The following is a 55,370-nucleotide window of genomic DNA, read 5'->3' as shown; positions in this document are numbered from 1 at the left end:
GTCGATCCTAAGCCCTAGGAGAAATCCTATGTCAATGACGGCGTACGATACTCTCGTTGTCGCAGAAAAGTCTCGCGCACACAAAAAGCGCGCGCACACGCGAGTGTGCCGTCGCGCGCGGTGAGTGAACTTTGACACACGCCCGTCGGGCGAAAGGGAATCCGGTTCCTATTCCGGAACCCGGCAGCGGAACCGCATACAATTCGGGCCCTCGTAAGAGTGTTCGTCGGGGTAACCCAAAATGACCTGGAGACGCCGTCGGGAGATCCGGGAAGAGTTTTCTTTTCTGTATAAGCGTTCGAGTTCCCTGGAAACCTCTAGCAGGGAGATAGGGTTTGGAACGCGAAGAGCACCGCAGTTGCGGCGGTGTCCGGATCTTCCCCTCGGACCTTGAAAATCCAGGAGAGGGCCACGTGGAGGTGTCGCGCCGGTTCGTACCCATATCCGCAGCAGGTCTCCAAGGTAAAGAGCCTCTAGTCGATAGACTAATGTAGGTAAGGGAAGTCGGCAAATTGGATCCGTAACTTCGGAATAAGGATTGGCTCTGAGGAGCGGGGCGTGTCGGGCTTGGTCGGGAAGCGGGTCTGGCTGACGTGCCGGGCCTGGGCGAGGTGAACTATCGGCGTTCTCGCGCCGGTTCAGGGATCCGAGCTCGGTCCCGTGCCTTGGCCTCCCGCGGATCTTCCTTGCTGCGAGGCTTCCGTGGCGGCGCGAGCCGTCGTGGTCGTCCTCTTCGGCCGCCATTCAACGCTCAGCTCAGAACTGGCACGGACTAGGGGAATCCGACTGTCTAATTAAAACAAAGCATTGCGATGGCCCTCGCGGGTGTTGACGCAATGTGATTTCTGCCCAGTGCTCTGAATGTCAACGTGAAGAAATTCAAGCAAGCGCGGGTAAACGTCGCCTCCCCAGCGATCTGTCAACCATGAACCGTTTACCCTTAAAACGGTCTGCGGATCTGTCCAATCCTTAGTGTTCGGGTAACAGATGACCGCGGCCGTAGCGTCAATCTTGGTGTGGCAACTCCCGACCGGCGACCCATCTCCGGTGTGACAAGATCTTGGTGAAGTAGCAGAAAGGTCGGGCCTAGCGTGCACGCGAAGCCGACCCACGGACTGTAACGGATCTATAGGATCGTAAACTAATATGGGTGTGCGGAGACTGTGGAGCCCCACCGGGAGGCTACCGGTGCCCAGTCATTTGGTGTCGGACTCGCAGGGGCAGTTGGAATCGCCCGGACACAGGGATCTCGTGACTCCGTCATGTGGACCATTCCCTTAGATCGGGGGACCTCGTGTCACCCCAGCCTGGTGGCGCAACGAAAGCGGCCACGGCCTGCTTTTAGCCCACCGGGTGCCTTGCCACCTGGGGCAATATATCAGTGTGCAATAAAGTTGAAGTCATGAGTGCCGCGGTGAAACCGTGCCCCTACGTATGACGGGAAGGATTGTCCTGGAGTACGTAATCTTCGCATGGGCTCTGTAAGGCGGAAATGCCAGGTTCCGACCCCGATCCTAGCGTGAAGGGGAGTAATCGCGATGGAACCGTGCCGACATCCTGGGGGCGGGGGCCTCACCGGCCCCCCAGACCCCGGTGGCGTCGCAACTATGACTCTCTTAAGGTAGCCAAATGCCTCGTCATCTAATTAGTGACGCGCATGAATGGATTAACGAGATTCCCACTGTCCCTATCTACTGGGAGGGACCGCTATCTCTTCTAGGACGTCACTGGACGCCCTCTGGTTTGATCTCGCGTTAGTGCCGGGACTATCCCGGTGCCCGCACATTAAACCGACGACCCAGCTTTGGCAGGGATAGACTGAGAGTAACAGGTCTCTCGATTTATCCTGAGCCAGCGTTTGTAGATGCTCGAGTCCTTCGGGGAAACTCGACAGCGTTTATACCACAAGCAGGCCGAGGGCAGCCAAAAAGGAATGAGGCAGGCATGTGTCTCTGGCTGTTCGAGGAATTCCCCTTGTGAAGAAGCTGCGTCGGCGTCCTAGCTTTACGAAGTCTAGGCGTCGGGCTGGGCCACCGTCGTCTGGAATCTGCAATTCCTAGCACTTGGGAACAGGTGCGTTGTGCAAACGCGAGTGATGCAGTGGGTTGATAGTGGGTCTTTGCGTTAGTGGTCGGGACGTGATGCGATTATATAGCCTCTCACGTTCAAGTCATAGCTCTGCCTCCTCGTGGCACTCCCGGGCAACGCTTTTGCGGCAAAACGGGCTATGGCGAACTTTCTTCCCTATCCAATATCCTATCCTAGTGTTGCTTGGTTGGCGCGGATTGTGTGTGGAATGCCTCGCTTGCGGGGCCTCTGCGCGCTTTCTGTGCCTTCTGGGCTGCACTTCTCTTTTTCCCCTTTTATCCACTTTCTTCTGGGCGGCCCATCTCTCTTTCGATCTCTCCTCCTTTCGTTTGCGGAAGGCTGAGGGACAGGGGCTGCTGCACGAGCTTCCCGGGCCCGGCGCTTCACAATGTGAGGTGACGGAACTGGGAGCTTTTAATCTTTTCTTTTACTTTTCAGGTTTTCTCGGGGAATATCCCCACCAACTATTATGGACGGCACAACCAGCAGATATAATCTGCGCAGCTCTCGGATGGCTGCGCACCGGCACGGGGGGGGTCCCTTCGTTGCGCCGTCATCGTTGGTTGGTGGGTCGGCCCCCCCCGGGTCGTCATCCAGCGACGCCCACCACCCCCGCCTCACATGCACCGCGGGTGCGAGGACTTCGGGGACTGCTTCCGCGAAGAATTTAATCTCGGGTATCGGTCTTCGTACCGTCAGGGTGACTCTCACCAGATGTGATAGGGTTAATATTTTAGGTAGGTCAATGACACAGGTTAGTCATTACGTAGGTAGGAAGTCTTCACCGGTAATCTTCAATCGGGTGGACAGTCAGATAGCAGATTCCGCGAGCCTCGCGAGCGTCATAGCAAAGCAGGTAGGGCCCCACGTAGATTTAGGGAAAGGTCGGACTTCAGATACCTCAATTCTTCAAAATTGGGACTTGAGTGGGAACGATAGTGCTCCTGCGTCCTCTGCAATTTCTTTTTCCACGGGAGTTAGGGTGCTACAGTTGAACATGCGTCGTTCAACTGTAGTGACGGGTGAGGTGCGTCAGCTCGTTGCCGAAAAGCGACTTGACGTCCTGTTATTGCAGGAACCATACGTCAGGAAGCAGGGCAAGGGTCACACCTTCTATGGATTAGGTTCTGGGATGAAAGTCGCTGCTGTACGAACACATCGCCCGTGGGCGGCAGTAGCAGTCTGCAATCCCAATTTTGATTTTCTCTTTGTTTCGCAGCTTAGCACTTCTCATTGTGTTTGCGCAGAGCTGCGGACCCCCAGCTTTTCGTTCTACGTCGTGTCGTGCTATTTTCAGTACCGTGACGAGATTGAGAAGCACCTCAGACACCTCGAGATGGTGTTTCATTCTCTGAGGGGGGAGAGGGTTTTAGTTGCGGTAGATGCCAATGCCCGCTCATCGCTCTGGGGTCCCCAGCAGACAGATGAAAGAGGTGCCAGATTTGAGGACCTTATCAGGGCGTTTGGCTTAAATGTTGTGAATCGCGTTGGACAGCCGCCCACTTATTGGACGCCAAGGGGTTCGTCATACATCGACGTGACTCTGGCTTCGCCATCCATGTCCCGATTCATCAGGGAATGGAAAGTTAGATGCGGTTGGACGACTAGTGATCACAATGCCGTAGACATCGGTTTGGGGATGCCGAAAAAGTCGGGCGGGGATCGGTGTGTCGCGAACTCTCGGTTCGATGTACGTCGGGCTGACTGGGAGCGATTCGCCGGGAGCCTGACAGACCTTTCTAGGTCGAAACTCGGGGTCCTTGAGCTGGTGTCGGCGGAAGATGTGGAAACGATGGCAGAAACGCTTGAGGGCGTCCTTTTGGAGGCCTGCACAGCGGCAATGCCACGTAGACGTGTACATAAGAAGTCCAACCCGTGGTGGACAAAAAGGTTGACAATCATCAAAAAGTCAGTGTATCGGCTTCGTCGTGACTTTCAAAATGAAAGCGATGTTTTGTTACGTTGCGCCAAAAAGGAAAAATACCGCTCTTCTTTGCGGAAGTATTCTAGAGAAGTTAGGGAAGCTAAACTTTCAAGTTGGCGTAAATTTGTCACGAAAACCGGAAACAGAGAACCTTGGGGTTTTGTTTACCGGCATCAGGCCGATAAGTGTAGGACGGACGATGTAATTAGTTCACTTAGACAAGGCGAATGCTCCACCATGACTTTGGAGGAGACAGCCGGATGTCTTTTAGATGTCCACATTCCGGACGACCGGGTTATAGATGACACGCCGATGCAGCGTGAGATTCGCGAACGTGCAGTTCAGGCACCGGATTCGGCTGATGCCTCTTCGTTTACTGCGATGGAGGTGGCCTCGACGATTAGGACTTTCAAAAATAATAAGGCCCCAGGACCGGACCTGGTGGAGGTTAGAGTGCTTAAAGAAGCCTATAAGATTATTCCCGGTCAGATAGTTAGATTAATGAACGGATGCCTTCAGTGGGGCGTCTTCCCTGCGGTCTGGAAGAGGGGCTTGTTAAGAGTACTTCTGAAAGATGGCGGGAAGGATGAAAAGGATCCGAAGTCTTATAGACCGATTTGTCTCCTCTCCGTTATAGGTAAACTTTTCGAGAAACTTCTTAAATTGCGCCTCATGGACACGTCATTGGCCCCGGATGGGGTCTCTGACCGGCAGTTTGGGTTTACGCCTGGGCGGTCGGCGGAGGGCGCTGTCGTGGAGCTGCGTCGAATGGTCGCTGCCTCTGAGAGGAGGTACGCCGTCGCGCTGCTCTTCGATATTTCGGGAGCCTTTGATAATGTCTGGTGGCCCCTTGTATTAGATAGTTTAAGAAATAGGAACTGTCCTCGAAATGTCTTTGGGGTGCTGAAAAGTTACTTCAGTGACAGAAGAGTGACTATCGCGGGTAGGAATTTTGAGGTGTCTAAGCGACCCACTAGAGGCTGCCCGCAGGGATCTGTTCTTGGTCCGACCTGCTGGAACCTCATGTTTGATAATCTTTTAAGATTGTTAGAGTCATCGATAGGGAAGCAGTTTATTGCCTATGCGGACGATCTTCTAGTCCTGGTCGAGGGCAACTCTAGAGTAGAATTGGAGAAAAATGGCCAGCGAGTCACGAACGAGATTGTGGCCTGGTGTAGATCCGCAAAATTAGAGTTATCGGCACGGAAGACTGAGGCCGTTTTCCTCAAGTCGGCTGAAATAACTAGAGCACCGATAGGTAGACGGGGAGGAACGCGTCCGGATCGGAAAAGAAAAACCACGAGGAAGATCGCGCGATTCGATAGTAGGCCGCCGATTATTAGGTTAGGTAATAATAAAATTAATTTTAAGAATTCGGTTAGGTATCTTGGTGTTCATTTTGATAGGGGATTGAGAGTCGGCTCTCATTGCGATTATATTAGCGAATCGGCCGGGTCGCTTATGTCAAATTTAGGTAGAGTCGCGAAAGCCAATTGGGGGCTCCGATTTAGGACCCTCTCCATCATCTACAGGGGTGCGTTCCTGCCAAAGGTGTTGTACGCAGCAGCCGGTTGGGCGGACCTCTGTACGGAGAGGGATATTAGAAAGCTCCGGGCGGTGCAACGCCGAGCACTTATTAGTGTTACTGGAGCTTATCGTACAGCTTCCTGGGAGTCGCTTTGCGTCGTGGCCGGTGCTTTCCCCATCGACCTGCGACTGCGGGTGCACCGGGCAGTGTACGATAGTAAGGTAAATAGGGACACCAAGATAGGTGACTTGGAAATTCCCGCAAGCCTTCAAAATGCGGACAGAGAAATAGAGGCAGAGGCATTAAATATGTGGCAGACCAGATGGTCTTCTTCTGGTAAAGGTCGCAATACCAATGCCTTCTTTAAGAATGTTCGGGAGAGAATGCAAGCCAAATGGTTAAACATCGACCACTGGAGCACTCAAGTTCTCACTGGGCATGGCAACTTCGGAGAACGTCTCGCTTCTCTGAATCTTGCCGAAACCGAGATGTGTGTGTGTGGTAAAGGGGTGGATTCGGTGGAGCACTTTCTGCTTTACTGTTCCCTCTTTGATGCGCAACGAGTTCCTTTGCGTGACGTTGTTCCGGTGGATAAGTGGAAATGGCCAGAGGCAGCTGCATACTTCGCATTGTCTCAGGAGGCTTTTTCTGTTTTTGCCGGTTTTTGTAGGGAAACTCTCTGGCTGAAAAGCTTTGAGAAATAATTTTCTAAATATGTTAGGTTAGCTTCAAAAGAGCCACCAACTGGAGGATTGTCGGAGTCTTTTGGCATGGAGATGACAGCCTCACAACCATCGTGGGATACTGCCGTCTCCCGGTGGTCTCAGGATAAAAGGTTGAACGAGTCAGCTGGGCTGGCCGTTTCATTAGAGGGATATTAGGTAGGGTTTTAACCTATAACCTATAACCAATGGTCTCTTGGCCATTTCCTAACCTTTACCTTTCCTTTATCCCAAACAGGGTCAGAGCGAGTACCAGGCTTGGTGCTGATGGACAGGCCTCCCCGTGGTTCCCCGTGGACACGATTTGGTGCAGTAAGCGCGGTGTTTTCACTGCGTGAGTGGGTGGGAATAGGGTGCCGATTGTGGCAAGCTGCACAAGTTGTGACCAAACTGTTCATTTCCGTGATAGCCCACGGACGCTGCTGGATTTTTCCATCGCCCGGCTCGGGGCCGGTTTCGATAGATGGTGGATGTGAAGTTGCGTATGCCCTAGTGGCGAGGTCGCACGAGACGCCGTCTTCGGATGGCGCCTCTCACATTAAATGTCCCTATCTACTGGGAGGGACCGCTATCTCTTCTAGGACGTCACTGGACGCCCTCTGGTTTGATCTCGCGTTAGTGCCGGGACTATCCCGGTGCCCGCACATTAAACCGACGACCCAGCTTTGGCAGGGATAGACTGAGAGTAACAGGTCTCTCGATTTATCCTGAGCCAGCGTTTGTAGATGCTCGAGTCCTTCGGGGAAACTCGACAGCGTTTATACCACAAGCAGGCCGAGGGCAGCCAAAAAGGAATGAGGCAGGCATGTGTCTCTGGCTGTTCGAGGAATTCCCCTTGTGAAGAAGCTGCGTCGGCGTCCTAGCTTTACGAAGTCTAGGCGTCGGGCTGGGCCACCGTCGTCTGGAATCTGCAATTCCTAGCACTTGGGAACAGGTGCGTTGTGCAAACGCGAGTGATGCAGTGGGTTGATAGTGGGTCTTTGCGTTAGTGGTCGGGACGTGATGCGATTATATAGCCTCTCACGTTCAAGTCATAGCTCTGCCTCCTCGTGGCACTCCCGGGCAACGCTTTTGCGGCAAAACGGGCTATGGCGAACTTTCTTCCCTATCCAATATCCTATCCTAGTGTTGCTTGGTTGGCGCGGATTGTGTGTGGAATGCCTCGCTTGCGGGGCCTCTGCGCGCTTTCTGTGCCTTCTGGGCTGCACTTCTCTTTTTCCCCTTTTATCCACTTTCTTCTGGGCGGCCCATCTCTCTTTCGATCTCTCCTCCTTTCGTTTGCGGAAGGCTGAGGGACAGGGGCTGCTGCACGAGCTTCCCGGGCCCGGCGCTTCACAATGTGAGGTGACGGAACTGGGAGCTTTTAATCTTTTCTTTTACTTTTCAGGTTTTCTCGGGGAATATCCCCACCAACTATTATGGACGGCACAACCAGCAGATATAATCTGCGCAGCTCTCGGATGGCTGCGCACCGGCACGGGGGGGGTCCCTTCGTTGCGCCGTCATCGTTGGTTGGTGGGTCGGCCCCCCCCGGGTCGTCATCCAGCGACGCCCACCACCCCCGCCTCACATGCACCGCGGGTGCGAGGACTTCGGGGACTGCTTCCGCGAAGAATTTAATCTCGGGTATCGGTCTTCGTACCGTCAGGGTGACTCTCACCAGATGTGATAGGGTTAATATTTTAGGTAGGTCAATGACACAGGTTAGTCATTACGTAGGTAGGAAGTCTTCACCGGTAATCTTCAATCGGGTGGACAGTCAGATAGCAGATTCCGCGAGCCTCGCGAGCGTCATAGCAAAGCAGGTAGGGCCCCACGTAGATTTAGGGAAAGGTCGGACTTCAGATACCTCAATTCTTCAAAATTGGGACTTGAGTGGGAACGATAGTGCTCCTGCGTCCTCTGCAATTTCTTTTTCCACGGGAGTTAGGGTGCTACAGTTGAACATGCGTCGTTCAACTGTAGTGACGGGTGAGGTGCGTCAGCTCGTTGCCGAAAAGCGACTTGACGTCCTGTTATTGCAGGAACCATACGTCAGGAAGCAGGGCAAGGGTCACACCTTCTATGGATTAGGTTCTGGGATGAAAGTCGCTGCTGTACGAACACATCGCCCGTGGGCGGCAGTAGCAGTCTGCAATCCCAATTTTGATTTTCTCTTTGTTTCGCAGCTTAGCACTTCTCATTGTGTTTGCGCAGAGCTGCGGACCCCCAGCTTTTCGTTCTACGTCGTGTCGTGCTATTTTCAGTACCGTGACGAGATTGAGAAGCACCTCAGACACCTCGAGATGGTGTTTCATTCTCTGAGGGGGGAGAGGGTTTTAGTTGCGGTAGATGCCAATGCCCGCTCATCGCTCTGGGGTCCCCAGCAGACAGATGAAAGAGGTGCCAGATTTGAGGACCTTATCAGGGCGTTTGGCTTAAATGTTGTGAATCGCGTTGGACAGCCGCCCACTTATTGGACGCCAAGGGGTTCGTCATACATCGACGTGACTCTGGCTTCGCCATCCATGTCCCGATTCATCAGGGAATGGAAAGTTAGATGCGGTTGGACGACTAGTGATCACAATGCCGTAGACATCGGTTTGGGGATGCCGAAAAAGTCGGGCGGGGATCGGTGTGTCGCGAACTCTCGGTTCGATGTACGTCGGGCTGACTGGGAGCGATTCGCCGGGAGCCTGACAGACCTTTCTAGGTCGAAACTCGGGGTCCTTGAGCTGGTGTCGGCGGAAGATGTGGAAACGATGGCAGAAACGCTTGAGGGCGTCCTTTTGGAGGCCTGCACAGCGGCAATGCCACGTAGACGTGTACATAAGAAGTCCAACCCGTGGTGGACAAAAAGGTTGACAATCATCAAAAAGTCAGTGTATCGGCTTCGTCGTGACTTTCAAAATGAAAGCGATGTTTTGTTACGTTGCGCCAAAAAGGAAAAATACCGCTCTTCTTTGCGGAAGTATTCTAGAGAAGTTAGGGAAGCTAAACTTTCAAGTTGGCGTAAATTTGTCACGAAAACCGGAAACAGAGAACCTTGGGGTTTTGTTTACCGGCATCAGGCCGATAAGTGTAGGACGGACGATGTAATTAGTTCACTTAGACAAGGCGAATGCTCCACCATGACTTTGGAGGAGACAGCCGGATGTCTTTTAGATGTCCACATTCCGGACGACCGGGTTATAGATGACACGCCGATGCAGCGTGAGATTCGCGAACGTGCAGTTCAGGCACCGGATTCGGCTGATGCCTCTTCGTTTACTGCGATGGAGGTGGCCTCGACGATTAGGACTTTCAAAAATAATAAGGCCCCAGGACCGGACCTGGTGGAGGTTAGAGTGCTTAAAGAAGCCTATAAGATTATTCCCGGTCAGATAGTTAGATTAATGAACGGATGCCTTCAGTGGGGCGTCTTCCCTGCGGTCTGGAAGAGGGGCTTGTTAAGAGTACTTCTGAAAGATGGCGGGAAGGATGAAAAGGATCCGAAGTCTTATAGACCGATTTGTCTCCTCTCCGTTATAGGTAAACTTTTCGAGAAACTTCTTAAATTGCGCCTCATGGACACGTCATTGGCCCCGGATGGGGTCTCTGACCGGCAGTTTGGGTTTACGCCTGGGCGGTCGGCGGAGGGCGCTGTCGTGGAGCTGCGTCGAATGGTCGCTGCCTCTGAGAGGAGGTACGCCGTCGCGCTGCTCTTCGATATTTCGGGAGCCTTTGATAATGTCTGGTGGCCCCTTGTATTAGATAGTTTAAGAAATAGGAACTGTCCTCGAAATGTCTTTGGGGTGCTGAAAAGTTACTTCAGTGACAGAAGAGTGACTATCGCGGGTAGGAATTTTGAGGTGTCTAAGCGACCCACTAGAGGCTGCCCGCAGGGACCTGCTGAACCTCATGTTTGATAATCTTTTAAGATTGTTAGAGTCATCGATAGGGAAGCAGTTTATTGCCTATGCGGACGATCTTCTAGTCCTGGTCGAGGGCAACTCTAGAGTAGAATTGGAGAAAAATGGCCAGCGAGTCACGAACGAGATTGTGGCCTGGTGTAGATCCGCAAAATTAGAGTTATCGGCACGGAAGACTGAGGCCGTTTTCCTCAAGTCGGCTGAAATAACTAGAGCACCGATAGGTAGACGGGGAGGAACGCGTCCGGATCGGAAAAGAAAAACCACGAGGAAGATCGCGCGATTCGATAGTAGGCCGCCGATTATTAGGTTAGGTAATAATAAAATTAATTTTAAGAATTCGGTTAGGTATCTTGGTGTTCATTTTGATAGGGGATTGAGAGTCGGCTCTCATTGCGATTATATTAGCGAATCGGCCGGGTCGCTTATGTCAAATTTAGGTAGAGTCGCGAAAGCCAATTGGGGGCTCCGATTTAGGACCCTCTCCATCATCTACAGGGGTGCGTTCCTGCCAAAGGTGTTGTACGCAGCAGCCGGTTGGGCGGACCTCTGTACGGAGAGGGATATTAGAAAGCTCCGGGCGGTGCAACGCCGAGCACTTATTAGTGTTACTGGAGCTTATCGTACAGCTTCCTGGGAGTCGCTTTGCGTCGTGGCCGGTGCTTTCCCCATCGACCTGCGACTGCGGGTGCACCGGGCAGTGTACGATAGTAAGGTAAATAGGGACACCAAGATAGGTGACTTGGAAATTCCCGCAAGCCTTCAAAATGCGGACAGAGAAATAGAGGCAGAGGCATTAAATATGTGGCAGACCAGATGGTCTTCTTCTGGTAAAGGTCGCAATACCAATGCCTTCTTTAAGAATGTTCGGGAGAGAATGCAAGCCAAATGGTTAAACATCGACCACTGGAGCACTCAAGTTCTCACTGGGCATGGCAACTTCGGAGAACGTCTCGCTTCTCTGAATCTTGCCGAAACCGAGATGTGTGTGTGTGGTAAAGGGGTGGATTCGGTGGAGCACTTTCTGCTTTACTGTTCCCTCTTTGATGCGCAACGAGTTCCTTTGCGTGACGTTGTTCCGGTGGATAAGTGGAAATGGCCAGAGGCAGCTGCATACTTCGCATTGTCTCAGGAGGCTTTTTCTGTTTTTGCCGGTTTTTGTAGGGAAACTCTCTGGCTGAAAAGCTTTGAGAAATAATTTTCTAAATATGTTAGGTTAGCTTCAAAAGAGCCACCAACTGGAGGATTGTCGGAGTCTTTTGGCATGGAGATGACAGCCTCACAACCATCGTGGGATACTGCCGTCTCCCGGTGGTCTCAGGATAAAAGGTTGAACGAGTCAGCTGGGCTGGCCGTTTCATTAGAGGGATATTAGGTAGGGTTCTAACCTATAACCTATAACCAATGGTCTCTTGGCCATTTCCTAACCTTTACCTTTCCTTTATCCCAAACAGGGTCAGAGCGAGTACCAGGCTTGGTGCTGATGGACAGGCCTCCCCGTGGTTCCCCGTGGACACGATTTGTGAGTGATGATGTGTTTAGCTGGGAAGAGGTAACCGAGGCAGTGCGTATGGTTAAGAGAAAGAAGGCCCCTGGTTTGGACGGCATTAGCGGGGAAATGGTAAAGGCGGTGTGGAACGCCTTACCAGCAAGAATGAAGGGAATATATGATGAGTGCTTGAGAACGGGTTGCTTCCCGAAGGCTTGGAAGAATGCGAGAGTCGTGGTGCTTTTAAAGTCCCACGACAAGGTAAGAACGGACCCCGGATTGTATCGGCCGATCTGCCTTCTGCCGGTGCTGGGCAAAGTGCTCGAGCGCATGATGGTCTGGAGGCTCCAGCGCCAGATTGCGAACTCGATGTGCGGCGACCAGTACGGATTCACGGAGGGTAGGTCGACCGAGGATGCATGGAGTAAAGTTATTGAATGGGTAAAAGTGACGGAAATAAAGTATGTGCTTGGAGTATTCATAGACTTCAAGGGAGCGTTTGATAACATGAAGTGGAGTAGAGTGATCGAAAAGCTGCGCCTGAAGGGATGCAAGGAGATGTGCCTGTGGAAGAGCTACTTTAACGAGAGAATGGTCTGCATGACTGGAGCCAGCGAATGTGTTGGGAAGCGAGTGGAGCGAGGCTGCCCACAGGGGTCCATCTGTGGTCCATTTATATGGAATTTGATGATAGACGACCTGTTGTGGCAGCTTAGCAGGGATGGATGTAAGGCAGTTGCATATGCGGATGATCTTATGCTAGTGATCGAAGGTCAGAGCCGAGCTGAGTTAGAGCGAAAGGAAACAGAGTGGATGAGGATGGTGAGCGAATGGGGCACGAATGTAGGAGTGGATGTGTCCGAAGATAAAACGGTGTGCATGATGATGAAAGGCATAATGTCCAGAACGAGGCCACCGAATGTGAGACTAAAGAATAAATGCGTCAAGTATGTCTCGGAGGTGAGATACCTGGGAGTGTGGATGGGAGAGCGGATGAACTTTTGCGTGCACTTAGAAAAAATGAAAGGGAAATGTATGAGTGCTGTCGGGAAAATGAGAAGAGTATTAAGGAGCGAATGGGGATTGAGAAAGGGAGCCATGCGGGTCCTGTACCGAGGACTGTTTGAAGCAAGTGTGATATATGGAGCGAGCGTATGGTACAAAACAATAAAGTACCAGTATGCAAGAGAGATGATGAACAGATGCCAGCGAGTGGTAATGAACGCATGCTTGAATGTGTGCAGAACGGTCTCCACGGAGGCCATGCAGGTCATGCTGGGTGGACTACCGTGGGATCTGGAATGTGTGATCAGAGGCGTTAGGTACAGAATCAAGCATGGTATAAGCATGGATGAACATGATCCTGTGAATGATGATGAAGTGAGAGGCAAAAATATAAAAGATTGTATGGAAATAGCGAGAATGAGAATGTATGAAATCTGGCAAAACAGGTGGAATACAAGCGTGAAAGGAAGGATCACGTATGAATTTATAAAAGATGTACGATATGCGAAAAAGACCGCATACTTCGAGCCATGCCTGAGTCTGGGCTTCCTACTCACGGGGCATGGCAGCATAAATGCTTTCCTAAGTGCACGAGGATTGGCAGAAAATGAGATGTGTGACTGCGGAGCTGCAAAAAAGAACTGGGAGCATGTGATGATAGAGTGCATGCTATATGAAGACTTGACAGAAAGAGATCTGCGAGAATGGGGAATAGAAATGAATGATGATGGACGCGTGGACGTTAGCCACGTTCTGGACAGGAGAGAATGGTACGAACGAATCAGCGAATATGCGAAAAGAGTGTTTGAGAGAAGACGGATAAGAATGAACGAGAGATAAACCTGGGGATGGGGAGTAGGCTCACCAGTGCCTGGAGACATGGAGCTCCGTACTGGTAGTGGCGTAAGTCACGAAAGATCCCACCGGTGATCTAAGCCGGTACCGCGGGACCGAAAGCCCACGGAACTAAGTTTCGTCACGGTAGGGTCGGCCCACGGAAGGTGGTGCAATCGCGGGGGCAGTGGTTGAAAGCCGCATGCTGGCTAGGGGCCTTTATCTTAGCCCCGACGCGTGAGCGGCGGTTAACAGCTCGGGCGCCGGCCTCCATAGCCGGAAGAGCGTTGGATAGTCGCTCCTCTCTACCAGTGAAGGCCAAAGAAGCCTATGATTCAAAGGAACACTGGTAGTGCGGACCTCAAGGCGAGCACGCGCTAACTTGAGCGTATCCCAGTTCTCATTTCCCAAAGGGGCCGTGTTGGTCAGGCTCTCGGAGCAAGTACTACACGTAAAACAAATAAAACATGTTCTGTCCCTATCTACTATCTAGCGAAACCACTGCCAAGGGAACGGGCTTGGAAAAATTACCTGGGAAAGAAGATCCTGTTGAGCTTGACTCTAGTCTGGCACTGTAAGGAGACATGAGAGGTGTAGCATAAGTGGGAAATGGCAACATCGCCGGTAAAATACCACTACTTTCATCGTTTCCTTACTTACTCGGTTAGGCGGAGCGCGTGCCCCGAGGGCTTTGTGCCCCGGTGGTCACGGTGTTCTAAAGCCAAGCGTGTCAGAGTGGCGTGAGGCTTCCGCCGATCGCCGATAATACTCCCGCGTGATCCGATTCGAGGACACTGCCAGGCGGGGAGTTTGACTGGGGCGGTACATCTGTCAAAGAATAACGCAAGTGTCCTAAGGCCAGCTCAGCGAGGACAGAAACCTCGCGTAAAACAAAAGGGCAAAAGCTGGCTTGATCTCGATGTTCAGTACGCATAGAGACTGCGAAAGCACGGCCTATCGATCCTTTTGGCTTGAAGAGTTTTCAGCAAAAAGTGTCAGAAAAGTTACCACAAAGATAACTGGCTTGTGGCGGCCAAGCGTTCATAGCGACGTCGGTTTTTGATCCTTCGATGTCGGCTCTTCCTATCATTGCGAAGCAGAATTCGCCAAGCGTCGGATTGTTCACCTGCCAACAGGGAACGTGAGCTGGGTTTAGACCGTCGTGAGACAGGTTAGTTTTACCCTACTGATGACTAGTCATTGCGATAGTAATCCTGCTCAGTACGAGAGGAACCGCAGGTTCGGACATTTGGTTCACGCACTCGGTCGAGCGGCCGGTGGTGCGAAGCTACCATCCGTGGGATTATGCCTGAACGCCTCTAAGGCCGTATCCTCTCTAGTCAAAGGTGGCAATGATATCTCTAGGAGTCTCGTGAGTCGAAAGGCTCAAAACAATGTGACACTACTAGGCGGCCGGTCCTCGGATCGGTCGTCGCACGAGCCCGGTTTGCCGTACGGCGCTTACGCCCGTCGTCGGGATCTCACCGCTACGACGGCACGGCGTCTAACGGTCGAACATGAGTTTCGCGAGTTCGATGTCGAGACTCGGAATCGTCTGTAGACGACTTAGGTACCTGGCGGGGTGTTGTACTCGGTAGAGCAGTTACCACGCTGCGATCTGTTGAGACTCAGCCCTCGGCTTGGGGATTCGTCTTGTCGGTTAGACGAGACCCCACGCGTGCTCTCGAGCGCGATTACGCCTCGCCAGAGGCGGATCGCGCGACGGAGCTTCGTCAAAGCGAAAAAGCAACACGAGGCTCGGGGACTTGGCCACTCCGCCGGCCGACAGCTCAGAGAGCCCGAGAAAGCAACACGAGGCTCGAGGACTTTGCCACTCCGCCGGCCTACAGATTAGAAAGCTCGAAAGCACAGCACAAAGCGCGAAAATTTATCCTGCCACGGTATAAGAGCTCAGATAGCTCAAAAAAACATTACGGAGAACGATAAGTTATTTGCCCGAAACGTTCGGAAGCAGCCCCGAGCAGTAGCAACACGAGGTTCGCGTACTTTGCCGATCGGACCGCGCGGAAGTAACTCCGAGCCGAAAGCAACACGAGGCTCGCGGATTTTGACGCTTGGACCGCGCGGAAGTAACTACGTGGTAAAAGCAACACGAGGCTCGTAAACTTAGCCGCTCGTCGGCCGAAATTACGAAGAGCTCAAAAATGCAACACGAGATTTAAGAACATAGCCGATCGCCAGCAGAGAGCTCGAAAAAACAGCACAGAACGCGAAAATTCAACTTTCACGAGATAAGAGCTCAGATAGCTTAAAAAAACAATACGGAGAACAAAAAGTTGATTGCCCGAAACGTTCGGAAGCAGCCCCGAGCAGTAGCAACACAGGGCTCGCGAACTTTGTTGTCCGAACCGCTCGGAAGTAGCTACGAGCCGAAAGCAACACGAGGCTCGCGTACTTTGCCGATCGGACCGCGCGGAAGTAACTTCGAGCCGAAAGCAACACGAGGCTCGCAAACTTTGACGCTTGGACCGCGCGGAAGTAACTCCGAGCCGAAAGCAACACGAGGCTCGCGAACTTTGACGGTCGGACCGCTCGGAAGTAACTACGTTTTAAAAGCAACACGAAGCTCGCGGACTTCGCTGCGGCTAAGTCCGCGCGGCGTCGAAATTTCACCGCCGGCTCCCATATACTGCCGTGCGTTAGACCGTGCGTCGCCGACCGCCCGGCCGCCCGGTTCGGTACTGTAAGAGGTGTCGTCGCTGCGGCGACTCGTGCACAACACGATGCATGCGAGCTCTCGGTCTGGTCGTACCGTTGCGTTACGGCGTATGTATAACCGAGCTCGGCGAAGCACTGCGGTGCGTACAAAAGTGTCGTTCGCACTGGAACGCTCTTTGGGAGAATTTAGCCTCGCGCTTACTACGATAACTTTGGTTCTCTTTTTGAGATCGTTCGGGCGTCTTGCCGTCATTCGGCCAAATGTGCGACGGGCTCTCGGCGATCGTTTCGAGGCCGGATAGCGAAGGAGTTAGTGAATCCGTGACGAATAACTTTTGTAGCTTGAGGACTCTGCCGTTCGTGCGGTCCGTATGTACCTCCGAGCCGTAAAACAACACGGAGCTCGAGATCTTTGACGCGGAGGTAACTACCGTGCGCCGCAGCGGCTAAGTCCGCGCGGCGTCGAAATTTCACCGCCGGCGCCCATATACCGCCGTGCGTTAGACCGTGCGTCGCCGACCGCCCGGCCGCCCGGTGACGCCAAGGCCCAGCGTCACTATTAAATAACCGCGGACCGCCACGGACAGGCAGTCACGTAAGAGCAAAATTAGGAAGAGTCCGTGTAGCAAAACGATACCGCTTAGTAGCTCAAGTTCGGTCGCGTGCCGTGAAAGAGGAGACCTCGCGGACCCGAGAACGCGTAATAACGCCGGAACGCGCACCGAACCAAATAAGGGAAAATTAGGGGAAGCGAAAGAACTGTAACATCTAACCAAATAAAAGACAAAGTGTTTATTTAACTATCTTAAAATTTATCGCCCTTTCCTCACGGATCCCGAAGGACGGACCCCGTGCACCGGCTGCGGTGCAACAGTACAAATGAAAATCAGGGTCGTACAAACGGGTACAAACGATTTTCTAACGAGTGATAATAAGAAAATAAGAATATCTCGAAATTTAAATTTTGACATTTTTTAATTAATTTTTATTTTTTTAATTATTAAGATACAAACGAAATAAAAAGTGGTACAAACGAGTACAAACCGAGTACAATCGAACCACGTTATCAATTTTTAATTTTTTAAAAGTCGGGTTCCAGGTTCACACAGGTAGTTTTTGCTTGCAAAAGTGTTATTTTCGAGCAAAGATAATCGTCATAATCACTTGCTTTTAAAGTAACGACTTGCAGATATACTACCGCGGCGAGTGTTCTTTCCGAAACGTCCGAAAAGCCGTGCGCTCGATTTTGCAATTTTCCGAACGAATATTTAGCCAAGGTGGCAAAGAAATCTTTCTTAATTCGGGCAGTTTGGCACGAAAAGTTTGCCAAAATTGCTGATCCTCTAGCGGAGGGGCTGATCCCATTCTAAATTTTTTAACCACAGTGATTGAATGAATATTTTTGCGCGTACGATTACCAGGGCTAACCAGCCAAGCGGATCAAAAAGACGCGCGGTTTCTGATAGTACTCTACGCTTTGTTAAAGTTGATTCTGCGATCGGGCTAATTTCAAAAGTAAAAACGTCTGGTTTTGGATACCAACGTAATCCAAAAATCGAATGCCCTTTAGGCAGTTGCCATTCGAGCGGCTGAATTTGATCGTCTGAGCGCGGTATTAAATCAGGAATTAAATCTGAGCTTACAGCCCATTTTTTTAGCGGGAAGCCGCCCGCCATGCAAATCGCAATTAATTGTTTAATTAATTCGCGGATTTCTGTAACCGTGTTTGCGCCCGCGAGAATATCGTCCATATACACTTTTGCACGCAAAGCCGCGGCGCCAAGAGGGAAACGGTCCTGTTCGTCCGTTGCCAGCTGCTGCAATACTCGTAACGCTAAAAACGGAGCGCAAACTAGTCCGTATGTTAAAGTATTTAGTCGAAAATCTTTTATTTCGCTTGCAGTATTTTTCCGCTAGACAATTCGTTGCATGTATCGATCGCAGGTTTCTATCAAAATTTGTTGATACATTTTTTCAATATCGGTGGCTATCGCAAGCCGATGACGACGCCAATTAGTTATTATAGTTGGTAGTTGAGGCAACAAGTTTTCGCCACTTAAAAGTACTTTGTTTAAGGAAGCGTTATTATCTAATTGTGCCGAACCATTGAATACTACGCGTAATTTGATCTTATCCCTTGCGGGTTTTATGACGCAATGATGAGGCAGGTAACAAACTGCCTGATTCGACGGCGCGGTCGAGGATGTCATTGACATATGCTCGAGATTCTCGTATTCTTGCATAAATTCATTATATAACGGACAAATTTCTGACTGTTTATCTAAACGTTTTTCCAAAGAATGAAACATTTTAATAGCAATTTTAATAGCGGTTTTGAATGGTAAACGTATTACATAACGACCGGACTCATTACGACGATGAGTTTTTACGAAAAATTCTTCACATTTTTGATCGTCGGGAGATCTCGAAGCAGCAGTACGAGCGATTTCTTCCTGCTGCCAAAATCGAGATACTAATGGTGATAGATCCGCGCCTGTATTACAATGATGTACTGCGACACCACTTCCAAGCGAGTTACCGCCCGCCGTACCAAAAAGTATCCATCCTATGGATGTTTTAACAGCTACAGGAGAATTTACTGATCCTTTTCGAATGCCGTCTTCAAGTATAATGGCATAGACGGCAGCGCCCAGAATTATTTCTGTACGTAAATTCGAGGTAAAGTCTGGATCTGCTAATTTGAGTCCGGACAAATAAGACCATTTATTAGCATAATTTTCAAAATTAATTTCAGCGACAGTAACTCGCGGCAAAATCAAAGCCGAAACTTGCAAACTAAAAAGCGTTTTCGTGTCCGATTCAATATTTAAAAGAACACGTCCGCGCGCGTAACTTGATACGTGTCCGCCGATTCCGAAAATTGATGTCGAATCAGATTCTCGCAACAATTGTAATCGTTGCATTAATGATTTAGAGACTAATAAAACTTTTGAGCCCGGGTCAATCAAAGCGCGCGCGACCTGAAGTTTTCCAAAACGATCTTTGACAAATATCTTAGCCGTTGCTAATAAGACTCGCTTGCGTTCTTTTAATATACCACGCAAGTGAAGGGCGACGGCTCCATTTCCCGACGCTTTTGCTCGTCCTTTTGCTGGGCTGTTTTCCGAGTACGCCGGTGGGGCCGGGTTGATTTCTGTGATTCTATCGGCGTAGACGGCTAACTGCTGGAGTTCTGCGACTCTTGAGATGGAGGCGGCTGGAAAGCAGACCTCGTGGATGGTGGAATGATGTCGCTCTTTGCAGATAGGACACTTTCTTGTTGAGGGGCATACATTGACCCTGTGGTGTCCAAAATAATTAAAACACAATTGAAGCGATACTGCGGCTTCTTTTCTTGCGACGGCGCCCTTCCTTTTAAATTCAGGGCATGCTAAAATATAATGTTGCCCAGAGCACAGTGAACTTTGATTGGGCTTACCTCCACTCAGCGGAGGCGTTGCGTTAGTCACGAGCGCCCGGGCACCTCGTGTCCCGAGTGTAGACCTTGAGGCAGACTCGCGTCCGATTGATGTATTTGTAGACGACTCACGTCCAGGAGTCTGAATTGCTTCTAGCGTTCGGAAGCGGAGTTCCATGAAAGCCTTTAGTTTCTCATATGTCGGCAATTCCGTTGATACACCGACCGTTGCTTCCCATTCCTTCCGCGTGGATGAGTCGAACAATTCAATGACATGATGCACAAATAAATCATTGTCATCAAAATTGGCCGTTAGATTCTTTCCATAGCAGCCGCAGTTTGCAACATGCCATTGTAAATTTTACGCATTTTAGAGGCGTTTTCCGTCCTCATCCTTGGTAGGCTTTCGAAAGCAGTAAAAACAGAGCGAGCGAGCAGGCGTTTGCTCTCGTAATGCTCTCTCAGTAAGGTCCACACCTTAGCGTAATTTCCCATCGTTGTCGGGATGTTTTTAGTCATTTGTTTTGTCTCCCCCTTGAGGCTGCTTCTAAAGTAGTGTAATTTTTGAATTTCAGGTATGACATCATCCAACCATTGAGAGAAATAGATCTTTCAAATTTGGACAATCTTCAAAACGGCCTGAAAACAAAGGCAATTTCAGCCTTGGCAGCTGATTGTGGGAAGAAGCCGGTAAACTGGATCCTTACGCTTTAATTTTCTAAAATTGTGCGTTCTTCTCGTACAATAATTCTTCCATGGTAGTGTTACGTCCTCGGACTCCACATTTCCTTTTTTCCGACACGCGTTCAATAAATTAGATAAAAGGAGTAAACCATGACTATTTGGTGACGAGAAAGAACTTTCAAGCTTCCAGAAGAAATAATTTATACTCCGAAATCCTTATCGCCGGATGCTTAAATTAAACTTAGAACAATCACGCTATAGATGCCGACAAAAATTTAAACAGAAAACTCTTCAAGGGATATTAAACTAATAGGGACCCAAAACGATTTAGAATCAATATCGAATATCTGGCGATAAGTGAAGCACTTGAGATCGCAGTTATACCGTGGCTCCGAAGTATAAGCAAACAAAGGGCGCGAAAGTTCTGCGGTCGTAAGAATATGACACGCGACCGGATCCCATAAACAAACGCGACCCGGTGATAACGAAAAGGAGCCCTTAAGAATTTTCTCCCAACTGTTAATGACAATATTCTGAAAAGTTGGAAGGAGAAGCCATGCGGGCAGAGAGTGGTACGACCGAATTTTTTCTCTTGGGCCAATAGATATCGGAAACTCCTCACCACTAATTAAAAACCTAAGGGCGAAAATTAGAGCTTAAAAAAATCAAAGAAGGGATGAGATCTGAGTGACCAATAATTAAGAAAAAGGAAAAGTAGAGGAACACGGCTAGCAAATAAGAACACTGACTTTTTCAAAAATGAAGATCCAGCGCTAATCTTTCCCTTTTCCGAGGTTATAAAATAGCGCGTTTCGACGAAACTCACTCTCATTCAGTCTCTAAACTACCTCTGTACAAATATTCGCTCTTGTGTTAAAAAAAGTGACTTGTGACAACCTTGTGTACTCTTTAAGAATAAAGAGACTCGTCCAACTATCAAGGACTCGTCCAACCAAAACCGAAGACAGCAAGAAGTAAGTCTCATCATTTATTTAACCCTTATTTCCTTCTTCTCTTCAAAACGGTTCCACTAAAATTCTCAAATTTATATACATATATCTCCAAAATGAATGACGTGGGTATTGCCAGGGTGCCGTTCGCATTTCGCATATTCGGCATCTCTCTAGAGTCCTTTGAATTCTCCGCTAACTCGACTCGGTTAATGGGCTTCCTTCTGTCAGAGGTTGCGATATGCCGCCAGTAAATGGTGACTATCAAAACCTTAACTTGAGTGAGCCTCCATCCGGTCAGAGACACTAAAGGAATCTCTAAGGCAATGTATAGAGAGATCCGGAAAGAGGAATGCGGCGTGATGCCCTGACATTTTTCCTCTACAATTATTTCGTTAAATCAAATTCAAATTGATACCTTTTAGTGGAATCAAGAAACCTTCGATCAATTAAGAAAAGCCGTGCCCGGAAAAACCGACAGATTCGGGAATTACGGGAATTAGTACGAAGTTTCTTCGTTCAATTCTTGTTCGCGGCGGCGCCAAGGAAGGTTACACCTGAACCTACGAAACGAAGATCGGAGCGGCCATGGTCGCCTTTTCCTTCCGTACCTCCCAACTCGCCGTTTAACGGCAAAGATTCGGAAACAGAGGAAAACACTCAGCCTCGAATACCGTCACCATCGCAATCGAAATCTACGTTACCCGAGCCTGAGTCGGAGCAGTTCCGCCCTACTTCTCCATGCTACACTCCCGATATTTCCCTAAATTCCTCCGAACCTTCTCTTGGAGCTGCTCCTAGAGCATGCTCCTCACCTATCCCGTCACCAATTTCTTATCCTGGGGAACCCGAGGAGGTCGGCTCCTTTGCTGAGGACGAAACCGTCTCTTGGCAAGAGCCTGATAGCCCGGAACATTCTCCTTCCCCCGCCCCAAGTGTAGAGGTCCTCGAGGAGCAAGAGGAACCGAGAGCGGTCGTAGACCCTCTCCTCGAGCTCCTCCGGAGGACCTGCACTCCGTGGACGGATCCTGTCCCGGAAAGGGCCTATACCATAGGCCCTGATTATTTTGATCCTGAAGAGATCAGGAGAGAGGCCAGGGAGGCGACTCCTGATCAAAATATTTTCATTTACTATCCCGGGGTGGAACACCCCTTCTTAGCTCCGATCAGGCTTATCGAGCAAGTATTTTCGAGGTCGACAGCCCGGATCTTGGAAATAATCGAGATCGATTTAGAGTAGCATTACGGCAGTTTATACTTCCTACAAACATGTACATACACATTCGCATATACTTGTAAACATTTAATTTCCTTTCTTTTTGCTTTAAATAATTATCTTGTTTTTTTATTTTTAATATGTTTAGAATATACCTCTTGTTAAGGCCAATTCCTCTTTTTTTTTTGTTATTGTTTCTCTAAATTCATTCAATCTGTTTATATATCTTAAAATTGTACCTAATCAACATTAAATTTAACCACTTTTGTTATTGGGAGCCCAGAATTAATTATTTTAATATAACCCAAATGTCCTTTACTACGAAAAATCACCTCCGGTTCTGTCCCAGGGAATAATAATTAAGTTTCTTTCTTTAAAAAGAACCAAGATAACGCGCTAATTTCACCTTGCAACCGACTCGAACCCATTCCTAGCGCGTTTACGCGTGGCACTTCTAAACACGTGTCACACAAGGATCGGCGGTTACGTCACTCTCCAAATCTTCCTAAGCACCCGAGAAGCGGTTAATGAACTCTTTAAAAATACACACATCCCTGACGTAACAGTAGCACACTGCTCGAAATATTCTTCTTCAACTTTAGAATAATCGTCATTAGTAATGTATCCGGAACTCTTTATTTAATCCCAAAATTCTGAACGAAGCTGTTCATGGTTCTTTTCTAAGCGAGCTCAGTTAGTTTCTATCTGATTAATCCTGAGCTTGATTGTACTAGGCGTCATCTTGGCTGCTCCAAGTTTTCTTAAGTTTTCAACAGCTCGCGAGATACGGCCGTACAGCTCCTTTTGAGAGCCTATAATGAGGTCGTACTGTTGGCTCATTGTTACTTAGTTGTAAACTTATTTCACTGCAAAAAACGGTCTTGAAACTTCACGCACTGGCTCTGCGGCACAGAGTGAAAATAATTGTTCGAATTCTGCGATCCGGCTCGAAGGACCAATGTTCAGGATTAATTTAAGCAGTGATGATAAAATAAAAGGTGTCAAGTAAAGTAGCACTTTATCAACAAAAAAAAAACACTATAACAATTTATTAAACGTTGAATACACAGTTTTAAGTACTGTCGCGCGGACGGTGACTCAGATTCAGTATAGCGATAGCACGCTGTTGCTCTAGCTTTTTCATTAGTGTTAGCACGCTTTAAAGTCGATTCTTGACAAATTCGCGAACACTCGCGAGTACACAACGCGATTGTACGCGTAAAAATTACAGTAATCAAGCGTCGGCGCGCAAAAGATTTTGTATCAAAGGCTGAAGCTTATGAGAGTTCTGTTCTCGCTAAGGTTCAGAAAGCGACTGACTCCTGAGACGTCCGCCGTGCCATTCTTCCTTATTGTAAAGGACAAAGGCATAAGGTTACGGGACGTCCCGGGTTCTAGGACGTTCGGATATTAAATTATTCACTTATGCGATATGACAATTGCAAGAACTGATTGTCAATTGTTTATCGCAATAGGTGCCAGCTTGGCCACGTCTAAGATTTCGAATCTCGAATCGTTGCAGACCGGAAAATTATTATCAATTTTTTCTTTGAATCTTAAACAATGAACAATTTATAAAAGCAAGTGGAATACAGCAGACAAAATATACTCTTAATGATGTATTCAAAACAATAAAATTAGAAAATGATAATTATTCTTTGGCGGGTTTTATATTTTACATAAAATATGGCAAAAAATATAGCGATGGCATATACTACAGGTATGCAATGATATAAATATATAAGACAATCTTTATGTAGGGCAATAAAATAAACTAAAATTTGTTTCTCTGTAAACAAAGTAAAAATAAAAGTTTTTATTTGTTATTTAACAATCATAATTAACACTATTTACAACCTTACCTGTAAACAAAAAAACGACAATTAAAGTTTACAATTATCACTCTTAGCTTTTATATTTTGTATTCTCTTTGACTCTTCTAGTTTATTCTATTACAAAGTAAATCTTATTAATAACCTAATCTTCCTGTCATTAGCATTGATCTCATTATCCTAGTCATTCCCCTCTCTATCTAATGGTGATTAAAAATAAAAGACGCGCAGAGCATAAGAAGCGCGGCACCTTCAAACTAAAAAAGGTATACTTTCTTTATAAATATAATGATATGCCCGGTAAACGATTCACAATACATCCAACTAAAGAAATATGTCCGCACGTTATTCTTTACGTAAAAACGTAAAAATATAATCTGCGCAGCACGCAGCAATGAACATAATGCATTCTACGTTGTACGCAGCAATGAACTCGACAATGCATTCTGCGTTGTACGCAGCAATAAACACGACAATGCATTCAGCGTTGTACGCAGCAATAAACACGACAATGCATTCTGAGCAATAAACAATAAAAAAAACAACCATTAGGCGGAGGAAATAGTGCGCATGGGTGCATTTATATCTTACCGTTAGAATGAAAAATAACTATTCTGACGGATAGACATGATTGCAACCCGTGTGTACTTCAACAACAAATAAACTACTTCAGATATGTGATAAGAAGTTCAAGACTTCTCAAAATTTCTTAATTTATTTAATAACATATATTAGGTACTATATACGTATATAAAAGATTGTATAATTAGATACATACTTAAACTTATATATACATTTAATTATATACAATTTTATACTCGTAAATAGTACATATACATATATGTATATAATATCTACTATGTAAGTTTCAGTTGCAGTGCTTTGATTGACAAATATTTTCAACGAAACTGTGCAAAAACGAAATAATTTAAAACAAATTTTCAAACTTTAGAATTTTTTACTTTCTAAATTTAAAATTTTTTTTGCCTAAACATTTTAGAAAGATATAATATTTTTGTCAGTTTATGTTATAGCGTTTTAAAAATTACTAGACAGACAAGAAACGACAGGAACAAAAACAAAAAAAAAATTTAAAAAAAGAAAAGAGAACGAGTATACAACGTTCTCTTACAAAAGTTATATATAGTAGTGTTTATTTTCCGTATTTGGAGTACGCTTAAATTTTCGTTTCCAATCATTTCATTTACATATATTTACATTTTTCTATTTCTACATCTATTACTACTTTTTTATTTTACTTTACTACATTTTACTTTTTTCACTAATTACTTTCACACCCATACATTCCTTTTTCCATTTTTCTTATATTCCTTCTTATTCCCTTTACAATTTACGCCCAAAACCTTTCCTTCCATTCTACTTTCTTTATACATTCTTTATGCCACTTATTTTACTCATAACAATCTCTAGACCCATGCATCTATTTTCCTTTGACATTTTACAGTTTTCTTTTCTTTTTTTTACATTTCCTCATTTTTCTTCAAGCCTTCTTCTTTTTCCTTTATCTACAAACTTTACAAAACAAAAAAAAAAACCTTACAAAAAATAACGCTTTTTTTCCGCCTTTTCGCACGCTTTTCTTAAAACTACGCCAGAAATGCACGAGAGAGAGAGAGAAGAGAGAGAGAGAGAGAGAGAGAGAGAGAGAGAGAGAGAGAGATCGCGTTCACCCACACCTACAAATCATGCCACACTTTTCTCATTCATCCATCTTGGACCCTCGCTTCCGATGCTTTTTCTTTTTACCTTTTTCTTTATTTAATTTTATCTCCAATTTTTTTTATCCATTCATACTTTCATTCATACACATCCCTTCCCTAGTTCTTTCCAATATTTTCAACCATTCTTCTCCCTTTTCTTCCTCACCCACAATTTCTTCTACTACTTCCTCCCAATTTCTTCCCTCTCTCCAATCAATACATTCTGTCCACACATGTTCCCATGTTTCTTTTTTTTCTCCACACATCCTGCATTTTCTTCCTTCTTCATTTTTCCAATATCTATATCCCTTTATTTCATTTCCTAATCTGAATCTTGCCATTCTCATCCATCTCTCTTCCTTCCATCCCTTTTTCAAATATTCTGGCACCCCCTCTTTCTTAATTCTTTTGTAAAACTTATTAAATCTTGATTCTATTATTTTTTCTTTTCTCTCTTTTCTTTGCATCTCTTTATCTTTTTTAATTAAAACTTTCCCCCTCAGCTCCCCCTTTAATCTCTTTTCCTCCACTTCTTTTATTGACCAGCCCATTTTTTTATAATATTCTTTCCTTTTCTTTTTCCATCTTTCTATTGTCTTTCCTTCCCTTGCTTTTTCTTTAATTTCCTTCCAACACCACCTTGCTAACTCATCTCCTCTTCCTTCGTTCAGTCTTATCTCATATTTCCATGCCCTCATTCCAGCTTTACCTCTTAACTTTTCTCTTTGTAATTCTTCTCTTATCATATATCTCGGTACTTGCCTTTTCACACCTAACAGCCACCTTAAGTACTTGTTCTGCAGGCTCTCTACTTCCTCCCTTTTCCCCCATCCCCATATTTCTAACCCATAATTCGCCACAGACCATACTAGTCTATCAAACAACCATATCCTTTGACTCCAATCTTTTCTAAATTTACTCCTCCCCAATGCCCAGACTTGTCCCATTACCTTTGCCGCCTTCTTAACTCTTTCTCTCACATGTTCCCTCTGGTCTCCATTCCTCATAACCGTATAAGGTATAACCAAGATATCTAAACTTCTTTACTTCTTTAACTTCCTTTCCCTTCCAATTCCACTTTACTTTTTTCCATTTTCCACCTCCTTTTCTACATCATAATATCTTTGTTTTCTCCACATTCACCTCTAAACCCTTTTTTTCCACATATTCTTCCAAAGTTTTTAACATTCCCTTCATTTTTGCCTCATTTTCTGCCACGAGAGCCACGTCATCCGCATATGCTAGTGAGTAAATCTTTTTTCCTTTAATTTTAATTCCGCCCCACACCCCTTTTTCTAATTTCTCATCTATATCTGCCAGTAAAACTGTAAACAGACTCGGGCTCAGCGGACACCCCTGTCTCACTCCCTTCCCAGTCCAGAAACTTTCCCCTTCCTCATTCCTAACCCCTACCTTACATACCGTTTTTTCTAATATTTCTTCACATCTTCTTACCAAACCTTCTCTTACTCCTTTTTTTCTCATAGCTTCCACTAGCTTTCTTTTGTCTACGGAGTCAAACGCTGCCTTCATATCTATAAATGCTATCACAATTTTTCCTTTTCTCTCTTCAATCTTTCTGTTAATCAAAAAATTCAATACAAAAATCTGATCTATTGTTCCCATATATTTCCTAAAACCCGCCTGACTCTGCGGTAATATACCTTTCTCTTCTATATCTTTCCTTAATCTTTCAGATAACATTGATGCATAGACTTTATACGCCGTTTGCGTCAGTGTTATTCCTCTGTAATTCCTCACCTTTTCTCCTTTTCCTGTTTTTAGCACGGGTACTACAATACCTTTCCTCCATTCCTTCGGCATTCCACCATCTTTCCATATTTTTCTACAAATTTTCCATAATCCTTCTTTTACTTCCTCTCCCCCTCATTTCCATACTTTATTTTCTAAATCATCACTTCCTGTTGCTTTTTTCTTTTTTAATCCCCTTATAACCTTAACGAATTCTTTTTTTTCCAGCTCTTTTTCTTTATCATTTTTTTCCCGTTTTTCTTCCAGATCTCCTCCTGTCCTCCATTTTACCCCCCCTAGCATTTCTTTGAAATATTTATCCCATTCCTTTAATTCAATTTTTTCATTTATTTCCTGCTTCCTTTTCCTTCCCTTATTTATTATTTTCCATACATCTCCTTCCGTCTTTACTGCTTCTATTTTCTATTTCAATCTATTTTTCTCCATCCCTTTTTTCTCTTCACATAACTTCTTATATATACTCCTTGCCTTCCTATACTCTTCCCCATTACTCTCTTTTCTTCTTCATTTTTCTAGTTCTTTCTTTACCTTCTTTTTGCCTTCTCTGCATTCTTTATCCCACCATACTTCCTTTGCTTGTTCCTTCTTATCTTCCTTTCTTCCATTTATTACTTTTTTAACCACTTTTTTAACCCCTTTTATTTTATTACATAACCCTTCCCAGCTTTCTCCATTTTTATCCTTTTCTTCTTTTAACTCTCCATATTTTTCTTTAAACAGTTCTCTCTCCTCTTTATCCCAGTTTAATCTTATCCTTTTTCTTTTTTTATCTTTTACTCCTCCTTTTTTCCTCCTCACACTTATTCCTAATTCACTATTAACACAAAGTGATCCAATTCTATATCCTCCCCTACTTTCATTTTCTTCATCTTACTCTTTGATTCCACGTCACTTATTACATAATCAATCACCGTGTTTTCCCTTCCTCCCGCATAGGTCCATTCCCCTTCTTTATCCCCTTTGATACATCCATTTAATATTCCCCACCCCCTATTCTCCAGAAATTTGCAAAACTTCCTTCCTTCATTTGTTATCTTTATATCCTTTAATCTTCTTTTTTTTTTCTCTTTATCCTTTTCTGCTTCCTCGTCTCATAAACCCCCCTTCTCCTCTGTTCTTAAATTAAAATCTCCTATTATGCATCCCACTTCTTCCTCCTTTTCTTCCATCCACGTTACTATCTCCTCCAGTATCTTATTCAGGTTCCCATTTGCATATACTCCTGCAATTTTCCACCATCTTTTTCCACTTTTTATTTTTATTCCCAATACTCCTTCATTCTTGTCCTCTCCTAAAATTATTTTCCCCTTTAATTCCTTTCTCCCATCACTATACCCCCTATTGCCCTTCCTTTTTTATTAATCTTTTCAGCTCCTTTTACTTCCCATTCATATCCTTTTGGCACACGCATTTTCAACTTACTCCAACCTCTTGTCTGTATCCATGTCTTACAAGAAATATCACGTCCCACTCTTCCAATCTTTTCCAAAGATCCTCGTCCTTATTTCCTAATCCCGCCACATTCCAGAATTCCACCTTCATTATCCTGTTATCTTCCACTGTATTTTTATCTTTTTTTCTTCTTTTTCTTTCTTCATCCTCTTCGTAATTTGACCCCTTTTTTTCTTTTTCCACTTTCTTTTTCTTTTTCCTTATCTCTCTTTCTCCGCCCTTTTTTAAAAACTCATATTTGCCTTGTCTTCCCTTATCCTTCTCCTTTTCCCCCCTTTCCCCTCCATTTCTTTTATCACTTCATATAGTCTTAGTTTCTCTTTTAAATCATCCCACACCAAAAAATCTTTTTCTACCCACAGTTTTTTATACCCTATTTTCACTTTTTTTCCTTTCTTTTTATATTTCTCTGCTTCCCTCTTAATGCACCATTCCACCTTTCTTTCATACTCCGTTAAATCATCCCCTATCCATTCCGTTTTCTCCTTCAATTTCCCTTTTCCCCTCATTATCTCTATTTTATCCTTAAAACTTTTCAATTTTACCCAAACCATACTGTAGCCTCCCTTGTTAACCTTCCCTATCTTATTCACGTCCACTATCTTAGTTTTTTCCTTAATTTTCTCAAATATTTCTTCCACCTTTTCTCTCAACGCCACTTTACCCTCCTCTTTTAACTTTAGTCCCCTAATAATTACTTTATTTTTTCTCCATTTATTTTTTTCTCTCTCCTGACCCATTTCCATCATTCTTACTCTTTCCTCCAAACTCATCTTCTTTCAACCAATTTCTTCTATCGTATCTTCTGTTCCTTTTCCCCCTTTTTCATTCACTTTTTTTCTAATTTCTTTAATCTTTTATCTAATTTTTTTTTAGCGCTATTTTCCCCCTGTTCCACATTCTTTTTAATTTCTCCATCTCCTTTTTAATCTGCGCTTTACATTCCTTCACTTCCTCCATCTGTTTATTTTACTTTTCAAAGCCATTCCTTACCTCCTTAATCACTTCCTCAAATCTATCTTTACTAGTACCTTCTTCTTCATAATCTCTTTTCTTCCCTTTTCCTTCATCACCTTTTACTGGTGACCTTCCAATCTTGCAACTCTTCTAAAAACCTTCTATCTCTATTTTTTCCTCCTTGTCTTCCTGCCTTTCTTTCCTTTTTTCACTCATCCTAAATACCACTTTAACTGGCAAGCTGTTCGATCTTTCTCTTTCCAGCATTTCCACTCTAGGACGCCTTGCTAATCTTTTTTTCCCTTTTTCCTCGCCACCTTCAATTTATTTTTTCCCTTCCAACACCAGATCCATTTTTTTTTCTCTATTTCCTTTTTTTCACTCATTTTTACTTTATCCTTTTTTTCCTAACCTTTTCACTTTAAATGCTTTACTTTTTCCTTTTTTATCCTTTCTTTGTTCCTTTGTTCTTCTTTGTCTTACCATCTCAATTCCTTTATCTCACTATCGTACACCTAACTTCCAAATATTCACATCTTTTACTTTTCTATCTAATTTTCTTTTCCTTCCCCGCCCTTACTTCCCTTCAACAGCCCTTCTACTTTACCTACCTCTCTATTTTCTACACTACACCATCCTTTCGAAACACCTTTTTATTCTATCTTTTCTACCCTCAGAACATACACTCACAGAATCTTACATCTTACTCATACGCTATCGGAAACGAAAGTCCTTTTAGAAAAGTTATAATTCTTCCTATTCAAAATTTTTGTCTTATTGTCCTAAATAAAAATTATAAATTTTTGTACATTTTTACTTTGTTTTAAGATTTTAATATTACACATGCATACACCTACACATTTAACATTATATTATTCCATAAACAAATTACAAATACTATTTCATAAGCGTTTACCTTTTGTTTTCACAATATTTTGCAATGTATTAGTAACTTTCTATTAAATATATAAGTGGAAAAACTCGAAAAATATTTATTAATTTATTGCCCTTATTCCCACTATACTAATATTTAAATATAAAAGTTAAGATAATTTAAAAATTTAAATATAAATTTATTTATAGACAAATATAGAAAATAAAGAACAAATTTAAAAAATTCAGGATTGTTGTAATCAAATTAATCAATAGTATAAACCGCACCAAATATAATTAAATTCGAATTTTTTAGGAAAATAACAAATCCACAAAAAATATTTATTTAGAAAAATAAAATAAAACGATGAACATTTCACCTGTCTTCTGCAGCATAATTATAACAAGTTTTAATGCTCAAGGTAAGTAAAATTTTACGTTACACAACTTTACAACGTTAAAAAAAAACCTTTTATAAACAAAATATAAATACTAATAAATACAATACAGTATTTATGTCAAAGTAAACTAACTGTACATTATTAAATGTTAACACAAAGAAAACTAAAAAAAATGCTATCCTTACAAAAATAAAAAAAATTAAAATTGTAAGAGCATCAGAACTCCGCTGAGAACTGCAAAAATCGCGAAAAAAAAACTCACCCCCAAAAATTTCTGAACTTTGGAGAGCTGTATCTCGGCAGGGGTTGATCGGAGCGCGTCGAGTCATAAGAGTTTTTGATAGAACTCTTGCGGGGGCCAACAGAACTCCGCTGAGAACTGCAAAAATCGCGAAAAAGTTTCTAGTTATGTTTGAATACATTTTTTATTTTTTTAGGGGTTATTTGCACAGAACTCTTTATGTAATATATAGGGAACTCTAGAACTTTTCAAAATCGATCGATTAAAAAAAAAGAAAGTTAATTTATCGCAAAATAGCTGCATGAAGTTAGCCCCCCCATTATTTAAATAACGTTTTTATTATTTTAATTATTGGAACTCTTTATAAAAATGAGAAGGAACTCTAGAACTTTTGCGGGGGCTATCAAAACTCTGCTGTTTTTTTTTTGAAAATCAAAAAATAGAAGGCTAACTTCACAGACGTGTAAAAGTCGAGTGTGTGGTGGATTGTTCTTTTTTTTCGTTGACATAACGGATCACGACCACGATTACCTAGCTGCTTCGCGATATTCCGTCGCGCTCAAGATCTCCGTTCGCGGAGGTCTCCAACTAGGACGCTTCGCAAGATTTCCGCCGGACCGTCTCTTGCAGCATCTACGGGTGACTCAAGATTTCCGTTGCGCTTATCTTTTTTTTTCTTTTTATTCTATGTAAACTCCGTTCACGCCAGCAAGAATCACTTAATGGAAATAAAGTCAGTGTTTAATTTTTGCATTAACTATTGTATATTGTGTTAATTGTTATATCGATCGTGAGTTTCTTTCCATTCCCGTACTGCGTGACGTTCTATTCAGAGCGAAATCGGCGTTCACGGGTGCCGCACGTGTTCACGCTTCGCGTACCGTTACGCAAAAAATATATATAATATTTCTGTCAAAAATAGTACGTCCTCAACAAAAAATTGAATGTCGTGGTCTGACACTATTGATACATCTCAACGGCGGGATTTGCGATGGGCTTGTTGTTAGATCACAATGACGTAGTGATACGTTTATTCCGCATATCTTCCAGTAATAACATTACTGTCATCTTCTAAATCTGGAGACGGTAGATCATGCGTCTATTCTAATACGACATGAAGCTGCCTATGACTCAGAGAATAAATATATGATTTGTTAGAAACTAGATTTACTGTATAAATTTGTGGGTAATAAGGTAAGGACTTCCTTACCTTACCCACAAATTACTTTTTTAAGGTATTTCTCCAAACACCAAATCAATTAAATAATCATCCTCTTGACGTAACACTTTCTATTTTAACAGATTTCAGACAGTTTGTTTATCTCCACTCTAATTACTCGTACAGTCAACTGACGTACCACCGAATTTTGCATGGGATTCGAGATCTGAAACCACAAAATTTACGCGCAAGTAAAATTGTCGAGTATTTTAGATTAAGATTAAGCGCGTAGTTGGTTCTTTTTTAGAGAAAGAAAATAATTCTTTACTCTCTGGGACAGAACCGGCAGTGGTCTTTCGCAAGGAAAGAATATTTAGATTATTTCGAAATAATTAGTTCAAGAATTTCAAATATAAAAATTAACAAATACATCTAAAATATAAAAACAAATTTATAGAATTGACGAAAAAAATAATAAAATAAAAGAAAGGAATGAGTCTTAGCAGTAGATATAATTTTAACATATTAAAAATTGTGTGTATTTACAATGAGAATGTGTGCGTGTGCGTGTGCGTGTGCGTGTGTGTGTGCGTGCGTGCGTGCGTGTGTGTGTGTGTGTGTGTGTGTGTGTGTGTGTGTGTGTGTGTGTGTGTGTGTGTGTGTGTGTGTGTGTGTGTGTGTGTGAGTGTGTGTGTGTCTAGGTTGTCGCAGGTTTCGTCAGGCGAGAAGTAACCAAAAAGTGGCTCCGGGTCTCCATGGATGGGTGATGGTGGTGGAGCGCCCGGTCGTGGGGACCATGGTCTTTCCTCGTGACGCGGAGGAGTCACAAAAACCTTTTTACTTGGTGCCGCCGCGACCAAGTATTGTAGGAAAAACCGACAAACCAATTCCCTCAGATTCTTAATTTGTTCCACCGCGCCCGGTTTTTCTTCAATGTTTTCTTATTCGATGAATCCACTAAAAAATTTACAGTTTGGTTTTAATTTTTATAAGAATAGATTTAATAAATTTAACAAAGAAAGGGTCGAAGGAGACTCGTCACCGACGATTTCCAGAGCTTTCAGCTCGCCCATTAATGAATCTCCGTGGTTCATCTTAAGCAAAGCTCGCTTCCCGTTTTTTTAAAGCCGTGGATAGTCGCCAAACTTTCAGTAACATTTCGCGGCGTAAACCACAGTAAGTCGCTAGTTATACGACGGCATATCACAACCAATATTCGGGAGCAATATTCTTCGCAAATCTAAACCGCTCAGAAGTGTAAAAGACATAATGGAATCTCCGAAACTTTGACTCAGACAATCACTTCCATTTTTTCTTAAATTTAACGAAAGGAACACTTTGGATTAATAAACATTTAGTGGAATTAATTTAGTTCACGGGATAATATAATTGTTCGTCGAAACTGACTTTTTGGAAATCCTCTGGAGAGTCTTCTTCTCAGATTTCTCTGCAGTTTTGCACAAACAGGCACTCGCGATTTGCTTAATTAAACCTGAGCGTTGGAAATCTGGTGAGCAAGAGAGCGTGCTCCGCCGGAACACAAGATTTTATAAGCTCGGAAAAGGGGAGAACTATTGCCGAATTTTCATTTTTCCGAAACTTAAAACTTTCATTTGCCGAGCCTGTTCCTCCACTTTTCCTATTTTACAATTATTGAGCTCTCGCGCCCCATCCCTTCTCTGTTTCTTAAGTTTTCTTCTAAGTTATTCGCCCTTAGTTTCTAGATTTTGGTGAGGAGTTTCAGAGATCAATTGGTTTTTGAAAATAAAATGTTTATAAGAGTTTTCGCCTCAGCGAGTCATCCCTTCCGAACCTTCCAGAATATTATTAACATTTTTAGAGAAATGGTGAGAAAACTTTTACTATCGGTATAATTTTATGAACGCTTTTGTCGAGTTAGAGCGCAGGAGGACTGGTCGCTGGCGAAATTCTATAATTAATTAGACGTTTCTTTGTGAAATTAGTCCTGAATTTATTTACACTATATACAATGTTTTTTTTGAGTTCTCTTATGCGCCTTACGGCGCCGGGTTTCTCCCGTACAAAAGAAGATGTTATAATCTTTCCCGGTATGTTATGTGGGGAGCCGTCAGAATGACGCGAATCGGCCCCCACTTCTCGTCGCCGGGATATTTTATCGGTTCGGCGTCTTCTTTTTCTGAAGTCGTGGCCCAGGGATCGGTCTGCACCCCTTTGTTCGTTAGTCCGTGGAGCGTGGTCGAAGAGATGTTTCTTTGTCTGTGTCACCACACTCTCACTCAGGCCCGTTATTAGCTCCGGTGGAGGTTTCGGCCAACTTGGTAAAGTATCCCGCCAAATCCGTTGGTCCTGTGGTCCTTTTAAGAATATTTTTGGAGACCTAGTTAGTCTCGGCGATTCCAAGTCTATCTTGTGTAGTACCCACGGTCTCAACACGAAGCCGGTGATGTGCTTCGGTCTAAGCGACGGTGTCGGCTGTGTATTAACTTCACGTAAGATCCCAGTAGTTCCCGGCGGAAAAATTATTTCCTTTTGGATCGTCGGCAGGTTATTGTTCTCGTCCGGCCTTTCGCTTTCCTCAGGACTTTGTGGTACGAATTTCGGCGTCTTCGGTGGACAACGGCCGCGACGTATACGTTTAGGCGGCATCCGTCTACAGAATTCGCTCCTTTATTTTCCTTCGCTAACGTGCGTCTTGAATAGAGCACCAAAAGCGTACTTTTATCAGAAATTGACGAATTCGTTTTTCGTGCATTTTCCGCCGATATTTATATGCGGCTTCTAGTGGTTGTTTATTTTATTATTATCCTGTCGCGTTACCGCGACATACACAGCTGTATGCCGGGTTGCGTTTTTCGTTCGCCGTGTTGCCGTCCTCCTGGCGCGTTAATTTTTGTGTCGATCTTTTGGTTGCCACAGACTTATTGTGTTGCCTAAATTTTATTGCTTTTGTCCGCACGACATACTCCGTTAATTACGGGCCTCTCGCGCCTTTGGTTTTTCTAAGGATCAGAATTCACGATGCAATTACATTAAAAAAAAATTATTTTTTCTTTTCTACGGTGAACATTCTAATAAGAGCTTGGAATATTTATGAGCCTTTAGGTTTGATTTTTTTGTCATGTCCAGACAAATTCCTTTTGTCTTGGTCTCGTTGGCGCCCGTTTACAATTTGTTGTATGTTTTTTATGTTTTTACGCAATAAGCAGTACTGGGATACGTTAGTTTTAAGAATTGTCATTCTAAAAAGTTCTAAAGTTTTTTCCTTTGTGTTACAATAGAGTACGGTATACCTTCCCCTTAACAAAATTTTCTAATATGTGTCAAAAAAAAAGAAACGCGGAGTCGGAGACGTAACATATGTCTAGTAACTCTTTTGCTGAGTCTGGGCTCCATACTCCTTTCCAAGATAGTGTGGCCGATGTTACTATCACTCTTCTTACTCCGTGTGTTTGTCTTATTATCTCTATTATCACTAACTCGCTATAGTAGTGTTTCTTTTGTTTATGCGCTTCTGGCAGTCGCGTTTACTCACTTACTACTTGCGCGTCGATTACCATTGCTGTTTCTCCCATCACTGCCACTAAGTCTAGCTTTCGTAACCCGATGTCGGTCATATATCTTGGTTCTTGATATATCCTATAATCGCCATTAAATACGTTCTTTGCCAAGTATTTTACTATTGCATTGTGCCTTTTTATTCTGGTGTTGTAACCCGATCCTGGCAACGAGAAGGCCGCGCCCGCGAAGGCGCAGGCCGGGTTAACAACCAGCTTCGATCGGATCTTCCGATCGTCGGAATCCGCTGATCGATTGACGTCTTGCAGTTTTCACGTAGACAATGACCGAAACCGGTCATTTACCTACGTGACCAAAACCCGCTGACTGTTGCTTTTCCGTCTTAGCAACAGTCGCGTATAAAACCCGCGGCCGCCGAATATCCACGGGTTAATTGTGAATGAACTATGAACGCGGTTACGCTGCCCGAACCTGTACAAATAAGAAAGAATAAAAAAAGTGTTAAAATAGAACTCAAGATATATTTATTATTCCGATCTCGTACAACTACTTTCGGGAGCCTCTGGTTGTTCCGGGAGGACGGACCCCTGCACCGTTACAGGTGCAACAAGCTCGAATGGAGTAAATCCCGTGGATGTGTGGGGCGTCGTGTTGTAAGTAAACATCGCGTAGGGCAGCCACTCATCCTCGTCGGTTTGTTTCTCGTTTAAGAAATGCCGTAGATATTCGGCTAACGTCCTATGAGATCTTTCCAGCGCGCCGTTCGTTTCAGGATGATACGCGGTGATTTGAATTTTATTTATTTTCAAGAGTTTACAAGTTTATTTGAAAATTTCGTTTAAAAAATTAGTTTCTTGGTCCGTAAGAATGTTTTCGGGTATCCCGTGCTCGAGTATGATCTTCGTCGCGAACGCTTTGGCTACGGTTGCCGCTTCCTGGTTTGGTAACGCGATAGCCTTGCTGAACTTAGTTAGGTGATCCTGAAATGTCAGCACATATTTGTTTCCTGCGGTTGTTATCGGAAGTGGTCCCACGATATCCAGAGCGCATTTCTCAAATGGTTTTTCTAATGTATCTGTTACAATTAACGGCATTTTTGTTTTTCGGCTTAGTTTGTTTCTCTGACAATTTTCACATTTGTGAATATTTTTTTCGATGTCTTTATTCATTCCGGGCCAGTTATGGCGTAATTTAATCCTATTTATTGTACAATTTACTTCAAGATGTTCTCTTAACGGTGAGTCGTGGTACTCTTGAAATACTTTCATTTTTTCTTCTTCGCTATATTGTCGTTCTTCGTTGGTCGTATTTGTGCTGACTCCGTTAAACTTTTCCAGTGGGTTTCTGCTAAGCGCGTCCGCGTTCGTATTCTGCTTACCCGACTTATGAACGATATCGTATATATACTCTTCTAATTTTAGCCTCCACCTGATTAGTCGCGAACCCGGATCATTAACGTTAAATAGCCACACAAGTGATTTATGATTCGTGATTATCGTGAAGGGCGTGCCATAAATATATGGGCAAAAATGTTTCACCGCCCAAACTATGACTAACAGCTCTTTCTCCGTCGTACTGTAATTCTTCTCTACCTTGTTTAATATTCTGCTAGCGTATGCGATGGGGCGATCTTCTCCTATTTCTCCTTGCGATATTATGGCACCGATCGCGTAGTCTGATGCGTCGGTGGTAATTAAAAAATTTTTTTTGAAATTTGGATAACTTAGTACAGAAGCGGTTGTTAATTTCTCTTTTAATATTTTAAATGCTTGTTGATGTTCCATTTCCCATCTAAAGATACTATCTTTTTGAGTAAGTGCGGTTAGTGGCTTCGCTGTCTTTGAAAAATTCTCGATGAATTTTCGATAATATCCCGCTAAATCTATAAAAGATTGTACGTCTCGTACTCGTTTTGGCCTCGAAAATTGTTGTATCGCAGTTATTTTAGATGGATCGGGTCGTATTCCATCTTCGGTTATTATGTGTCCTAAATATAAAACTTCTTTTCTAAGGAATTCGCACTTCTACGGTTGAAGTTTTAGATTGTGCTGACGCAATCTTTTTAATACCTCCACGAGTCGCTTATTATGTTTGTCTAACGAGGCTTCGTAAATCACGATATCGTCGAGATAAACAAAACATTTTATTCCCTGGAGACCCGATAGTACCGAGTTCATGAGTCGTTGGAAAGTAGCGGACGCATTTTTTAGACCGAAAGGCATTCGATTAAACTTGTAATGTCCCAGTGTTGTTGAAAACGCGGTTTTTTTATGTTCTTCGTGTATAGGGGTCTGATGATACCTTAAGGCGAGATCTAATGCTGTGAAGTATTGTGGCGTCATCCTTAGTCCAACAGCGCAACGAGCAACCCAAGTAGATGTGGCGCCATCCGTAACCCAACAACACAGCGGACTACCCTCTATATATCAATTATTCCGTGATCTAAGGAACAGATCTGCAAATCAAAAATTAATATTCATTGTCTGGTCAGAAGTCGAACTGTTAACATATCTTAATTGAATTGTACTTGTTAAATATATATTTTATATAAAATACGAATATTGTCATCAACCTCCGAACCAAGATCCCTACAAAATTGGTGACCCCGACGTGATCCTGTCGGAGGTTAGAAAGCTGCATGAAAGTGCCATTCTACAATTATCTACGGGGAACGAAAAAACAGGATCAAACAAAGGAACTGTCAACGACAGAAACGGAGATGTTACTTCAACATACGCCGCCCTCAGCCGGATCTGATACTACGACGACGCGAACAAACCAGCAAGAAAACCCAGTGATGATAATCCAGGAGCCGGACCCCCAGGACAGAACCACGACCTCCGTGGGAGCGGTGCACGTCGCCAAGATTCCCCCGTTCTGGAAGGACAACCCGATTCTATGGTTTCTGCAACTCGAAGCAGCATTTGCCATCAACAGAATCCAGAGCGACGATTCAAAATACAGGTTCGTGATAGTATACCTGGACCAGACAATCCTTCCGATCGTAGCCGATATCTTGCTCAACTCCCCCGAAACCGGGAAATATAATAAACTAAAAGAGCGATTAATCTCTGCCCTCGGCGAATCGACCGCAACCAGAATTCGACGGTTGCTCGGAAGTCATGAAATCGGTGACGAAAAACCATCGGTGTTTCTCCAACAACTCCGTAACCTGGCAGGAGCACAAGCCTCAGATGGAATACTGCGCGCGATATTTTTAGAACAATTGCCAGAAAACGTGCGAACGATCCTAGCGATAAGTAAAATGCAAGACCTGGATAAACTCGCGGCCCAAGCGGATAAAATCGTTGAAATTGCCAAACCTCGGTCAACGACAATTAACGCTGTAACACAGCAGCAGCAAACGAGCAACGGACTCGACAACATGACAGATTTGACGACGGAAATCAATTTTCTGACCAGAGAATTGAGACGCAGCCGCCGCCCTCGAAGTACCAGTCGAAACCGGGTTAGCTTCAAAGGAAGATTTCAGGACAAGCCCAGACGAACGCAGAAAAGGGATTTCTGCTACTACCATAGCAAATTTGGAGAAAAAGCCATCAAATGCGCAGCACCTTGTTCCTGGAAGAAAAATGCACCGGAAAACTAAGATCGCCGTCTCGATTACAGGCGATCGAAGATGGTGTACCGAGAACTCAACGCCTGACAATAACAGATAAGAACGATAAGATTACTTACCTTATCGACACCGGAGCTGACGTATCGGTTCTTCCCAAGAGGTTGGTTCGCGGAACCCTGCATCCAACGAGTTTCAAACTCTTTGCAGCAAACAATACGGCTATCAAAACCTACGGTAGCCAGATACGCATTTTGAACCTCGGACTCAGACGACAATACAGATGGAATTTCATCATAGCGGATGTGCAACATCCGATCATAGGCGCAGATCTCCTGGGACACCACGGATTATTACCGGACCTAAAACGACGAAAACTGATCGATGAAAAGACGCTCCTCAGCACCAACACTCCGATCAAAACAACAACTGCAACAACAATCGCAACCGTAGACAAAGGGTGTAAGTACGAAAGTCTACTAAGAAAATACATTGATATTACTCGTCCCACAGCCATCAACCAGCCAACCCACGAGGTATTTCATCATATCGAGACTCACGGACCACCAGTAGCCGAAAGGGCACGCAGACTAGCTCCAGATAGGCTCGCGGCAGCTAAACGAGAATTTGAAGGAATGATGGAACAAGGGATTTGCCGACCATCGTCATCCCAATGGGCCAGCCCTCTCCATATGGTTAAGAAACCAAACGGCAGCTGGAGGGCCTGCGGAGACTACCGCAGACTCAATAACTCCACCGTGCCAGATAAGTACCCACTGCCTCATATACATGACTTTACAAACCACTTGGCGGGATGCAAAATTTTCAGCAAAATAGACTTAGTAAAAGCCTTTTACCAAATTCCAGTAGCCAAAGAAGATGTCTGTAAAACGGCTGTTATAACCCCATTCGGAGTATTCGAATTTACTAGGATGCCATTCGGGCTGAGCAACGCAGCTCAGTCGTTCTAAAGATTTATTGATACTATTCTCAGAGAACTGCCGTTCTGCCACGCATACGTGGATGACGTGCTTGTGGCCTCCAAAAACGAAGATGAGCACCGAGAACACTTGGAAGAAATCTTCAAGCGTTTTCGCCAAAGTGGACTCTCCATCAACGCAACCAAAAACGTCTTCGGAAAGCGCGAACTAGAGTACTTAGGATACACAGTGGGCAAACACGGAATCTGCCCCCGAGGAGAGAGTGCAAGCCTTAACTAACTTTAAAAAATCTTATACTATAAGTGAATTGCGTAGATACTTAGGCATTGTAAATTTCTATCACAGATTTATCAAAAACGCAGCAACACTGTTGGCACCCCTGAACGAATACTTAAAAGGAAGCTCAAAAAAGGACCAAAGGCCAATTCATTGGACAGCTGAGGCAAAAAACTTTTTCACTCAAAGCAAACAGCAGCTCGCAGAAGCCGCACTTTTGGCGCACCCAATTGACAACGCCAAACTAATACTAAAAACTGACGCTTCTCAATACGCAATTGGAGGTGTTTTAGAACAACTACAGGAAAAAGAGTGGAAGCCACTAGGTTTCTTTTCCAAAAAACTAAACGAGTCACAACAAAAGTACTTGACTTACGATAGAGAACTCCTCGCCATTTACTCTAGCCTAAAATTCTTTTGACACCAAGTCGAAGGACAAGATTTAACCATACTTACCGACCACAAGCCTCTGCAATACGCGTTCCTCCAATCATCCGATAAGGCATCTGAAAGACAAAGAAAACAATTAGACTACATTAGCCAGATAACTACTAAAATTGAATACGTTACAGGAAACAGCAACGAAGTCGCTGACGCTCTATCAAGGATTGAAAGTGTCGACATGCCAGTCATTATCTCCACCGATGAGATCTACGAGGAACAGCAAAAAGATAAAGAGCTCAAAGCAATCCTACGAGGTGAAACTACTCTAAACCTCAAAGAACTTCGCCTAAACAATGGCGACAAAGCAATTTATTGCGACACAACGAATCAAATCCGAGTATACATACCAGCTACACTCAGAAAAAAGGTAATACACATCACACATAACCTCTCTCATCTCAGCGCAAGAGCCACTAAGAAAATGATATCACGACAATTCGTGTGGCCCAGCATGCAGAAGGAAATAAACTACTGGGTAAAAACATGCCTACCATGCCAAAGAGCAAAAATCGGCAGACACAACACCCGCACTCCAGAGCATATACCAGTTCCAGACGACCGATTCCACCATGTGCACATCGACATCATAGGACCTCTACCTTCAAGCAACGGCTACCGCTACTGCCTCACCATGATCGATCGAACATCTCGCTGGCCTGAAGCAATTCCCATTATGGATACAACGTCAAACACTGTGGCAACAGCATTCTTCAACACATGGATTTTGCGTTTCGGAGCACCGGCAATCATAACAACAGACAGAGGATCTCAATTCGAAGCAGTATTCTTTCAATTACTCGTCCAAATGACAGGCAGCCACCACATACGAACAACAGCTTACCACCCCGAAAACAACGGCATGATCGAACGCTGGCATCGAGCACTCAAGACAGCAATAAAATGTCACCAGACACAAAACTGGACTAAAGTCCTTCCGATGATTCTCCTAGGACTCCGAGCCTGCTACAAAGACGACATCAAAACCTCTGCGGCCGAACTCGTCTATGGAACAACTCTAAAGCTACCTGGCGAATATTTTATATCAGAAGACCCCACAGGATACCCAACCATCCTCGCCGACCAACTTCGAGAGAAAATGCGAAGCATTCGTCCTCTACCATCAGCCCATCACGGAAAACGCAAAGTCTTTACACACGAAGACCTCGACACCTGTACCCACGTCTTTGTTCGAATCGATCGTCCAAGAAGACCACTTGAACCACCATACAAAGGACCGTATCCTGTCATCAAACGACTCTCCACATATCTATATAAAATCAATTTCAAAGGGACTCCAACACAAATCAACATAGACAGACTTAAACCAGCATTTCTGCAACAGAAAGATCAAGAAACAACAGCAAAACCATCAACTTCGTCATGTATTAACAATATTAGTCTGTTACAGCTTCAACACAGAATCAAAATCAACCAAAAATAATTTCGTGTCCCTCCAAGCGGTTCACTAGAGGGGGAGTGAGATGTGGCGTCATCCTTAGTCCAACAGCGCAACGAGCAACTCAAGTAGATGTGGCGCCATCCGTAACCCAACAACACAGCGGACTACCCTCTATATATCAATTATTCCGTGATCCAAGGAACAGACCTGCAAATCAAAAATTAATATTCATTGTCTGGTCAGAAGTCGAACTGTTAACATATCTTAATTGAATTGTACTTGTTAAATATATATTTTATATAAAATACAAATATTGTCATCAACCTCCGAACCAAGATCCGAACCAAGATTTTCCTGCGACTTCCTTTAGTTCCGCTAGTATTTTTTCTAACGGAAATAACCGCAGATTTAGCATATCGGATTTTGAATGTGTCAAAAAATCCGTGATGTCGTGCACATCATTTAATGTGTTTGTGATTAATGTTCTTACTATGGACACGAAATCTAACGCGTACAGTCGGCGTGTTATCTGGTCGAGTTTCCAGCTCACTGCCGCTGTCGCGTTTGCTAGATTTTTAATATGTTGGTCCATCTTACTTTCTGTTTCTCGAATGTGACCTATCGTTGTGTTCAGAATTTTTATCTGATTTTTGGCGATGTGTTGCAAAGTCTGTTGTTGCGAGTGTAGTATTTCCAGTTGTTCCGCGATTTGTTTCTCGTCGTCTACGTCCATCAGGCCGAATAATGCTTTTCCCGCTTTCCCGACGAAATCAATTAAACCTTTCTTTTGTGTTGCGGACCCATATATAACTTGCAGCCGGTTTATTGCGGTTGTTAATTTGTCATATTCGGCGAGCGTTGTATATAATAGCTCGTTGCACTTGCCACCTATGTTTTCTTCATGTGCCTCATGGAAGTAATTGCAGAGTTTTTCTGCTTTTTCCGTGTAATTTTGTATTTTCTTGTATCGTCGTTTGATGGTTGAGACATCTGTCATAATAACGAACTTCCATGTAGACGTTGCCATTTGCAGAAATCCCTGGCTCTCATAATATAATCCGGGGGTGTGTGTAAACCAGGCGAGAGAATACGGTGGTGAGCGTGTATCCGTGTTTTCTCCTAAGTTCCTGGCTTGCGTTACCGTGAACGCAAGTCTGAAAAATGAGTAGCCTTTCTTACTGTGTGTTAGTTTTGATTTTATATTTCTATGTGGAAGTGTCTGTCAGTGTCGTGGTGTCCAACGTCTACAATGGGAACGTCTTTTTTGATGAGGTGAGTGCATATTATGATTAAAATTTCACTTATCTAAACTTTTTATTTTTTGCACGGCTCAAGTTCTTCTTTCTTTCACTGCTGCCTTCTAATTTCAGAGACTCTTTAGTCTGTCTCGAGCAGTCTATAGCGAACGTGTCCGCGTTTTTTGTTTTCTTTTTTCAAAAAAAAAGTAAAAAAATTTTTTATTTATTGTTTTTTTTGTTTTTTTTTTGATATATATACATATATGTGATGTGTGGTGGTCGGTTTTTTATAATTTTCCTCTTGTTTCCAGTAAGTAAGAACGTGTTGTCTGGATGTTATCGGTGCGACGAGCCCCGATTTGCCCCCCTGTGTTTAGGGCATAGTATGTCGCGGGCTTGCCTGCATTTTTGCCTGCGGTACCGGAGCACCTATGCTCCTCGGTACTGCGAGGAGTGCTCCGTGGCTGCTTTGTCGCCTAGTTCTACGGCGACAACGGTGACGGAGCACTCGGCAGGCCTGTCGACGTAGACCGGGGGGGCACCCGTGGGGCTGCCGCCCCCTTTGTACATGCCGCCCATCGGTGGATTCCCTCCGATGATCTGCAGGGAGCTTACTACCGGGGGGATCGTGGTGGAGGAGATACCGGAGTTTTCTCATCTTCCCCCCTTCCCCCCAGAGGATCAACCATCGAGCCCCCTGCCATCGAAAGCATCTTCGCGGATGTCGTCACCGGTGGAGCCGAGGACGCCGGATACTGATCCTCCGGCCCTGGATCCTCCTTATCGGTCGCCGCCCCCCGAATCGCCGCCGCCACCGTATTCTTTGGTGGCCTATCGTTCGGGGGTGTCTGCGGCCCCGAACCCAGGGCCATCGCCGGCGTCCCCCTATGGGCTGCGGGAAGTGATCACCCGGGTGGAGGACCGGGATTTGTGTGTGCGGCTCGCCGAGGATGGGTCTCGCACCGTCGATGTCCTGCAGTCTGGTGAGTGATTTTTTATTTGCCGCTTTTAGGCTTTGAACTCTGTTCCTTCCTGCTGTTGATCCGTCGTCCAGTTCCCTCATCCAATGCTCCTGGGTATCAATTTTCTGTTTGCTCTGTGGCATGACTCTTCTTTTGTTTGTTCTCTCTCTCTCTCTGTTTTACCGACTCACCATCTCCTTTTCCTCTTAATGTTCGATAAATAGTTTTAACCGGTTGGCGTGAACGCGAATGGTTTTTCTTCCTTTTTTTATTGTATAATTTATTTCGCCGTGTTTCTCTATTATTACATACGGTCCCACCCATTGCGCGTCGAGTTTCTTTGATCGCCCTCGCCGTACTGCTTCGTCGTGTAATAGTACGGAATCTCCGACTTTGAATGATTTAGGGTTTGTTCGTATGTCAAAGTTTATTTTTGCTTTTAATTTTTCCTCCTTAGCGTGTTCTCGCGCTAAGAAATTTGATGCCCGTAGCCGTTCTCGGAGTTCTTGCACGTAATCTTCGTACGAATACGTTTGCTTTGGTGTGCCTGACACTGCTGTAGGCAGCAAAGCTTGGTGTCCATAGATGAGCTCGAATGGTGTGAAACCCGTAGCTGTGTGTGGCGTGGTGTTATACATGAACATAGCATACGGTAACCATTCGTCCCAATCTGTTTGTTCCTCGTTTAGATAATGTCTTAGATATTCGGCGAGTGTTCTGTGCGATCTTTCCAATGCGCCATTTATTTCAGGGTGGTAGGCGGTTGTTTGTATTTTTTCAATTTTTAGTAACTTGCAGGTTTGTTTAAACATTTCGCTTGTAAAATTCGTCCCCTGATCCGTGAGTAGTTTCTCCGGTATTCCATGCTCGAATACGATCTTCGTTATAAATGCTTTTGCTACTGTCAGCGCTTCTTGGTTGGTAATCGGAATCGCCTTACTAAATTTCGTTAAGGCGTCTTGGAACGTTAATATATATTTGTTCCCTTCGTTTGACACGGGGAGTGGCCCTACAATATCCAGGGCGCATTTCTCAAAAGGTCGTTTAGGTGTATCCCTGATCGTTAGTGGCATTTTTATTTGCCTACTTAATTTATTTTTCTGGCATGTTTCACATCTCTTTATGTATTTTTCGACATCCTTTGTTAGTCCGTGCCAGTTATGTTTCAATCTTAATCGATTTATTGTTCGTGATACTCCCTGGTGTCCTCCCAGTGGAGAGTCGTGATATTCTTTTAAAATTTTTTCTTTTTTTTCCGTCGTATAGTCTCGCGTTTCAACGGTCGTATTTATGCTGACAGTTTTTTCGAGCGACGGGTTTCTACTGAGCGCGTCTGCGTTCGTATTTTTCTTTCCTGCCTTGTGTAGAATTTCGTATGTATATTCTTCTAATTTTAATCGCCATCGGATTAATCGCGACCCTGGGTCATTTACATTAAAAAGCCAGGTTAGTGGTTTATGATCCGTAATGATGGTGAATTTTGTTTCGTAGATGTATGGCCTAAAATGTTTGACGGCCCAGACTATGGCTAGTAATTCTTTTTCAGTTGTTGTGTAATTCTTCTCCGCTTTATTTAATATGCGGCTTGCATAAGAGATCGGCCTGTCTTCTCCGATTTCACCTTGCGAAAGTATGGCTCCGATTGCTTGGTCGGAGGCATCCGTTGTGATTAAAAATTTTTTCGCAAAATCTGGGTAATTTAATACCGGCGCAGTAGTTAATTTTTCCTTGAGCATTTCAAATGCTTGCTGCTGCTCTATCTCCCACTTAAATTCTTGGCCTTTTCTAGTTAGATTCGTTAATGGTTTTGCTATTTTTGAGAAGTTAGCGATGAATTTTCTGTAGTATCCGGACAATCCGATAAAAAATTGAATATCTTTGATTCTTTTCGGAGTCGGATAATTTCTTACGGCGGATATTTTAGACGGGTCGGGCCGTATTCCGTCCTCTGCTATTATATGTCCCAAGTACAGGACTTCTTTTCGTAGAAATTCGCATTTCCCTGATTGTAATTTTAAGTTGTGTTCTCTTAGCCTTTTGAAAACTTCTTTTAGCCGTTCATTATGCTCGTGGAGAGTAAGGCCGTATATTACTATATCATCAAGGTATACCAGACACTTGATGCCTTGTAAACCAGATAAGACTGCATTTATCAGCCGTTGAAACGTGGCTGGTGCATTTTTTAGCCCAAACGGCATACGATTAAATTCGTAATGCCCCAGAGTTGTCGAGAAGGCGGTTTTGTTCCGATCCATCTCGTGCATCGGGATCTGATGATATCCTGATGCTAAGTCTAACGTTGAAAAGTATTTTGCTTGTCCCAGTTGATCCAGGATGTCAGTGATGTTAGGAATCGGAAATGAGTCTCCAATTGTGATCTCATTTAATTTCCGAAAATCCACCACAATTCGAACTCTGGGATTTCCATTTTCTTCGGCTTTTTTCGGTACTACCAGAATAGGTGCATTCCATTTGCTGGTACTTTCCCGTATTATTTTTTTATTGTAGCATTTTTTGTATTTGATTGTTTACTTCCGTTTTATGTCGTTCAGGCAGCCTGTATGGTCGACTATTTATCGGTTTCGCTTTTTAGTCCATGGAGATTTCATGTGCTACCGCGTTAGTACATGTTAAGGTATCTCCGTCTAAGTAGAATGTGTCACAAAAGTTGTCACACATTTCTAATAGAGACTTCCTTTCTTCCTCATTTAAATGTTCGGTGCGTAAGGTGTCCCTCAATCTTTTTTGTCGTGATTGTACGGGCTCCGAGTCACGCGTTCCGCGCAACACGAGTATCTCTTCTGCATCAGCGGTTTTAATTCTTTTTATATCGACGTTCGGCGTGCTAAAGACAGTTTCGTTGTCCGAAGTATTTAATATACTTACCGGACAGATATTATTTATGGGTTCAACCAGGCAGCTTCCCATAAATACTCCGGGTTTGCATACTTTTGCCTAAATGATTCCGATGTGGTCGGTATCGGTGATGGCTCGGCAAATTGTCTCGCTGCGAGGTGGCAGAAGGATCTGCTCGTACGGCATTAATTTAAATACGGCGTTACCCATCGTAAGGGTGCTTCTTTTTAAATCGCATACTGCTCCTTGTTTTTCCAGGAAGTCCATCCCTAATATTCCCTCATAGTCCACGGGGAAATTATCTTTTACTATATGTGCTTTATGTATTATTTCTGTGCGACCTAGGTTAATTGTGGCTTTGATTCGTCCTAGCGTGATTGCCTTATGTCCGGTTACGCCTGTTAATGTTAATTTATGTTCATTTAAAGGGGTGTTTCCCTTCAATTTTCCCACTTTTATTATAGTTATAGTTGCACCTGAGTCTAACAGGAAAGTTATTTTTTTTTGCTTCGCTTCATTTACTGGCAAGGTGATGAATTTTAGCCCGCGTGCTTTTTCCTGTGTCATCATTTGCGACACTTGATGCTTCCTTACCGTTTGCGTGGCCCACGTTGTCGAGTGTCTTTCTTCGTCGCTGCTATCGGCGTCTTGTGCATATGCTCGTGTCGTGGTATTCACCTCGCGTTTTCTACGGTTATTTGATGCTTCGCGCGTGGCGCGGGTCGGGTTACGCGAAGTTGTTGGTCGTCCGTGGATCTTCCAGCAGTCTTCGCGTATATGCCCGTTGATATTGCAATGCGTGCAATATTTCGAGGTCGCATTTACTTTTTCGTTTGCGTCGGCTTGCGGTAACGAGAATCGGTTTGCGTGGCGGCTATTTTTACATTCGCGTCCCGTATGTCCTCGTTTTCCGCATTTTTGGCAATTTATGTTGCTCCAGGAATTTACTGGCGGGTATGTTTTTTCGTGTTCCGAGTAAACCCGCGCGGGGGTTCCCTGTTGTCGTTCTTCAATTGTGGCTCCCGCGACTGCCTCAGAGAGGGTCGTGTAATTGCGGGAACGTATAATCATTTGGAGATGCCGGTGCAACCTGTTTTGATATACGACCAGTACTTGTTTTTGTAGAGCGTTCCATATCCCTAATTTTTGTTCGTGCGAGTATGCGGCATCGTCACTTAATGCGTCGTATAAGTCCGTAGTTAGTCGGTCTGCTCTTGCTCCAAATGCTTGAGCGCTTTCGCCTGCTCGCTGTTTTAATTTAAGGAAGTCGATTTGTAGGTGTACGACTCCTTCCTTTTGTAAATATGCTTCTTCTATGGCTTTTATGAATTGCCGGAAATTTGTTATTTTCTTCGTTTCAAATCGCATTAGGGCGCGTCCCCTTAATTTTGTATATAATACTTCGGCTAGTAATAACTTTACTTGCGTTGGTTTGATTCTGCGCGCGGCGAATTCGCAGGATCGTGTAAAGTCGCGGACCTTTCTTGCGTCTCCGTAAAAAGTCGGGACTATCTTAACTGCCTCTTTTAATGATATAAATTCGTCCGACTGATCGAGTGTAAGTCTCGCGTCCTCGTCGTCGTCCTCTTGTGGTATTTGATCTATCATTCGCGTAAGCTGTAACTCGGGTTTTACCGCGTTAAGACCGGCTTCCATTCGATACATCCTTTTGTCTATCTCTTGCATTCTGCTAGTAGCATGAGAGTGGTGTCGTTTTGTGAGATCTCGGGTTTCGAGTTCGTGATAGGAGAGGAATGAGCGTGCTCGGATCGCTCTTCTTCCTCTGTATTTTCTTGAGGCGGATTTTCACTTCCCGAAGGTCCGGGATTTTCAGTCTCGTGTCCTTCGTCAGTGATTGTCAGCATAAAGTTTTTTCCGTTGGCTGTGCGGATAGTTGTTTGTGCGGAGGGGCGCGTTTGTCTGTTGGGTCTCTCAATATTTTCGTACGTTGCTGTCGGATCGTCGTCAAATTCGTCACTCGAATCATTAAAAACGTCCGTATGCCATGTGGCAATAGGTTTCGCAGCGTGCTTTCGCGACATTTTACTTTTCGAATTTTCGTCTCTGCGAATTTCGCGGTCGCGTTTGTTTATAGCGTCTGCCAAGACAGGAAGTCAGTCGTTTGGTTTTATAAGAAAAGATTTTTTCGTTAACTTACAGTAATAGTATAGAACGCATGCTGTCTTCTGCTGGTTCTTTCCTTTCGCTTATGCTTGTGTATTTGGCGGGTACCGTAACGTGAGCTGCTTAGCTGTCTTTCTCGTTGACGTTGTCCTCACCTTGTTTTATCTTTTTGTTTCAGCCATGTACTACCAGCAACACCGGGCGGAGTAAGGGCGAAAAAAGACTCGCTTTTTCTTCGGGGGGCGGATCCCACCGTTGCCACCAATTTGTTGCACCGGAGCGGTGCACGGGGTCCGTCCTCCGAATATTACACGTTTAAGTGTAGAAGGTGTACGGCGTTTGTACAAATAAATATAGTTTAGTCGTTTAAAGTATATATTTGTGTTTATTTCTCCTGGATGTTTCGGTGATAGAGTTACGAGTTGCTACCTCGAACTCTCGAACTGACTTGCACGAGCTTCGGAGCTCGTGCATTATATATGTAAAATTATTTTGGGCGCGTGGATAATTTTTTATAATAAAAACTCTTTAATTCACAAACACTGGTTTATATTTGATTTAGGTTTTACACACACTTAATAAAATAACATAAAAGAATATAGAACGGTATTTAAGGAGGTTTCAATATGTGACACGTCTGTACCCGACGACGACTCTATTTCAAGTGAGGTAGTCCCGGTATTAGTTTTTATCTTCGGTCCAGAAAGGAGCTTCCCGGACCTTTGTCTTAAGAGGTTTATTCCCTTTCTTATCTAATTGACACAAAGTCACGTAGCGTATCCGGTCTACTAAGAATTATTTATTTGTAAATTGATTTGTTCTTATTTAAAGTTAAATTTATAATTATTGTTTAAAGCGCATATATTTTAACACTCCTCTTTAAATTTATACTTTAAAAAGAAAAACGATTATATAATTTTCAACAAATTTCTGAATTTCTTAAACTTAGTACTACCAAGAGATTTAGTGAATATATCTGCCAAGTTATCATCCGTATTTATTTTAATAATATCAATTATTCCTTGACTATAATTTTCATGAATGTAATGTGAATGTACTTCTATATATTTAGAATTTTTAGTTAAATTTCCATATTTTGCTAATGCAATTGCTCCTGTGTTATCTTCATATATTTTTACTGGTTTATCTATAATTTCTCCTAAATCTCTTAATAGGTTTATTATAATTTTTATTTTGCTTACAATTTCTGATAACGCAACATATTCGGCGGCTGTGGATGATTTCGTTACACTTCCCTGTTTTCTGGATTTCCAATATATAGTATTGCCATAAAACTTAATCACATATCCAGTTGTGGATTTTCTATCCACTATGTCTCCAGCCCAATCAGCGTCAACAAAGCATTCAAGAGGTTCATATGTTATACCCTTTTCAAACATTAATTTCAGATTTTTTGTTTGGTATAAATATTTTAAAATTCTCAAAGCATATTTAAAGTGTGTTTCTGTATATGAATTTTGAAAGCGACTAAGATAATTAACGCTATAGCTTACATCAGCTCTTGTTCCGGTACTTATATACAGTAATGCTCCAATTATATTTCTATATTTAATACTTGTATTTACTGATTGTGCTGGTTCTAACTTTAAGTTTTGTTCCATTGGAGTTTGGAATGTTTTTGAGTTTTCTATATTATATCTTTTTGCAAGTGATTCTATATAATCAGATTGATCTAGAGTCATTTTATTATTATTTAAATCATATATAATATTTATTCCTAAGTACATTTTTATTTTTCCAAGATCTTTTACCATGAATTTTTTAGATAATTCTTCTTTAATTTAATTTATTTTAATTAAGTTTTTTCCGCAAATTAGTAAATCATCCACAAACGCTATTAAGTATATCTTATCACTATTACAATTTAATATATAAAGACAATAATCATTGTTGCTTTTTTCAAATCCTAGTTTACTTAAGTAATTATTCAAGCACTCATACCATAATCTTGGGCTTTCTTTTAACCCATACAAAGCCTTATTTAGTTTGCATACATTTTCTGTTCCGTCTTCATAACCTTGTGGCTGCTTAATATATACTTCGGATTTGATATTACCATTTAAGAAAGCTGTTTCAACATCCATCTGAAATATAGATAATTTATTTTGACAACAATAGCTTAATAGAAGTTTTAATGTTTGTATCTTTGCAACGGGTGAATATATGTCTTCTAAGTTTTCTTCCTGTTCAAATCCTCGAATTACTAGCCTAGCCTTTTTTAAATTATTTAGTTTCTTTGTATATATCCATTTTACACTTAAAATTTTTTTATTTGCTGGTAACGGAACTAAATCCCATGTTTTATTTTTCTTTAAACACTCTATTTCTTTATCCATGGCTTGTTTCCAGCTGTCTGCTTCCTTTGAGTTTATTGCATCATTATAATTAAGAGGGCTGTCCGCACTTACATAATTTACATATACAAAATCTGTCGCAATATTGTCACCATATCTATCTGGTCTTTTCCTATTTCTTGATGATTTCCTAACTTCATTCTGTCTTCTAAAGCTTTGATTTAAATCCATTTCTTCATCGGAACTAATTATAATTGTGTCATTACCAAAATTATTATCTTCTTCTTCACAAGCAACATTATTATCATCATTACTAAATCCAATTAAATTTTCTTCATCTTCTATTATATCTACGTGTCTAGCAATTGTTATTTTATTATTTATTAAAACTCTGTATCCTACATTTTCATATCCTAATAATAGACCAAGATCGGCTTTACGGTCCCATTTTGAGCTACGCTTTTCTTCCGGTACCCTTACAAGACTTTACTTCCATATAAACGCAAATTTTTAATGTCTGGTTTTATTCCCGTTAAAATTTCATAAGGTGTCTTTTTAATTTCTGTATTTGATAAGATTCTATTTTTCAAATATGATGCAGTTTTTACTATTTCAGGCCAAAATTTTTTACTTAAATTTGATTCGGTTAACAAACATCTTGCCATGTCCATTATGGTTCTATTATAACGCTCAGCTGTACCATTTAATTGATGAACATATGGTGGACACGGTTCTATTATGAATCCTTCATTTCTTGCAAAATTATATATGTCTTTATTAATATATTCTCTTCCATTATCACATCTTAATTTTTTGATTTTTTTACCAGTTAAATTTTCAATATTATTTACGTAATCAACAAAACAATCATATACTTGAGATTTAGATTTAATTGTATATATTCTTGCTGCTTTACTAAAGTCATCGATAAAAGTGAAAAAATATCTTTCTCCATTTATACCTATTGTCTGGTGAGGACCATTTAAATCAGAATGTATAATTTCTAATAAATTTTTGGCTTTTGTTCGTTGATTTTCAAAGGGAAGGTTATGCATTTTATTTTTAATACAGGTAGCGCATTTAAATTGATCAGATTCTAATTTTTCCGGTATTCCATTTACATATTTATTTTTACACATTTCCTCTAAATATTTAAAATTGACATGTTTTAGTATTCTATGTAGTCTTTTTTTTTGTGTGATTGCATTATTTACTCTTGATGTTATGTTTGATTCATTATTTATTAAAAAACTTTTCAATTTATACAATCCATTGTCTTTATATGCTACGGCAATTAATTAATTTTTTTTATTATAAATTTTTGTTGTATTTCCAGCTGCTATTACTGTAAAATTATTTGTTATTTTTGCTACACTTAATAAATTTTTGTCCATTTCTTTTACATAATATACATTAGTAATTAATATTGGTACTTTTGATTCATGATTTATAAAGATTGTTTTAATATTTCCTATTTTTGTTGCCTGAATACATCTTCCGTCGCCTATTTTAACGTCTACCGGTTTTTGCAAAGTTACAAATTTATCAAAAAATGCATCATTATTTATAATGTGATCGGTACAGCCGCTATCTATCACCCAATTAATTTCTTTTTTGTTGCAAAAATTTACTTCCGTATTCATAATTTCTATATTTTTCTTACCTTCGTTTATTTCGGTTTCGAAGACGCTTGATTCGCTGGTGTTTGTTTCGCAATTACTGTCTCTATTAAAGTTTCTATTTTGATTATATCTTCTGATGGCTTGCATGATTCTTCTTCCTCTGGGGTTGTTTATTTGACGTGTATTAGAATATCCTCCTCTTCCTCTCGGGAAATATCCTTGAGTGTTGAAATTGTTTCCTCTATAGTTAAAGCTGCCCCCTTCTTGTGGATACACTTATTCTGTTGAATTTTGGGTTTTAAAGTTTCCTTTTGATCCATTTGCACGACAGTTTGCTTTTAAATGTCCGGGTTTACCACACTTATAACACGTTCTTTTTTCTATATTCTTTCTTTCTCCTTTAAAGGCACTTGATTTTGTCACATTCCTTCCTTGTTTAGTTTTATCACGTATTTCCCACATCTTGATTTTGTTTTTGACAAATTCACATGTCTGGTCTTGCTCTCTTACTGCATCAATTAAGTCTCCGACATAACTTAATGACTCGGGTAACGTACGTAGCATGTAATTCAGTTTTTCCTTTTCAGTCACTGTGGCACCTGATGATTTTAGCTCATTTATTAATTTTTCAAAGTCTGTAAAATATGCACTTGAATCATCATAATCCATTAACTTTATTTTTTCTAGTCTATTTCGCACACAAATTTGTATCGCAGTAGATTCTCTGGAATACATTTCATCAAATTTTTTTAGAATATTGTAAGCCGTTTTTTTATTGCTCACAAATTCGAGCTGTTCATTGGATATGCCGCAATAAATGTAATTCATGGCTTTAAGATTACTTTCAGCCCATGTTGTAGAATTGTCAGATGATAGCATTGGTCTGATTGCCACCTCATCACATTTTTTCAATTTTAAATAAAGTAGTATCCGCTTCTTCCATAAATTGTAATCTTGTCCATTGAACTGTTGAATTTTAATCTCTTCAGCCATTTCTTCGTCTTCTTTTATTCCGAACTCAGTGTTTGATTTTTGTTGAATGTTCTTTTTAATTTTAACTATTTTTGTAATAGTTCTTTTGGTTATTTTTTTAATATCGTTCCAGTCAACTTCGAAGCCAAGTTGCATTCACTTTTACTGTGGTAAACACCTTTTGATTTATCAACCACGCTCTGCTACCATGTAAAATTATTTTGGGCGCGTGGATAATTTTTTATAATAAAAACTCTTTAATTCACAAACACTGGTTTATATTTGATTTAGGTTTTACACACACTTAATA

General features: G+C 43.1%; 5 protein-coding genes and 1 pseudogene across 5 annotated transcripts; 2 read left to right on the top strand and 4 right to left on the bottom strand.

Annotated features, from left to right (window-relative positions):
- Positions 1 to 1,725, top strand: part of LOC139110832 (large subunit ribosomal RNA) — a 3,656-nt pseudogene extending 1,931 nt beyond the window's left edge.
- A 16,347-nt stretch (positions 1,726 to 18,072) lies between these two features.
- Positions 18,073 to 19,755, bottom strand: LOC139110566 (uncharacterized). Its single transcript, XM_070670401.1, has one exon. It carries the CDS (start codon positions 19,753 to 19,755, stop codon positions 18,073 to 18,075), a length of 1,683 nt encoding a protein of 560 aa, XP_070526502.1.
- A 6,305-nt stretch (positions 19,756 to 26,060) lies between these two features.
- Positions 26,061 to 26,987, bottom strand: LOC139110565 (golgin subfamily A member 6-like protein 1). Its single transcript, XM_070670400.1, has one exon. The coding sequence runs from the start codon at positions 26,985 to 26,987 to the stop codon at positions 26,061 to 26,063; it is 927 nt and encodes a 308-aa protein (XP_070526501.1).
- Positions 26,988 to 28,257: 1,270 nt separating this feature from the next.
- On the bottom strand, positions 28,258 to 29,978 carry LOC139110564 (golgin subfamily A member 6-like protein 24). The gene is made up of 4 exons (XM_070670399.1): positions 29,505 to 29,978; positions 29,176 to 29,424; positions 28,853 to 29,060; positions 28,258 to 28,559 (listed from the first exon to the last, which is right to left on the bottom strand). The coding sequence occupies exons 1-4, from the start codon at positions 29,976 to 29,978 to the stop codon at positions 28,258 to 28,260; spliced, it is 1,233 nt and encodes a 410-aa protein (XP_070526500.1).
- Positions 29,979 to 38,972: 8,994 nt separating this feature from the next.
- Positions 38,973 to 40,882, top strand: LOC139110563 (uncharacterized). The gene is made up of 2 exons (XM_070670397.1): positions 38,973 to 39,803; positions 39,875 to 40,882. The coding sequence occupies exons 1-2, from the start codon at positions 38,973 to 38,975 to the stop codon at positions 40,880 to 40,882; spliced, it is 1,839 nt and encodes a 612-aa protein (XP_070526498.1).
- A 7,244-nt stretch (positions 40,883 to 48,126) lies between these two features.
- Positions 48,127 to 49,692, bottom strand: LOC139110562 (uncharacterized). Its single transcript, XM_070670396.1, has one exon. The coding sequence runs from the start codon at positions 49,690 to 49,692 to the stop codon at positions 48,127 to 48,129; it is 1,566 nt and encodes a 521-aa protein (XP_070526497.1).
- Between the last annotated feature and the right edge of the window lie 5,678 nt (positions 49,693 to 55,370).

Source organism: Cardiocondyla obscurior, linkage group LG21 (genome assembly GCF_019399895.1).
Source record: "Cardiocondyla obscurior isolate alpha-2009 linkage group LG21, Cobs3.1, whole genome shotgun sequence".
Taxonomy (NCBI): Eukaryota; Metazoa; Arthropoda; class Insecta; order Hymenoptera; family Formicidae; genus Cardiocondyla; species Cardiocondyla obscurior.
The sequence above is the reverse complement of the archived record's forward strand: the minus strand, read 5'-3'. Positions and strand labels throughout refer to the sequence as shown.

Bases quoted from the DNA above. Each gene is read 5' to 3' on its own strand.
- LOC139110566 (XM_070670401.1), bottom strand. From the start codon at position 19,755: ATGGAACTCCGCTTCCGAACGCTAGAAGCAATTCAGACTCCTGGACGT.
- LOC139110565 (XM_070670400.1), bottom strand. From the start codon at position 26,987: ATGAGGAATGGAGACCAGAGGGAACATGTGAGAGAAAGAGTTAAGAAG.
- LOC139110564 (XM_070670399.1), bottom strand. From the start codon at position 29,978: ATGAGTTTGGAGGAAAGAGTAAGAATGATGGAAATGGGTCAGGAGAGA. The intron at 29,425-29,504 runs GTGATAAAAGAA...TTTTTAAAAAAG, and splicing joins AGAAACTAAGACTATATGAA to GGCGGAGAAAGAGAGATAAG. The intron at 29,061-29,175 runs GTAAGTTGAAAA...AAGGAATTAAAG, and splicing joins GATACAGACAAGAGGTTGGA to GGGAAAATAATTTTAGGAGA.
- LOC139110563 (XM_070670397.1), top strand. From the start codon at position 38,973: ATGAAAGTGCCATTCTACAATTATCTACGGGGAACGAAAAAACAGGAT. The intron at 39,804-39,874 runs GTTAGCTTCAAA...CTACTACCATAG, and splicing joins GAAGTACCAGTCGAAACCGG to CAAATTTGGAGAAAAAGCCA.
- LOC139110562 (XM_070670396.1), bottom strand. From the start codon at position 49,692: ATGTATCGAATGGAAGCCGGTCTTAACGCGGTAAAACCCGAGTTACAG.